The sequence below is a fragment of the Akebia trifoliata genome, chromosome 13, assembly GCF_017979445.1.
Source record: "Akebia trifoliata isolate Shusen 1 chromosome 13, ASM1797944v1, whole genome shotgun sequence".
Lineage (NCBI taxonomy): Eukaryota > Viridiplantae > Streptophyta > Magnoliopsida > Ranunculales > Lardizabalaceae > Akebia > Akebia trifoliata.
Genome location: NC_141387.1, coordinates 26,804,128 through 26,868,622, shown reverse-complemented (window position 1 = coordinate 26,868,622; position 64,495 = coordinate 26,804,128). Strand labels below are relative to the sequence as shown.

General features: G+C 34.0%; 3 protein-coding genes across 4 annotated transcripts; 2 read left to right on the top strand and 1 right to left on the bottom strand.

Annotated features, from left to right (window-relative positions):
- Positions 1 to 27,608: 27,608 nt before the first annotated feature.
- Positions 27,609 to 34,063, top strand: LOC147388152 (protein argonaute 2-like). The gene is made up of 3 exons (XM_086420802.1): positions 27,609 to 28,235; positions 30,986 to 32,162; positions 32,282 to 34,063. Exons 1-3 carry the CDS (start codon positions 27,656 to 27,658, stop codon positions 33,753 to 33,755), a joined length of 3,231 nt encoding a protein of 1,076 aa, XP_086276928.1. The 5' UTR covers positions 27,609 to 27,655; the 3' UTR covers positions 33,756 to 34,063.
- A 5,318-nt stretch (positions 34,064 to 39,381) lies between these two features.
- LOC147388151 (2-oxoglutarate (2OG) and Fe(II)-dependent oxygenase superfamily protein) lies at positions 39,382 to 42,027 on the top strand. The gene is made up of 3 exons (XM_086421114.1): positions 39,382 to 39,881; positions 40,957 to 41,302; positions 41,491 to 42,027. The coding sequence occupies exons 1-3, from the start codon at positions 39,382 to 39,384 to the stop codon at positions 41,740 to 41,742; spliced, it is 1,098 nt and encodes a 365-aa protein (XP_086277240.1). The 3' UTR covers positions 41,743 to 42,027.
- Positions 42,028 to 42,224: 197 nt separating this feature from the next.
- Positions 42,225 to 47,298, bottom strand: LOC147388150 (putative E3 ubiquitin-protein ligase LIN-1). Of its 2 annotated transcripts, none has more exons than XM_086421112.1 (6): positions 46,078 to 47,298; positions 44,723 to 45,811; positions 43,801 to 43,951; positions 43,457 to 43,708; positions 42,755 to 43,064; positions 42,225 to 42,583 (listed from the first exon to the last, which is right to left on the bottom strand). In XM_086421112.1, exons 1-6 carry the CDS (start codon positions 47,139 to 47,141, stop codon positions 42,435 to 42,437), a joined length of 3,015 nt encoding a protein of 1,004 aa, XP_086277238.1. In that variant the 5' UTR covers positions 47,142 to 47,298; the 3' UTR covers positions 42,225 to 42,434. The 2 variants fall into 2 exon arrangements, with proteins under 2 accessions (XP_086277238.1, XP_086277239.1); XM_086421113.1 differs by having other exon boundaries at positions 43,801 to 43,948; positions 46,078 to 47,296.
- Positions 47,299 to 64,495: the final 17,197 nt, after the last annotated feature.

The window sequence follows — 64,495 nt, the reverse complement described above, 5'->3', positions numbered from 1 at the left end:
TAATTGTTCGCTGCGGAGCTGGTATCAACACGGAGTTGGTAAAATATTTTACAAAAGAATTACATCAGCGCAGACTGGCATCGACACGGAGTCGGCATCAAACGGAGTTGGCATCAGCACGGAGCTGGTATCGACACGGAATCGGAAGAACATTTTGAAAGCAGAATTATCTCAGCACGGAGCTGGCATCGACACGGAGTCGGCATCAACACGGAGTTGGCATCGGTACGGAGTCGGGAAACTATCTTGAAAAAGTAATTTCATCAGCACGGAGCTGGCATCGACACGGAATCGAAAAAAATATTTTGAAAAGGTAATTTCATCAGCACGGAGCTGGCATCGACACGGCGTCGGAAAAATATTTTTTTTTAAAAAGTAATTTCTGAGGTAAATCGAGTTGGAATAACTCATATTTGGTAGCCTCCAATTCAGTTCTATGAAATCATCGTCGGCCAGGCGGATCTCCAAGGAAGAGGCGGCGCACAATGACACTCTTAAATCACCTTGTTCCCTGAATAGACGTGGTCTATCCCCCTCGTATCAACAGGGTAATCTTTCTAGGCACCGACTTTGATCGGACTGCAATTAGTGCTTTCTGAAATCCTTTGTTTTTTTTTTTTTTTTTTTTTTTTTTTTTGAATTCCCTTGGATTTGATTGATTGGTTGTTATCTTTGCTAGATCGTGAACTTGGTTCGAAATTGGGTCTAGATCCGGGTCTTAGGCCTAGTCAAAACGGATCCAGGTTGTAGTCCTAATTGAAAAGGATTTGGATCTGGGTCTTGGGCCCAGTTGGTATGGATATGGATCTGGGTAAGACCATGTTTGAAATTGGGTTGTACACCCAGTTTGAAAACGGATCTAGGTCGCAAACCCCGTTTGATGGATCTGGGTCGCAACCAGTTGAAAATGGATCTGGGTCGTGGACCCAGTTGAACGGATCTGGGTTGTGAACCCAGTTTGAATGGATCTGGGTCGTGGACCCAGTTTGGAAATGGATCTGGGCCGTGCACCTAGTTGGGCGGATCTGGGTTGTGAACCCAGTTTGAATGGATCTGGGTCGTGGACCCAGTTTGAAATGGATCTGGGTCATGGACCCAGTTTGAAATGGATCTGGGTCATGGACCCAGTTGGGTTGGATCTGGGTCGTGGACCCAGTTGAACGGATCTGGGTTGTGAACCCAGTTTGAATGGATCTGGGTCGTGGACCCAGTTGAACGGATCTGGGTTGTGAACCCAGTTTGAATGGATCTGGGTTGTGAACCCAGTTTGAAATGGATCTGGGTCGTGGACCCAGTTGGGTTGGATCTGGTTTAGATGGGTACAAGTGGGGACCCGACTCACAAAATTGTTTCGAGTTGGCAAACCCGCAAACTCCTCCGTTCTTTTTTTTATTTTTATTTTTTTATTTTTTATTTTTTATATTTCTATATTTCTTTTGTTCATCTATTTTTTTTTTGCTTTTGAAAACATTGATTGCCAAAATCCATTTTACTCGATTTGTCCCGAAACTTAGGATTTTCTTAAGGGTGTCATCACCGTTTGATCGATAGTGAGTGGGCCCCTTCAAAATGGGCTGTCGAGTTCATTCGGTAGCGTTGAGTTCACTCTGGTCCGTGTCAATGGCGCGGATGTAATTTACTTTTTGTTATCCGTGTCTTGGGTACGGATGAGACATTTTCTGTTTCAACCGTGTTCCCAACACGGATGACACACATTTTAGTGTATCCGTGTCATGGGCACGGACCAGAATGAAATCCAGCTTCTAGAATTTCACAGAACTGTTTCTTTTGGCCCCTGTTTTTCCATGTCGCCCTGTTTTAAGTCCCTTGCTCACTGTTTTTCTTTTCTTTTTTGAACATGATGCAACAAGCATTCTCTCCCCTTTACCTAGGGGAGGTGAGAAAGAGACAAAGATAAATCCTACGGTCTACGTGTGCCTCTTTGGGCTTACAACTTGGGCTTCGAGGCCCGAATACATCAAACACGTACAACTTTGCCTTGGGGGTCGATGTAACATTACAATTTTGTGTCCTAGCTCATCTAGCCGGGCAAATGCATGAGTTTAATAGGTGGCTTCACGGCTACCCGATCTTCAAACCTCGATGCATACCGAAATACACACGTCGTTGGTTGGTGATCGGGTTTGATGTGTTCGTTCCCGACACTTGAAATAACGATCTCAAGCCGTAGAACTACTAAGCATCGGGGCTATGTACATGGGGGGTAGGGTGGCTTGGAAGTGAGGCTATGCTCGCAAGTGCACATGTGCATTCTTTTTTCATTTCTTTTCATCGACCCCCTTACAAATATGTAACAAAAAGAATGAAAGGAAATAAATATTACAATCTTGATCAAGCAAAGAAAACGACTAACACATAAGCAACCAACAAATAACGTTAGTGAAAAATAAAAATAGAAATCTGTTTATATATTTTTTTTAACAACCGAGTTGTCACGAGGGGTGAACCAAAGTCCCCAGTGGAGTCGCCAGCTGTAGCTACGTGGTTTTCGTCGTTATGACGGCCACAACTACTAAATATTGGAGTCGCCACCATTCAAATTGAAAAGGGGTGTGAATGGTCACCCGGTGTGTACCTATCGAAAAATTGCCATTTTTTTGGCGTTAGTGACTCGCAACGGATAGGGTTGATCAAACCTAGAGGTTCGGGCAAGCGGCTCGGTTGGAGAAAAGGGAAGGTGTTAGGCACCCCTTTCTCCCCGCCACGTGGCGGTAACCTCAAATAACTCGGTCATTTTGATTTTTAAAAGAAAGTGAAAAGTGTGCCACATGGGTACATTTGTTCCCTAAGTAGGGATTTAATTTTGGCTTGATCATAGGATCATCTCATCGATGGAGATGATCCTTGTAGATCCAAGCCTTGGGGTCCATTCATGCTCAACTCATTTAAAATAAAATGAAAAGAGGGGGATGATAGAAGAGGGAAGAGGAGAGGGTAGAGAGAGGAAAAAGGGGGGGGGGGATGTTGATTGCTCCCACCTTGTACTCTTGGACTTTTTCTTCTTCTTTTTCTTCTTCTTCTTCTTCTTTGAATTCTCTTTAGTCCTTGGTGAGTTGAGAGTGAAGTTATTTTTTCTTAGAGTGTGTTATGAGAGAGTAGTGAGGAGGAGTAGATAGAGTAGATTTTTTTCTTATGGAGACTTGGTGTAACCCTTTTTGGGATGAGAGGAGAGGTATTTATAGGTGTTTGGAGGGGGTTTGGGGGTATAATGGGGTTAAAATGTGAGAGAAGGGGTAATGACATAGGATTGAGGAGTGAAAGGTGTGAAATTTGAGGTGAAATAGAGGGTAAATATGTAATGAGTGAGAATGGGTGAGGTGTAGATCCAAATGGGTTGGATCCTACCCAAATCCATTTGGGTAGAGTATTTGGTGGGTTGACATGAGTGATGGTTGGTGGTGGAGTGGGGGTGGTTTAGAGAATGAGTGTTAGGTTGGTTGATGAGGTGAGGTGTGTAGATTTAGGAGAATGGGTTGTGTAAGAGGTTGTTAAGTTGGTTTTTGGGAGGAGAAAGGAGATGATGCCATGTGGCAATCATGATGAGGGGGTGAGGTGATGAGATTGGTTGATTGGTTGATGGGGGTTGTTTGATTAGAGAGAGAGAAATGGGTTAGTTGATTGATGATGAAGGAAGTATGGGTTGAGTTGATTTTATTGGAGTGTTTTAAGGAAGATGATGGGTAGAGGTATGGGTGATGATGTGGGTGGTTGATGATGTTAGATAATGGTGATGGGTTAGGGTATGGGTGAAGGTGTGGTTGGTTGTTGATGTTAGAGGATGGGGATAGGTTAGGTTAGGGTAGGGTATGGGTTGAGGTGATTTTGGAGAGAGGTGAGATGGGTTAGATGAGTTGTTTAGAGCATGGTGATGGGAGTGGGTGATTGGATGAGGAGGTGAAGGATGGTGATGACAAGTGTCATCTTTTGATGTTGAGGGGTTGATTGGTTGATGTGGGTAATGGTTGATGGGTATGGGTCGGATAGTGAATTGGGTATGGATAGTGGTTTATGGGCTTTTAATGTGTTGGGCTTGGGTTTAGAAGGGTTGTGGGTTGTTTTGGATTGGATATCGGATTTGGAGATGGAACGGTGAAGGTTGGATGAAGGGGTAGGCATCCCAAGTCTCACATTTTATTATTTTGAATTTTTTTGTTTGAAATCATTGATTTAATCAAAAATACCACGTGTTGGCGAATCGGGCTTTTGGGCCCGTTGGGAAATTTATCGATTTTTGTATGTAAGCGCGGGGCGATGATGTTGAACAGCTGTAGGATGGGCCACGTCCCTTTTTTCCGGGTCCTCGAGACCACGGGGTGGTCTTAGGGGTGTTGATTTAACCGTGGTTTCCACTTTTGATGTTTTGGGCCTTAGTGGCCCGTTGGCCCCCTTTTGTTGGGAAATCGGTATTTCGCATGGAGCGGGGTAGATGGGAGTGTGCCGAACCCTTTTGATGAGCCTACTAACCCATTGAGATGTGTTAGGGCTTGGGTTTCGCGACAATATCATTTTTCGATGATTCGGGCCATTGAGGCCCGTGGGTCGAATTTATTTAAACATTATTGTTTTTTTGGGCCCTTTTAAGTGAGGGCCCGTTCAAATTGAGGTGTTTACACAACTGTGGTCAGTCGACCTAAAATAAATAACGGAACGGAAACGTAAACAGCGCCTCGTGCTAACAGAAAGTAAATAAACATGCAACTAGTAACATTATCCCTGGATATCCGTTCACCAAACTACACACAACACAACAATGTAAAATACAGACATCACCCCTCGGGTGTGATTATGACATTTTAACCGTTTCATACCCTTTTTTTCTTTTTCTAAATTTACAATTTTCAATCTCTCAATTAAAATATCAATTTTTTTTATTCATCAACTCAATTGAATATTAAATCATATGTTTCAACTATAGAATTTATTGTCAATAATATTATAAAAGAACAAAATTTATTTCAAAACGAGGTCCGAATAATGCACAAGACCCAACTGATGGAAATAACCCGTTGAAATATCTTACCCACGTATAATTATTATAAAATATAATTAAAATATCAAAATGCAATTTCTTGCGTGAATTTGAAATAACCAATTAAATTCTTTATTTTTAGAAACTTACCAAAATTTTTAATAAAGTCATAAATGCAATTTTCACAATCTATGATTATTAATAGAAATTGATAGTTCTTTACAATCTCTAGGCGACGAAATTGAAGTACGTGCGTGGAAATCGAGACGATCGACACGGAAATCGAGGTGACTCATACTTCGAGATGACTGATTTTCAAAATCAGTCCGGTGGTTTCGAAGATCTCAATGTCGTCGTCTTTTCCTCCCTTCTGCGACGAATGACGGTTTGACCCTAAAACGGATGAAATCCGATGTCGAAGTTACGAAGCCCCCGTATATATATATATTATATATATATATATATATATATATTATATATATATATACGACTATTTTTTTTTACGATACGGGATGAAAAAGATGAAAAAACGGAAGGAATTTGAGTGAATTTTGTAAAGAACGAGGCTACAGACATTTCTCCATAACAAAGGTTACATTTTTGACCTGAGGTGACTCCTAAAATTGACGTCATTTTCATTTTTTTATGATAATTCGACTTCCTGATCTCCAAAAGACAAATAAATAATTCATATTCAATAAATTTTCGTTACGAACCCAATGGTGTAATTGAATCTTAATAATTCTTACTTTAGCAAAAAGTCATTATTTTAGCTTGGTCCGACTCGATAATCGAGGATTTTATAATTTTTTATTTGATTTTGTATTTGAGCGTGCTTAAGGCTAAAGTATATTTTTCGATCATTTTAAATCCAATGGTATGGTTGGATTCATTAAAAATGATCAGAAACATCCTAAAGTTTTATCCCTAAGTCCCACTTTCAAGGTTTTCTCAAAATTCCACTATTTATTTTTCTCGAGATACGAATTAAAAACTTGGGATTTTATAGTATGATTACTAGATCATGTCAGGTGAGGTTATTAGTAGTACTTGTTTGTGGACCTACTGGATAACCATTGTTACTTACCCCTTCCTTCCATCTTTTTTTAGTTATAGAGCGAACAACTAATGAAGTGAGTGTAGAGCTGTCAATTGCGAAGCATCTGATTGGTCAAATCGACCACCAGAGTTTGCTACCTGGTGAGCAATGGGATTACTTCCATTAGGATTCTTTTCACCCAAGAGGTGTCTATAGTTTTTGGATTGAGTAATAAATCTATGTTAGAAAGAGGATAAATTTTTGTAATCTCGTATATTATCACCTTTTGCGCAACTCTAATCTAACTCTATGTTGTTCGCAATTTATCATCTTTCGCATCTTGTATACTTTTGGCACATTTATATATAGGATTTAATGGATATTGACTTATTAAGTTTTTGAGTTTCGTGGAATGCTAACATAAATAGAGGGAACCATGTCCAAATTTTGAGATATCACCTAGTACCTTGAGATTTGACCTTGGGATTTGACCTTGGGATTTGTGTTAGCGTTTGGCGGGGCACCACACGACCTAGCTTATTTTGGGTTCCAAAAGATAGTTTGAAGATATATGCCCCTCGGTGGAACATAATTCGACTTTTTGATCTATATTGGGTTGAAATCTCGCGCGCTTGCACATTTTGAGATTCTTCTCGGGATTGACTAAAGAATTTTTGGGTGTTTACATATAATTTTCTTTTAAAATATTTTTTGGGCCCACTAACTTAAACCTTCAAATAAAGTTCAACCTAAATTATGTCTTTTAGTTGTTCTAAACCTAATGATGATACCTAATTGACTCAAAAGCTCTCCTATCGCAATCAAGGTTGTTAAAAGCATTAAACGGGGCTTAGGCAGTATAAACATGAGATTTTCAATTCCGAAGATCTCTCCTACTTGGGTTTGGAGTCGTCATCATTCTTTTTTGAAAAAATGGTATGAATGGTTATTTGAAAAATAATTTTCGAAAAATCATTTTTTAGTGACTCTCGTACGGATAAAGTCCATTGGTTCACCTTAGATCTAAGTAAGGGTGTCCATATTAGGGAGTAGACAAGGTGTTAAGCACCCTACTCCCTTCATCATTGGTGGTAACCTTGGATTCGGTCAATTTTTCTAAAATAAAATAAAATTTGAAAAATTGATTTGCACCTTCGAGTGCGAAGGACTTCGATTTTGACTTAAACCATTGAGGGATTCCTTATTAAGGAAGATACCCCATCATGGTCCATGCCTTCGAACAAATTTTAAAAAAATTGTGGACTTTTAGTCAAAGACCCATTTTCATAGGGAAAGGGCCCAAGGCTTTAGTTTCAAAAAATTTGAGGTATGTGCATTAGTGTAGGGATTTTAAAAGTGTTTTATTTTGAAATACTCCTCGACCTCTACCCTTTCAACTAGGCTGAAACCCTATATATTGGAAGTAGAAGAGGTTTTCTTGAAACCAAAGAAAAAAAAAGGAGTAAAAAAAGAATGGAGAAATAAAAGAGGGGTGTTTAGGGGGAGAAAGAGAAAAGATTTTTCTTTCCTTTCTTATCCAAACACTACATTGTTCTTGACTTGACCTTCTTTTCCATTAAAGGGATGATTCTTCTTTGACTTCTCTTGGTGTACTTGTGTAGTATATATTAGAGTTGAGTTGGTAAGTTAAGGGAATTGAGAGTGAGTAGAGAGTTGAAAATGACTTTTTTTTAATCAAGTATTAGGAATCCATCTGTTAAGAAAGGGGGAAGAGATTTATAAAATTTTGGAAGGTTGCTTTTAGGGGTAAAATGGGATGCAAAGGTGAAAGAAGGTGGAATGATGTAAGGTTTGTGAGAGGGGTGTATGTAAATTGAGGATGGTAGAGGGCATTTGTGGAAAGGGTATAAGTAGGTCATTTGTAATTCAAATGAGTTGGATCTTTCAATCTATTCAGGTTGAGTATTAGGTGAGTTCAGTAGAGTTGGTTTTGGTTAAGAGAATGGGGTGTGTAAGAAAGTGGTTGTTAACTTTTTTAGGAGGGTAGATGATGTGATAACATGTGTCCAAAAAGTATTGAGATGGTGTGTTAGATGAATTGAAGGGGTGTGGGAATGGCTTGTGAGGATGATTTTAAAGAGAATGGTAAGGATAGGTTAGAAGAAGATGTAAGTTCAGATGTGGGTAGCTATTTTTTTTTTTTAAATGTGAGGAGGATAAGTAGTTGAATGAGAAAAATGGGTTGAGGTGGTGACATTTGTCTCATCTTGGTGATTTTAGGTGATTGGTTGTGATCTTTAGGTTCGATTAAAACTTGGCCTTGGGTAGTAGGTTGAATAGGTATAATGTTAGGTTTTAAGTCCAATGGGCTTAGGTGGTGGGTTGAGTAAGCATAATGATGGATTGAGTTCAATTGGCTTAGGGTTGGGTTGAGTTGAGAAGTAATGATGGTGTAGAAGAAAGGTGAGGTAGGTATTTGGTCCATGAGCCATGTAAAGGAGGGCCTTGGCCATTTATTTGATAAGTAGATGATTTTTTTTTTAAAGTTTGGGCCTTGGGGCTCATTTCAATTTTTGTGACCTTTTTGGGAATTTTGCATGGAAGGGCCGTCTAAATTTGGGTGTTTACAACTGCCTCTCTTTATAAGAATGTCGTGTAAAAAACTGCAAAGAATAGACAAAATCCTTATTTGTACGGGCCCAAAAAATTTGTTGAAAACACGATTTTTAAAATATCGAATGAATTGATGATTTTTAAAAAGTAGCTACCCAAGCATGAGGTCTAATTGGGTTGGCCTTGCAATTCCTTAATTCCGTGGCACGGAGCTCGTTTGAGATATCAAATTTGATGAAAGTTTGATGATATTAAAAATTCTAATGCTTTTGATTGTGTTTCGACAAATTAACATTGAATGTAACTCAAAAAGAATTTTTTTTGAAATTCTTGATTTTTTTAAATGAGATACATTCAAATAATAAAAAAAATTTGGAAGAACTAAGGGATTTGTGATGATCCTTTAATAGGTATATACGAAAGAGTCTTTCAAACTTACTGTAACACCCTATGATTGCAATGGTAGAAAAAATAAAAGAAAACATAATCCTCCTAAACTTTGGGCTGGTTTCTCAAGCTAGGAATCTGATAGGGATTGAACTAATTATGAAAATTAGAGATGAGATTTGCAATCTAAGTGTTTCGACGAGAATGATTTGACGTTTTTTGCTTTAAACGACAAACCTATGAAATCTAAAGGAGATCAAAATTCTTTTTCTTTGATTTATTTATTTATTTATTTTTAAAAATTGAAAATATCGTGTAATTTATACTCATGCGACAATGAGCAACATGTAGTTTAGGCTCTTACTAAGGAGCAACATGTAGTTTAGGCTCGTACTAGGGAACATCATATAGTTTAGGCTCTTGTTAAAGAGTAAAATGTAGTTTAGGCTCTTGCTAAAGAGTAACAAATAGTTTTAGGCTCTTATTAAAGAGCAACAAGCAGTTCTTACCAAAGAGCAACAAGTAGTTTTAAGCTCTTACTGAGAAGTGACGAGCAGTTTTAGACTCTTACTAAGGAGCGTAATGCAATTTAGGCTTTTGCAAAAGAGCAACATGTAGTTTATGCTCTTATTGAGGAGCAAGATGTAAATTATGTTTTTACTAAGGAGCAACAAGCAGTTCTTACAAACAGTTTAGACTTTTACCGAGGAGCACAATGCTAATAAAGTATTTATGAAAAATAGTTCTGATAATTATTAACCTCGGGTAATTCGATACCTTATTTTTAAGGAATACATTGAACTTTTCGTTATAGACCCAAAATATTAATTTGTGTGATGCATGCAAAAAGTTTTTTATTTTTTTATATTTTAAAAATAATCTTTTTAATATGAGAAAAATGATTAAATCAAGAATCTGGCATTGTTAAATACTAAAAAGGGTGTGTCTGTCAAATAGAGAGTAATTTTTCTCAATTATCTTTAAGGTTCTTTAGAGTTATCATCACTATCGGATATCGAAAAAAAAGATAGAAAATGATTGGATGGTATTTGATGATGAGATAAAGGATTGTATAATGATTGATAATCAATATTAAACTTCAGAATCTGTCTGAGATATTGATATATCGATTATTATTCAGACTTCAAACATTTTTGAGGTAGAAAACAATTGGTAGATATAAATGAAATTTCTTCTATTTTTTTGGCATTCATGCCCTTGGTGCCAATTACGATTTTTACCAAGTCTGGCTCCATAATTTTTGCGCATTAATACCATTTCAGGTTTTCATCGTGCCTGTGGTATTTGATCTTGTCATGATTTGACTCTTTTACTCACATCGCTTTTGTAGGTTTTCACTGTGCCCTTTCAAATCATGATATACTTCTTGTAAACTTCCAGAGATAGTTGTTCATTCATCACCAACGAACATTTGTAGTAGAAGTATTCTTTTCAAATCATTTTTTGATCAAAGAGGACTTAATTTTAGGATGTAACATGGATATGGTTGAGGTTTGTGAAGAAATGATATATGCTCAAATATGAAATTTAATATAATGGATAGGTTATACCGGGGATTTGTCTTTTATTTCCTTTTTATGATAATGAAATTGCAACTCATTTTGCGTGAATTAGAAAGAACTCGTTTACGTACGTTTGAAAGCATCAAGTGGGATGTAATGGGGTCTGACAAGGTTCAACCTTATTGAATTCCTTGATTTCGTAGCACAAGGCTCGTTTGAAATCTTGGATTTGATGAAATTGGATGATTGATGGAAAATGACTACTCAAGCATGAGGTTTGACAGGATTTACCTTATTAATTTTTCGATTTCATGTCGTGGAGCTTGTTTGAAATTTTGGAATTGATGGATTTTGGGATGATTGATGCTTTTAACCATACTTCATTGAGTTTGATCCGAATCATTTTGAACAAGATTTTTTTTTCATAGTTTTGAAATGATATTTTTTTTCATTGTTCAAAATTTTCTCGGTGTGGGGTGGCATGCCCCAGTTCTAGTTAATTGAAAGATAATGAAGGTTTGAGTGGGTTGACTAGCGGTGGATATGTTAGGAGGAAGGCCTCTTATCATTTCAAGATTTGATTTTTCAAGAAATTTTTTTGATGTCACTTAATGTTTGTCAACTCAAGAAATAAAACTTTTGTGGATTTGAATATTTGACAATGGTTGATCATTGTAATTGGACTAGAATCTTCTTCTTTGATAAGAGCCGAACTATTTTGCTAGATTTTCGTTGATCTGCTTTTTTTTCGACATTCTTTTAACACTTTTCTTCATTTGTTGATCATTTTCGATATGCTTCCCAAGGATCCTTTAGATTGTTTATTTAGGCTTATTCTTGAATCAATACATATACTTTTCATTTTCATTTTCGATAAGTCTTGAGAGAAAATTCTCCAAGGAATAACAAATCAGTACATCATTGACATGAACTTCTTTCCAAATTGCGAGTTCCATTTGAGAATTGAATATTAAAGTAGAAGTGATTGGTTGAATCAAACTTAATTTTTTTTAAATGAAGGTTTTTAATGGATGAATGAGATTTTTGATTGTCTTGGGAGTTGAGAAATATGGGGAGTGCCTTAGTTTAGACAAAAAAATTTATTGTTTTGTCGTTCACAGTTCATACTCATGTGAAAATAATCAAAAGGTATTAGAAAATATGGGATTATAATCGTCAAGTTTTTTGAGTCATCTTCGGTCCTCTAGTCAAATTGAGTCTGAGTTTTCAAAATTTTACAAGACACCCATGTTCTTTGTAGTCATGAAGCTTATAATTGAAATATATTTTGAAATATTTTGATTTTTTGTTTTGTTTTTGAATATATATATATATATATATATATATATATATAATTTTTTAAGGTAGGTAATAATAATTTTTTTGTTTTTTTAATGAACCTTCTAAATTAATATCCTTCCTGAGGATGAAGGTCTGATAAATATTCCTAGGAAAGGTTTGCATATTTTTTATTTTTGTTTTAAAGATGGACATTCTAAATTAATACACTTCCTAAGGATGAAGGTCCGATAAATATTCTTAAGAAGAAAATGCATTTTTTTGAATTTTTTATTTATTTTTGTGTGTTTTTTTTTAAAAGATTGACACTCTAAATTAATACCCTTCTTGAGAATGAATGTCCGATAAATTTTTCCTAAGAAGGGACTGCAACCCTTTTTTAAATTTTTTTTGGTTCCCTTCTGACTTTATCTTAGTAGAACATCATGCTTATGTTTCAAAGTTTGTAAAATCAAAGGCCAAACCAATTTGAATCTCGTCCTCGACCCGGTCTGCCACACTTAAACTAAAGTTGAGAAATTGGCAGTTGTGTGGCCCATCGTGGCCCATAAGGTAGGTATAGAATGAGTGCCTTAGTGTTAAGATAAATGTGATGTTCATCTCTTGCTTGGTCATGGACGACTTTACTTGGGAAGCCAACTATCTCCACCTCTGAGCATATTCCTTTATTGTTTCTCTAGGCTTGTGTGTCATCCTTGCCATATCACTTCTGTCCAATCCGACATCTGTGTTGAACCTGTAGTTATGCCAGAACATCTCAATTAGATCTTGCCAAATCTTGATGAGCGAGTAGTCCAATCTTTATGGCCATTTGAGAGCCGGTTATGTCAGACTTCTCTGAAATAACTATACCAGCAACCTATCGTCTTCGCCAAATTGACATATAAACCCATAATACAATTTTAAGTGTGACATAGGGCACCCAACACCATTATACTTCTCAAATTCCAGGCATTTGACCTTAGCTGGTAGCAGTGCATTGGGATGGAAATAAAGATCCTTGTACCTAGTCCTTCCTAGGGTGTTTGTGCCCTTGATTCTTCTCATCTTCTCTTGAAGAGATTCGATCTATTGGGCCATTTTTTCGCTGATAGTGATTTTACTTCGACAGCCTTGAAGTCACATTCGTCATCTGGGATGATCACCAAAGGCGATTAGTAAAACTTGATGATTTTTCTTATAAAACTTCTTTTAATCTTAAAAAGATGATATTTATTATTTGGGTCATATTTTCCAAGCGTAGTATGGTTTATAAAGTTTGGTTATATGAAAAATCTCATCCGAACTTTGAAATCACATCTAGTAATAAATAAAATTTTAAAATATTTATCCATTATTGAGAATCGCTGCAATCGAGTTGACAAGTTGATTAATAAGGCAACAGCAAAAATGGGGTGTCTACACCTATGAGTAAAGGACCAAGTGTTATTGGGTCAAGTGAGATTAATTTTAAAAGTTTGGAAAAGTTCAATTAAGTAAATGATAGTTTAAAAGAAAAAAAAAACATAGAATTTGTAAAGGTTCATCAACATAGAGTTAGCATCAGCACGAAGTTAGATAAATGTATTATTTAGATTCGTAAAAGAGAAGACTTTGTAAGAATTTCATCAGCAAGGAGTTGGGGAAATTCGTAAAAGAAAGTCCATCAATATGAAGCTGTGAAGTTTTAAAAAAAGAGATGGTTTTTGTAAAAGGGTCATCCGTACAAAGCTGGCATCAACGTAAAGTTGGAAAAGTTTTAAAATGGTGATTTTGTAAAATGATGATCATTAGTATGAAATTGGAAGATAGACATTTTCCTAAGAAAAGTTCTTCAGCATAGAGGTAGAAAAGTTAAAAAAGAGATAATTTTATAAAATAAGTTCATCAGCATAGAGCATGCATTAGCATGGAGCTAGAGGGAAGTTTGTGCATTCGGACTTTGGTGTCCCTTAAAAAGAGTTTGTGGTTTTTGAAAAGATAGGAATCAGATTGAGACTCATTTTTAGTAAGTGGATATGGGCTCAATTAGGGTTAATTGAGGATAATAGACCCAACTAGGTTTGAATCAATTGTTTATAGTGGACTCACTTGGGGTCGATCGTTAATAATTGACCCAATTTGGGTCGATCATAGATATTAGACTTGATTAAGGTGGATCGAGAGATGGTTGACCTCATTGAGGTCCACAGTAGGTAGTGGACCTGATCGAGGTCAATAAAGGATAATAGACCCAATTTGATTGGAAATGGTGGAGTCAATTAGGGTTGATATGGATGAAAAGTAGTGGTTGATAACTTTTATTTGGATTTATAAAGGTTGATTGAATTGAATGATATCGGACCTAATTGGGGTCGCTTGATGAAAAGTGGATCTAATTAGGGTCAAGGAAAGATGGTAGACCCTATCGGGTCTATCATGGATAATGAACCCGATTAGAATCGATGAAGAGTAAACCTGATTAAGGTTGAGAAAATATGGTGGACTCAATCAAGGTCGATCATAGATAATGAACCCGATTAGGGTGAATGAAGAGTAGACCCGATTAGGATCGAGGAAAGATAGTGGACCCGATCGGGGTCGATCATAAACAATGAACTTGATTATGCTCGATGAATAGTGGACTCGATTAAGGTTGAAGAAAAATGGTGGACCTGATTGGGGTCAATCATGGATATGAACCAAATTTAGATCAATGAAAAGTAAACCTAAAAAAGGTCAAGAAAAGATGGTGGTCCGATCGAGATCGATCATGGGGAATGAACCTGGTTAGGCTTGATGAAGAGTGGACCCGATTAGGATTGTGGAAAGATGAAAAATCTGATTGGGGTCGATCATGGAAGTGGGCCGATCTAGGCCATTGATGGAAGGTTAGATTGCATGGATTAGTGAAAACAAGTGGTCCCTATGAGTGATGGGAATTTGGTGAGGACCCGATGAGGTCTTAGGGAAAGAGTGGATGGTAATGATAATGGATTCCATTGGAATCAAATGGTTGATGGTACACCACGGTGGATCGAAATAGAAATTGGATGCTCTTTGGTATACCAACAAAAGGTGAAATCTACTTTGATTGATAAAAAATGGGTGGACTCGATTTAGGTCATACATTAGGAGAGATGCTATCCTATTTTTAATTGAGGGTGGTGATCTGGTTAAATTGAATAAATGGTCTTTAAGGTTAAGAAAATAGCTCATTTAAATGTTATTAGCCCTTAAAATTGAAAGTAAAAATAAAAAACCGAGAGCATAAGATCAAAATTGAAAAAGGGAAGGAGACAAAAAAATTGTTTTTTTTATTCGTTTTTAAAGTAAGGACCAGAGTAATCTATACGGGTCCCTATTGTAAATACGAACTAGTAGGCTCGACAATCTGGAAAAAAATAATAATTTAGGCTTATAGTTTCAAGTTTTGAGGTACATTGCCTTTAGTTTTTTGCTTGTGCCAAAGATAGTGGCACGTTTTTTTTTTTATTTTTTATGTGAGATATAAAGTAAATAAAAAGAGAAAGTTGTTCCCCTTTTACCTAAGGGAAATGACCAAATTAAAATCCTAAATCTATACAAGTTCACCTTCAAGGTCTCCCTTGTGGGCTTTACAAATTAACCTTCATGGACTTGAGAAATTACAACGGTTGAGCATGGGATTGATACCACTTTAAAAAAATATCGTGTCCTAACCCTTTAATCATGTTTTGATGCATGCGATTTATAGGTGGCTTCCACGGTTATCCATTCTTCAAACCTCGATGTACAACGAAGTGTCAATGTCTTAAGTTGCTGAATGGAGTGGATGTTTTCCTCCCCGCCACCCAAAATGAACTATCTTAGGGGGCTTGAGAGTACCGGCATCTAAGGTTAAAATTTTACATGGGAGGGGGGATGGCAGTGCAATGGGCTATGGAGCATAGGTACATGTGCATTTTTTAAGAGGGGTATCAACCCTTACATAATTGTTGACCCCAAAAGTAATAAAATAAATAAATATTACAAGCATTCTCTACAAATAAAATAAAAAAGGGAGACATAAAACAAATAAACACTTTAATACAGAAAGAACAAATGTTTTTTTTTTTTTGTTGAAAAATGGCGAAGTTGAATATGGTTGGGCCTATTAACTTTTCAAATGGAGTCACCAGTTGTAGCTATGCGATTTTCGAGTTTAAAATATTGACACTAGGTGAATTGAAGTCGTCATTATTCATTTTTGGACAATGAGTGTGAATGGCCACCCCAAAAGTATTTATCTACCTAAGATCTAGATAATAGGCCCATTTAGAAAATAAGGGGTCCATTTAGAAAGTAAGGAAGGTGTTAGGCACCCTACTTTCTCCACCTTATGTGGTAACCTTGAGAACATGGTCATTTAAAAAAAAAAGAAATAAAAGAAGCTGGAAATACTTGACTTTGTATCCTCGGGTATGAAGGACTTCAATTTTGGCCTAGATCTGTAATGACATGAAAAATCAACTCGTATCTTGAGAAAATTTGAAGTCATGACCTTCTAAATTTTGAGTTAATACTATGGTTTAGAAGTATGGATCTGACATCACCAATAGATTCAAGAGGGTCAAAAAATATTTTTTAGCCTGTAAGCAAGCTTTAATCAATGATTGAACAAAAAAGTTACCAAATCCTCGAATTGCATGTCAAGTTTATACTCAAAAGGAAAATGATTGTTGAAAATAGAATTTGAAAAATCTAATCATATCATTAGGTTCGTATTAAAAATAACTTAAAATGGACTGTAAGTTCGTAAAAATGGGAGCCTGAGACATACACTCTTTAAAAAAAAAACAAATTTGAAAATGACCTTTATGTTCTGATGTTACTATAAATACTAAAGTTAGAGAAAATTTATAGAATTTTAATCTCTTCTTTGGATTAAAGTCCTAATCCTAGCCTCCCTAGAGTTAGAAGTTTCGATTCGAAGACCATAGAGTGGGATTCAAGGCTCAACGAAAAAAAGAAAAGTTTAAACTCATCAAAGGCTTCACATTGATCCAAGGAAAAAAACGTGTTTTGGTTGAAGAGAAACTTTCGAGATGGACAAAAGCAATCATTTGCAGAAAACGTAATCAAAGTAAGATCCATTCTCTTCTACTTTCTAGTTACTAAAATCTTTGTAGCAAATAGTTTTACAACTAAGAATTCAATTAAAACTCCAATCTAGGAATGTTTTGAAAAAAAAAAAAATCAAGCATGACTAGTTTATTAAATTCATAGATCTTATTTTAATAGATAAAAACAAAGTTGTTTCCATAGAACTTATAATTATATTATGTTTGAAAGGCTTTACAAAAGTTTTAAATGAATTTGAGGTAAAATTAGAAGAGTTTTGGAAAAAAATAATATCGAGGTTGGATCATCTTTGTCGGTAGCACCGACCTTGCCATCGCCAAAAAAATCTCTTTGTTAGTGGCACCAACAGCCAGCGACATATACCGACAAAAATGGCTCTTGCCATCGACAAGTTAATTACTTGAAATCTTTCACATTTCACCATTATGAACATAACTTTTGACTCGATGAATAAAATGGGATAAGGTTAGTGGGGTTGAAATTCTAATTTAAAGGTAAAGATACTTTTATTTTACGAAAGAGAGATAATTCATACGTTTTTTGAGTGAAAACGTATTAGTTTTTCTCTATAAAAAGACCTTAACTCCCTAGTTTTAGGGGCTCTTTCTTCGATCCTTCTCTTGTCTCTTCTCCTAACATTTTTCTCTTTCGTTTTCATCTTTTAGATTTAGCTTTTATTTTCATTTTTCCTGTAATTTTGGAAGACAAGAAATATGTTGTTAAAGAATTTCAAAGAGTTCATCAATAATAAAGATAAGTATCTTTTTTATTTTTGCTATTGTGTCTCTGTGACCGTGGTTGTATAATATCCCATTCTAGAAAGATTGATAAAGTCATACTAGTTAGGTTTAATTTTAGTATTTTTATTTTTGCATGTATTTTTCATAAAATTCTCTTCAACATCTTTGGACCCTAAGTATTCTTCAATTATATCTTCTTATCCGTCATGTTCGGTGTGATGCGTTACTATTGGAAAAAATATTTATTGTATTTGATGCTCGTCGTAATAGAGAATCATTGGGAAATAAAATATTGTAAGGGAAGGAAATTTTGACTAAAAAATTATATATATTTTACAAGGGTTTTTAATGAAAAATATTCTGAATCAAGATCTTTAGTCAGATTCTTGATTTGAGTTATCTGCCAAGAACTTGAATATTATGATTATATTTAATTAGGTTATTTTGGTGGATTCATTCTCACTAGATTTTCTTAAATTGTAAGTCTTTCTTAGTTTTAATTATTTCCGATAAAATTTAATTTTCTCCAAAGTCACACTCTTTTTTTCCTTTGATTTTTTAAAATTTGGAATATTAGTCTCCTAATCCTCAGTGGAACGGCCCTATTTACAAATCTAAAGTAGATTATTTAATTTTGTAATTGTTCTTATTCATTTCAGAGACATTTTTGCATGACAAACATTCACCATTGTTCCTCAAATTGAAAGCTTTTTAGATTAACTCCAATGATTTTTTGGTAGGTTTTGGTAGAGAGAATGGATCTCTCTCTCTCTCTTTCGATGGTATAAACTGTTGGAAGGGAGGAATTTACAATTTGAAATATTATTTTTCCAGGATTTATTAGAGAAATTATAAGTGAGGGCCATTATATCTAAAAACACGAGTTACTACAGCAAATAACCCCATTTTGAGTATTGAAAAAAATTGCCCTTTTTTGCCATTGCCATAAACCTATGGATTTTTTATGCTAAAAGTCCTCTCTTTTAAGTTTAAAATTGATTTGCGGAGTCTAGACCAACTAAGGACTTAGAGATCCTTATTGATCCACGGAGATTCTAACGACACCACAACTTTTACTTACAATACACCAATCTTTTTTTTCTATCAAATCAATTTGAATTTTTTTTTAGATTTAATGTTTTTTTTTTTTTCAAATTTGCATTAGTCGGTTTTAGTAATTAATGTATTTTGTTAAATTTTCTATTCTTTGTTAAAAAAATTATATATTTTTAAATTTGTTTCTTATATTTTTTAAAAAAATTTAAGGTTTGTTAAAGAATAGATTGGTTAAAGTTTAATTGAAAGATTCCATCATTAATTAAGGTTGGTAAAAATCGATTAAAAATGTTTGTTCATTGATTAAAATTTATTTGGTTAATTATGATTTTTTTCTTGGCTAATTATTGGGTTAAACGTTAATGTTTAATTTTAATTTTTGGTTAAGGATTTACTTTACTTTTTTTTTAAGTTTGTGTTGGTCCTAAGCATAGGATGGTCTCCAATTGATTGCATTTTAGATTTCAAGGGTATTTTAGTTATTTTATCTAGATTTATTTGGATTTTGACGAAAGGATTAATTTGGTAATTTTTTAGCGTTGTGAATTCTCTAAAGTCATCAGAATGTGGTAACGATCCTAATTGTGCATACTTTATTTGTTGAGTTTGCTGAAAAAGGAAAATGTACCACGAGGGACTTCGAGAATTTGAAAAAGAGACTGGATAGAAATTATATAAACTCTCGATTTTCAATTGCTTATGCTCATCATTAAGAATTCACAACAACCAGGATGACGAGTTGTTAAATCAAGTGAGTGTAAAATGGGATGTCTACAACAGGAGAAGAGAAAAAAAAAATGAAGGTGAGAAATTGATATAATAGTAGAGAAGATAAACTTTGGCGATTAAAATATTTTAGTGGATTGAACATCAATAAATTTTGTCCCTCTTTTCATGTTTTTTTGTTATCATCTCCATTGAGAATATTTTACGATTAATTTAATTTTTTGAATCAAAGAATTTAGGGACAATGATGATAAATGATTGTTTTATGAAATATGTACCAAAAAAGTCCCCTAGTAAGGAGTATGGACTCCTAAGGATCCACTTTATGACATATTAGTATAAAAATTTTGAATTATTTTTTTATATTAAAATACCTAAACTGCAATAACAACAACAATTTAAACTTCGTACTTGTATGAAAGATGACCCCTCTACATTTTGATGAATATTTGAGATATCCCTATGTCATAAAATTGGTGAGATACCCCTTGAGCTTAGTGTTCTTTTATAGACTAAAGAAATGTGATCTAAATAACCAAAAAGAACATTATATTTTCTTCCCAAAATCTTAGTGACAAAGTCGGGACGGTTTAGGGATAATTCGGCAAGGGAAAGCTTCGAAAAGAGTCAATCAAGTCGAGAAACATAGGATAAATCAAAAAGTAAAAAATAATTATTTTAAATATAAAGAAATGTATTTTATATACTCAATGAAAGAATAATACTTCAAATTTTTTAAAAACAAAAATAATTTGTGATTTTTTCAATAAGTCGTCCATTAAATCACAATTAATTGTGATTTTTTCAAAAAATTCATGATTTTTTGAATAAATTGTGCTTAAATCGACAACTATTAAAATTACTATTTAATCTCGATTTAAAAAAAAAAAAATCGTAGATTTATGTCACTCTGCCCAAAACTAGTCTTCTTACTCTCACAATGATGTTGATGATGATTCGACTAATTCTTAGTTGTTAGTAGATTGATGTAAGATGTAAAATATTTCGAACCCTACAATTATATATATATATATATATATACGGTTCAGCAGCCCTAAAGTTTGCCAAGTTTGGTGCCAAACATTTTTCAAAATATGGGTTAGAAGCTTTGGGATGAGCTGATTTTTTGTGAGGATGATCTCTATGATGAGGAGATCATCCTCACCAAAAATCAGCCTATTCCAAAACTTCTAACCCCATCAAAAGTGATTTACAAAAATTGGATGGTCCACGATTCTTCAACTTGTAAACTAGGGTTAGAAGTTTCAAAATGAGCTGATTTTTTGAGAGAATGATCTCTTCACCGTAAAGATCATCCTCACAAAAAATCAGCCTATTACAAAACTTCTAACCCCATCAAAAATGATTTACAAAAAATGTTTGACACCAAACTTGGCAAACTTTAGGGCTGTCGAACCACTCCATATATATATATAGGGAAATGTTCAACACCCTAAGCTTTACCCTACACTTTAACAAACGTGTTTTGTCCTACATGGGTTAGAAGTTTTGGAATATGCTGATTTTTGGTGAGGATGATCTCTATGATTAGAAGATCATTCTCACCAAAAATCAGTCCATTCTGAAATTTTTAACCCCATGTTTACAAGTTGAAAAATCATGGACTGTCCATTTTTTGTAAATCATTTTTTATGGGGTTAGAAGTTTTGGAATGGGCTGATTTTTGGTGAGGATGATCTGCTCACCATAAAGATCATCATCACCAAAAATCAGCCTATTCCAAAACTTCTAACCCATGTAGGAAAAAACACGTTTGTTAAAGTGTAGGGTAAAGCTTAGGGTGGGGAACAGGATATATATATATATAGAACAACGTTCTTACGACCCCTATTACGACTCATATTGCGACACACCATTTTGTCTTATATGGGCAAAAATGTTTGGAATGAGCTGATTTTTTGTGAGGATGATCTCTGTCATGAGAGGATCATCCTAGCAAAAAATCATCCAATTCCAAAACTTCTTACCCCATCAAAATTGATTTACAAAAATTGGACGGTCTATAATTTTTCAACAAAAATTGGACGGTCTAGAAGTTTCATAATGAGCTGATTTTTGGCAAGGATGATCTCCTCACCATAGAGATCATCATCACAAGAAATCAGCCCATTCCAAACATTTTTGCCCATATAAGACAAAATGGTGTGTCGCAATATGAGTCGTAATAGGGGTCGTAAGAACCCGACCTATATATATATATATATGGGGGGCGTTCACTGGCAAACTTTTTGGCAAAACATTTTTCAAAACATGAGTTAGAGGTTTTGGAATGGGCTGATTTTTGGTGAGGATGATCTCTACGGTGAGGAGATCATCATCACCAAAAATCAGCCCATTCCAAAACTTCTAACCCTATCAAAAACAGTTTACAAAAAATGGACGGTCCACGATTTTTCAGCTTGTAAACATGGGTTAGAAATTTTGGAATGGGCTGATTTTTGGTGAAGATTATCTCCTCACCGTAGAGATCATCATCACCAAAAATCAGCCCATTCCAAAACTTCTAACTCATGTTTTGAAAAATGTTTTGCCAAAAAGTTTGCCATTGAATGCTACCCTATATATATATTAATGGGAGCGATTCGGCAGCCCTAAAGTTTGGTGGCAAATTTTTTTTATAGATCACTTTTGATAGGGTTATAAATTTTGGAATATGCTGATTTTTTGTGATGATGATCTCTACGGTGAATAGATCATCCTCACAAAAAATCAGCTCATTTTGAAACTTCTAAACCTAATTTACAAGTTGAAGAATTGTGGACTGTCCAATTTTTGTAAATCACTTTTGATGGGGTTAGAAGTTTTGGAATAGGCTGATTTTTGGTGATGATGATCTCCTCACCATAGAGATCATCCTCACCAAAAATCAGCCTATTCCAAAACTTCTAACCAATGTAGGACAAAACACGTTTGTTAAAGTGTAGGGTAAAGTTTAGGGTGGGGAACGAGACCCATATATATATATAGGGAAATGTTCAGCACCCTAAGTTTTACCACACACTTTAACAAACGTTTTTTGTCCTACATGGGTTAGAAGTTTTGGAATGAGCTGATTTTTGGTGAGGATGATCTCAATGATTAGAAGATCATCCTCCCCAAAAATCAGCCCATTCCGAAATGTTTAGCCCCATGTTTACACGTTGAAAAATCGTGGACCGTCCATTTTTTGTAAATCAATTTTGATGAGGTTAGAAGTTTTGGAATGAGCTGATTTTTGGTGAGGATGATCTCCTCACCATAGAGATCATCCTCACCAAAAATCAGCTCATTCCGAAACTTCTAACCCATGTAAGACAAAACGCGTTTGTTAAAGTGTGTGGTAAAACTAAGGGTGGCGAACGGGACCCATATATATATATATAGCTTTACCACACACTTTAACAAACGTGTTTTGTCCTACATTGGTTAGAAGTTTTGGAATAGGCTGATTTTTGGTGAGGATGATCTTTATGATGAAGAGATCATCCTCACCAAAAATCAGCTCATTCCAAAACTTCTAACCCCATCAAAAATGGTTTACAAAAAATGGACGGTCCACGATTTTTCAACGTGTAAACATGGGGCTAAACATTTCGGAATGGGCTGATTTTTGGTGAAGATTATCTCCTCACCGTAGAGATCATCATCACCAAAAATCAGCCCATTCCAAAACTTCTAACTCATGTTTTGAAAAATGTTTTGCCAAAAAGTTTGCCATTGAATGCTACCCTATATATATATTAATGGGAGCGATTCGGCAGCCCTAAAGTTTGGTGGCAAATTTTTTTTATAGATCACTTTTGATAGGGTTATAAATTTTGGAATATGCTGATTTTTTGTGATGATGATCTCTACGGTGAATAGATCATCCTCACAAAAAATCAGCTCATTTTGAAACTTCTAAACCTAATTTACAAGTTGAAGAATTGTGGACTGTCCAATTTTTGTAAATCACTTTTGATGGGGTTAGAAGTTTTGGAATAGGCTGATTTTTGGTGATGATGATCTCCTCACCATAGAGATCATCCTCACCAAAAATCAGCCTATTCCAAAACTTCTAACCAATGTAGGACAAAACACGTTTGTTAAAGTGTAGGGTAAAGTTTAGGGTGGGGAACGAGACCCATATATATATATAGGGAATGTTCAGCACCCTAAGTTTTACCACACACTTTAACAAACGTTTTTTGTCCTACATGGGTTAGAAGTTTTGGAATGAGCTGATTTTTGGTGAGGATGATCTCAATGATTAGAAGATCATCCTCCCCAAAAATCAGCCCATTCCGAAATGTTTAGCCCCATGTTTACACGTTGAAAAATCGTGGACCGTCCATTTTTTGTAAATCAATTTTGATGAGGTTAGAAGTTTTGGAATGAGCTGATTTTTGGTGAGGATGATCTCCTCACCATAGAGATCATCCTCACCAAAAATCAGCTCATTCCGAAACTTCTAACCCATGTAAGACAAAACGCGTTTGTTAAAGTGTGTGGTAAAACTAAGGGTGGCGAACGGGACCCATATATATATATAGCTTTACCACACACTTTAACAAACGTGTTTTGTCCTACATTGGTTAGAAGTTTTGGAATAGGCTGATTTTTGGTGAGGATGATCTTTATGATGAAGAGATCATCCTCACCAAAAATCAGCTCATTCCAAAACTTCTAACCCCATCAAAAATGGTTTACAAAAAATGGACGGTCCACGATTTTTCAACGTGTAAACATGGGGCTAAACATTTCGGAATGGGCTGATTTTTGGGGAGGATGATCTTCTAATCATAGATATCATCCTCACCAAAAATCAGCCCATTCCAAAACTTCTAACCCATGTAGGACAAAAAACGTTTGTTAAAGTGTGTGGTAAAACGTAAGGTGCTGAACATTTCCCATATATATATATATATATATATATATATATATATATATATATATATATATATATATATATATATATGTGGGAGCGGTTCGGCAGCCCTAAAGTTTGTCAAGTTTAGTGCCAAACATTTATTGTAAATCACTTTTGATGGGGTTATAAGTTTTGGAATAGGCTGATTTTTTGTGAGGATGATCTCTACGGTGAAGAGATCATCCTCACAAAAAATCAGCTCATTTTGAAACTTCTAAACCTAGTTTACAAGTTGAAGAATCGTGGATCGTCCAATTTTTGTAAATCACTTTTGATGGGGTTAGAAGTTTTGGAATAGGCTGATTTTTGGTGAGGATGATCTCTTCATCATAGAGATCATCCTCACAAAAGATCAGCTCATTCCAAAGATTCTAACCCATATTTTGAAAATTGTTTGGCACCAAACTTGGCAAACTTTAGGGCTGCTGAACCGTCCCCTATATATATATATATATATATATAATATATATATATATTATATATATATATATATAGGATTAGAATCCGGATATACATAAAGCTACAACGTGTTTTGTCTTATATGGGGAAAAATGTTTGGATTGTGCTGATTTTTTGTGAGAATGATCTCTATGGTGAGGAGATCATCCTTGCCAAAAATCAGCCCATTATGAAACTTCTAGCCCCATGTTTACAAGTTGAAAAATTTTAGTCAATCCAATTTTTGTAAATCACTTTTGCTGGGGTTAGTAGTTTTGGAATGGAATGATTTTTTGCAAGGATGATCCCCTCACCACAGAGATCATCCTCACAAAAAATCAGCCTATTCCAAACCTTTTTAACCATATAAGACAAAAACATTGTAGCTTTATGAGTAGCTTTATGTGTCTAAGGAACCCGACCCATATATATATATATATATTTAAAAACATTAAAAAATAATTTTAAATATTTAAAACATAGTCTTAAAACACGCCACAAATCTCCATTGGATTGAATCAACCTGGCAACTTGCATATTGACTCAAATAAAATTATAGTAGTTATATGAATATTTAAAAGATAACTTTAAATATTTAAAATATGTAAAATATATTTATTGTTCTACAATAAAAGAAATTGTTTATAAAACAAATAACTCGATGAAGTTTCTTAACTAACTCGCTGCATTTTCAAGTTGACTCAAAATGTTGGTTACACCGATGTTGGGGCCATGTCATTGCAAAATCCAATCGAGTTGAGCAATGTATGGAACTTGGTTGGTCGAGTCGACTCAATTAAATTTTGTGTTGACTTGAACCCAAACTCAATGAAACTATTTGTCTAGTCAACTCGAATGGGCATTGAGTAAGACCAAAAACTTGATTTAGTTATTTGGTTATATATAATATTTTTTGTGGAGAACAAGAAATATATTTTTATTTATTTTAAATATTAAAAAGTAATTTTCAATTTCCATAAGACTAATATAATTTTATTTTAGACCATGCATTGTCTTCACTCAAAATCAATTAGATGATGTTCATCATCATCAATATTGCATCATAAAAAGGTAAGATGAATAGATTTTAGAAGAAAAATTAAAGGGTTTTTTATTATTATTTTATATTATGATTTAGATCATTTTTCATTAATCTATAATAAAAGACCAAGGTTGAGGGATTTGTCGTCGATTTTGAAATATATGGGAGTCTCAAACATTTACTAAAATGTGAAATACCAAATCAATGCACGGTTTCCTAACCTTTAAAGATGTTGGTGAAAGGATATTTTAGGCATTACATGAAATAATGCTTTAAGGTGTCCTTAAGAGTCCGTAATATTCGAGAAAGGGATGGTGCGTGATGTCTGGGAATTAGTATTGTTGAATATAGTTGATGTATGGGTCAGGCAAAGCCTGATGGACCATGCACAATCCGCTGATTTTTTTGTGAAGATGATCTTTATGATGAGGAGATCACCTTGACAAAAAATCATCCCATTCCAATAATTTCTAATCCATACATTGAAAAAATGTTGGCATAATATTTAGCTCTCTTTAGAGCCTCCAAAAACCACCTTATATATGTATATATATTTGAGAGATTATTTTTTAGTAGGGGAACAATTTGGTCTGGCTCAAATCGAGAACCGAACCAAATTGAGAGCTTTGGATTAGTTTGGTTCGGTTTATAATGAACTTTGATTCGATTCAAAGTTAACAAAGCAGAGAACCAATCAAGTTGGTTCAGTTCTTGGTTCATGCCTTGTATAGAACCGAACCAAATCCTTATATTAATAAAATTATAAATAAATATTATTAATCAATTTAATAAACTATACTTATTTTTTATGGATAAATTGATTTTTTATTTTTTATGAATAGATTAATGAAAATTTTTTTGAATGGATGGATGGATGGATTAATGTCTTTCTCTAATTGATGGAAAAATTAGTGACTTTTTTCTTAATAGATACATTAATGAATTTTTTATTTTTATTTTATATTATTGATGAATAGATTAATGACTCATTATATTAAATTTTATGTTCATATTTATTTATTTATATTAAAAATATGTTGAATCAATTAGGTTTTTAAGATATTGACAACCCATAGAATTGAATAGAACCAAATCGACCTTAGCTCATTTTGTATTTGATTTGGCCTCAAACCAAACCAACTTGTACCCTTACTTTTTTGTTACATATTTCTAACAAACAAATCTTTTGAGTCATTTTCCCAAGAATTTGACCATTCCTAGTAGTACTAATAAATAATTTAAAAATCATTTAATACAAAATTTAAATCTAAGATTTTAATAGACCACTAAGTACATTTTCTTGTAAGACTGCCACATCAAACCATGCAAGATAATCTAATCAAGATGATCACCAACATTCTTTTTTAATAATAATATAAAGTTGAAAAGTGAGTCGTAGTAGAGGAGGACCAGTGAGGAGTGGTGGGACCTTCAAAACAACTATTTAATTTTTAGACAATAAGATGGAAATGACATAGAAGTTTTAGTCAAGACCCATCTTTTTCTCCGTCTCTTCTTTTCCATATTCTCCACACTATCTACCTAAACAGACACAAACGCGTCGATTTTGACTAAGCATTTTTTTTTTTTATAAAAAAAAAAAAGAAAAAGAAAAAGAAAGGAAACCTCCTCGTCACATTCGGAAAACTTATACCACAATTAGTAGAAAGCTTTGTTATTAAGTCAAGTGTCTAAGGTCATTTTCGTTATTTTACAACAAAAGTTACTTCTTTTTTCTTTTTTTCTTTTTTAAATTTTCTTTCTTCCTAAGTATTCTTTCAAAGTTATGTTCTCTACTTAAACTCTTTGTTTGTTCTAAATTTCCAACTACACACACACACACGATCACACATTTGTGAGAAAAACCTGCAATGGAGGGATTTGGGAGAGGAAGATCAAACTATGGAGGAGGTGGGAACGGTGGTGGGAGAGGGAGAGGAAGATCGACTAACAGAGGAGTTGGGAGCGGAGGCGGGAACGGAGGTGGAAGGGGTGGCGGGAGCGGGAGCGGGAGAGCTTCGAATCAACAAAATAGGAATCAAGATCAATTTTCAGGACAATGGAGCGGGAGCGGGAGAGATGTAGATCGATCTTATTCAAATCAAGATCAATCTTCTGGTCATTGGAGCGGGAGAGGAAGAGGAAGAGGTGGAGATCAAACCTATTCGAATCAAGGTCAATGGAGCGGCAGCGGGAGAGGAAGAGGTGGAGATCAAACCTATTCGAATCAAGATCAATATTCTGGAAACCGGAGCGGGAGCGGGACCGGGACCGGGAGAGGTGGAGATCCACCAAATGTGAATCAGGGCCAATTTTCCGGATACGGGAAGACAGGTAGGGGAAATGAAGGAGGAAGTTCTAGTGACGGAGGTTCGAGCCGAGGTCGTGGTCGAGGAGGGCCGATTATGAAATTTGTTCCGATTGGGACGCAGAGTTCGGATCCAATTGTTGGTAAGTATTGAAGTTTTTATGTTTTTATTTATTTTTATTTTTATGAAATTTAGTTTTATGGCTGTTGATGAATGTGTTAAAGCATGAAATTTATTTTCTTCTTAAGTTTGATTTATTGTTTATGGGAAGATATCTTATTTGATATATTGGTTATGTGTTTCTTGTGGGGATTTAATTAATCAGGATTTTCTTTCTTATTATTGATGCATGATCATGATAATATAAGCAAGATATTTATATTCAATCTCAATAAAATCAAGAAAAATAGAACCTAACAATTCTTTCTATACCTAGAATAACTGAAACTATATCAACCTTTAAATCAAATTATATTACTACAATTTACAAAGATCCACCATATGATTTAAAGTTAGTTTAAAAATAAAGAATTATCCAAAAAAAAATTAAATTTCGACTTGAAACAATACTTAGTATAGAAGATGTAGGTCCTACAAGAATATGATATAATTGTGTTATTTAAACCAATTTCTTTTAATGTAGTCCAATTACACAAATTAAATAGACCTTTTCAATCAAAGTTGATTGAGTTCTCATGGGTTGGCACATTTCGGCTGTATGCCTATCTTGAATGAATTCTCCAAGAATGTTTTTCCCTGAGTTCACCCCCACATTCATATAGGTAAATCCATCAAGTGTTACATCACCTTAAAAGAGGGCTATGAATTTATTAAGAACTTTTGTTTACCTTCTCATTGTTAAAGTAAGTACATTACTACATCATAAAAAGGGCCATGGGTATTTGGCTCATACTATTTTAAGAAAATAGTTTACTGATTTATTTTTACCCATTAAACCTACTTTATAGGATCACCATTCAAATAGGTAGAATCTCCATCACAAGCTATTTATTTCTTTTAGGTAAAAAGTCCCATTTCCTTTGATGTGCTCTACATTAACTCTTTAGGTAGTGGATTGGTCGAAGTATAAATCAAGTTCTTATCTGTTTTCACAAAATTAAGGCTATTGTCTCATCCATCAAAATTTTTCTAACAACTTTACTTCTTAGACGTATATGTCTCTACTCTGCCTATTATTAGAGTGATTCTTAGCCTGAGATATAATAGCTTGATTGCTGCTATGAATAGAGATTGGTGGTATAGGATTTTCCCAATATGGAATGCCCATCAGCTAATTTTTCAGCCATTCAACTTCTGATCATGGACTGCATAGTAGATTGAGCCATGCAAGTCTTCTTGGATTACTTTTAAGTGATTACTCCCCACCTAGAGTGAATATATAACCACCAATGGTCTTATAGATTTAATGGATAAAAATTAAGTCATTGAGTTATTTTCTTAAAGTACTAGGAATTAAATATCATATCCTTTATATGATGTATTAAAGTTTAAGTGCTTTAAGTGCTTACTTTGATAATGAGAAGATGACCGGAAACTCTTAATAAATCCATAATCCTCTCTTAGGGTGGTGTGTTTAGTCATAGTACACACTTGATGGATTTACCAATATGAATGTGTGGGTGAGGTCATTCCTTATGAATGTTGATAGAACAAAAAAAAAAAAAACACTTTGGAGCATTCATCCAAGATAGGCATACAACCGAAATGTGCTAAAATATAAAGTAATCCCATTTTATATTATTATTTATTGCTATGAATTAAAACTTGAAATTCTATTGTATGGATTTGAAATTTATAAATATGCAATGGCTGTACAAATTTTGAGTTTTTAATATTATATTATTTATTTAAAAATATCATGCATGTGAGGCTTACAATTTACGCCTAGAGACTTACACCTCGAGGCATTGACCAGCTGAGCGCCTTGCCTCACGCCTTAGCGTCTAAAAACACTCTGGATAATTCTTTTTTTTTTTTTTTAAATTAAAATCATGTGAGCGGTTATTATAATTTGTAGTTACTTTGTTTGATTCAAATGTTCCCATTTTCAATTATTATTGTATTCTATTTCTCTTGTTTTTTCTTAGAATTTTTCAGTTATTACTTATTACTGAAAGAGAGATTTGTTGGATTCGTTTTCGAATCAACCAAATGCCCAACAATCATATCTCTTGATAACTAATAGGTAGTTAGTCTCTTCGGAGACATCTGATAAAATTGGAACTAATAGGTAGTCAGAGTCATTTGTTAGGCTTGATGTCTAATGGTCATGTTAGTTGGAATGTGGCCTCCGTTAACATCTATAAAGATAGATGCCATATTCCGTTCAATTACACACATTCCATATTTGTTCTTCACTTCTCTTATGAAAATCAGCAAAAAAAAATTGTTTTTTTCAATTCAATTCAAAAATTTGTTGTCCACCCATCAAATTTGAGTGCATGATTGGTTGGATACTAGTCTGATTGTTGAATCTTGAGAGTCGACCACATCCATTGCTACATTCTTTGGACAAGGTAAACAGATTTTTTCCCCCTTTTTTGGCTAATTAAACCAGGTAAATAGAACAACTGATTTACTGTGTTTTGCCTAGGTATTATTTTGCATTAGGGGTTGTTCTTCATGACCATTTGAGGGTCAAAATTATCCTCTCCACTCTAATGTTAATATTAGGCGAATCTTTTTAGAGATGGCAAGAAAGCCCCTAATATTTCTGATAATTGACAGATATATATTTCTGATAGTTGATGCTTACAAGATTCATTATGTATTATCATGAGTCACTTCATGAATGTTAGACTTCTTATTAATAGATTTGGCTTTTACTGACAGAGGGAAATTACAAACATTACTCTTTTTTTTGTGTGGCAGATCCTCTAACCTCAAAGATGCAATCAATTGGGATTTCTGAACCACTGCCTGAAACTAGTGGAATTATGCCAATGAAAAGGCCAGACCATGGGGGACAATCCGCGATCCGATTAGTCCAACTTCTTGTGAACCATTTCCCTGTCAAGTTCAACCCAAAACGAACCATACTTCACTATGACATTGACATTAAGCCTGAGGTACAACCAAGACATGGTGGAACTGTTGAGATATCTAAGTCCGATATGACCATGATCAAGAACAAATTTTTCTCTGATGACCCAACACGGTTTCCTTTGTCCAAGATTGCCCATGATAAGGAGAAAAACATTTTTAGTGCAGTACAACTGCCTACTGGAACATTCAGGGTTACGGGTACAAATTCTCGCACATACTTATTTACGGTCAAACTAGTAAATGAGCTAGATCTTTACAAGTTGGGGGCCTACTTAAATGGTAGCCTCCCATCGATCCCCCGTGATATCTTACAAGGGATGGATTTGGTCATGAAAGAGAACCCATCAAGACATCAGATTTCAATTGGTCGAAGTTTTTACTCCAGGAAATTCAATAATGATGATGATCTCGGCTATGGAATCTTCGCTTCGAGAGGGTTTCAACATAGCTTGAAGCTTACATCTCAAGGTTTAGTCCAATGTGTGGACTACTCGGTTCTACCATTTCTAAAGAGTGTCCCAGTACTGCAATTCCTCTTCGAGCATTTGGGAATAAAGTTTAATGAGGGAAAATGTTTGGAGAATTGGGAAAAGGAGAGCATTGAGATGGCCTTGAGAGGATTGAGAGTGACGGTGACTCACAGAAAAACCAAGCAAAAATACACCATTGTGGGACTCACAGAAGCCACCTCAAATAATCTAACGTTCATGGCGGAAGATCCAGATGGTAAGACTCCACCAAGGGAAGAGAGACTTGTGGATTATTTTAGGGACAAGTATGAGGAGATAAGATACAAACATCTTCCTTGTTTGGATTTCAGTAGGAACAATAAGATGAACTACGTACCCATGGAGTTTTGTGTGTTGATTGAGGGGCAGAGGTACCCAAAGGAGAACTTAGACAAGGAATCAGCTAAGTATTTGAAGGAAATCAGTTTGGCTAAGCCATGGGTAAGAATGGACTTGATATGCAACATTGTTCGATCGAGGGATGGGCCTCGCGGGTATGTAAAACTCAAACTTTCAGTGTTTATATCTAATACACAAGAGTCTACAAGTGCATTTTTTTTTAACAAAATATTTGTTTATCTAATTGGGTTTTTTATTGATCCATTTTTAACAGAGGAGAAATAGCCGAAAATTTTGATATCACGGTCAGCACTGAGATGACACAAGTGACTGGTCGTGTCATCAGACCACCCGATTTGAAACTTGGTGATGTCAACGGCAAGGCAAGCAAGTACATGCCTGATAAGGACGATCGCCAATGGAACCTCGTAGACAGATCCGTGTTGGAAGGGAAGCAAATCGAACGGTGGGCAGTCCTTGATTTAACTTCATCAAGCCGTTTCAAACTAGGCCCTAAGAGATTCATTGATCTGCTCAGGGCACGGTGTGTTAAACTCAATATCCACATGAAACCTCCTCTTTTCTGTGAGTCGTCTCGTATGGATATTCTCTCAAACACCAATAGACTCCATGATCTCCTAAAAAAAATTAACCAAAGTGCCGAACGGATTGCCGGGGGTCGCCTACAGATTCTCATATGTGTGATGACGAATAGGGATAACGGTTATAACAACCTCAAGCGGATAAGTGAGACCGAGATTGGAATGTTGACTCAATGCTGTCTTGTCTCCCATGCCAATGCATGCAAGGACCAATATCTTGCCAACCTTGGTCTCAAGATCAATGCAAAGCTAGGTGGCAGCAATGTGGAGCTCTTCGACCGGCTCCCCCGCCTCGGGGGTGATGGCCATGTTATGTTTATCGGGGCTGATGTCAATCATCCGGGCCCACGGAACACATTGAGCCCATCAATTGCAGCCGTTGTAGCCACTATGAACTGGCCCGCTGCAAATCGGTATGCTGGAAGAATCCGCCCGCAGGAGAATCGTAAAGAAAGTATTCAAAATTTTGGGGAAATCTGCATGGAGCTTATCAAGACATACGCACGGGTCAACAAAGTGAAGCCAGAGAAGATTGTGGTGTTCCGTGATGGGGTTAGTGAGAGTCAGTTTGATATGGCTCTTAATGTCGAGTTAATGGACCTTAAAAAGGCAATTGAGTCAGATGGATATTCCCCAACCATCACATTCGTGGTAGCAAGGAAAAGACACCAGACCCGTCTATTTCCCAAAGACAGGAACCAAGGGGCCTACACTGGGAACGTTTTCCCGGGAACGGTTGTTGATACGACAATCGTAGACCTAAATGATTTCAATTTCTATCTTTGTAGCCACTATGGGGGCATCGGGACGAGCAAGCCAACTCACTACACTGTTCTCTATGACGAGCATGGATTTACCTCTGATGAAATGCAAAGGCTCATATACAATATGTGCTACACGTTTGCTCGATGTACCAAACCAGTCTCATTGGTTCCACCGGTGTACTACGCAGACCTCCTTGCATATAGGGGACGGCTCTACCATGATTCATTGATGGGTTCACATTCCCCAGCTTCGATGGTATCTTCATTTTCTACGTTATCTCCAGCATCATCGTCATCATCATCATCATCATTGTCATTGTATGATCATAATAGGTTTTTCAAGGCGCATGTTGATCTTGAAAACGTTATGTTCTTCTGCTGAAGATCCTTTAATCATGTCCAATCTCCTTGTCTCTGCACACCAATGGAAGCTTATCTTGTTCTGACTAGGATAGGTTGAGGAATTTGTGCGTGAATCTAACAGTTTCTTGCTACCTTAGTAGTTCTGGTTTCATAATGGGTTTTACAGACTAAATAGTTTGGTGTGTATTGTCACAACAGGTCAGGTCCGTGTTGACCCCGAAGTCCTGTGAAAGGTTATTTGATTTGATTTTGAGTATGGTTTGTTAAGTAGTTTACATATGAAACAAACAAATAATGAATTATATATATGCTTTTCCTTGTTTCAAATCCATGATTGCTGCAACCATGTTTTTTAATTTCTTTAGATTATTTCATAATTTATTTATTTTTAATTAGTTTAGCTGGGTCTTTGCTATCTTCTACTTCTTAAAATTATATTTCCTTTTAATAAAATTCTAAAAAAAAAAGAGTGATGATCTATGGTTCTATGACTCCTATGTGTATTATAGACAGGTGATGACTAATAAGAACAATGTAACCCTCACCTACATGTTTGGTTTAGGAGTCACCTCTTGATCAGTTTTTCTTGCAAGGAGCATTCTACTTCCAGACCCATTTAAGCTCATAATACTGTGGTGTGTTATAAGAGACCAATGCCAACATTTTCTTCAATGGATATCTGTTATGATCTTAAAGAGAAGAGTAGCAATCCAGAATGGTGTCCTGTTCCTATAGCAACACACGTTGTCTGCATGGGACATTTCTGTTGGAGATTAAACACATTGGACTACGTATCATATAGAAAATGGCTTGCGTAAGAGGCTGATGTGTTTCAAATTCCTATCAAAATGTGTCATGTACACTGTTCCTATTATGCTGGAATGGGATATATCTTATCTGATTCAAAAGAGATGGGCATAACTTTTGAACGTTCTTTTAAGAAAAATACCTGAAATACACTTTTAACAATTTTATAAAGTGGTTTGATCGAAAAATATACTGACTCAAATAAAAAACTTCACCAATTTATTTGGTTATTAATATTTTTATAAAAAGTAAAAAAATAAATATTTTTATTTATTAAAAGTTATTTATAAATTCAATATAATTTTATTTGACTCATTTAAGTCGACATGCTAACTTTTGATTGAATCAACTAGATGAACATTCAAATCGAGTTTTAAAATTATGTTTTACTTATTAAAAATTATTTATATATTTTAATAAATTTAAAATACATAAATCAAATCAATTTGATGGTGATGATGACCATACTCATCTCCATCACCATATGTGTTGTGGTCATCATCATCATCTAAGTGAGTTAAAGATTATTACTTTTGGAAAGGGAAAACAAGAATTTTTTTTTTATATTTTCATTTATATCTTTTTTTATTGATTAGTAAGAGATGACCATAATCAAGGGAATTGTAATTAATTTTAAAACATTGGAGTGTCTAAAATATTCTCAAATAAACACATTTCCTTGAACCTCAAAAATTGTTGAAAAGGTAGTTACGATATTTTTCACTTCAAAAATCCTTTTTAAATTAATGTTTGACAAAAAGAGTATTAAAGAGTCCATATTTTTTCGAAATGACTTTTTGATACATGTTTTCAAAAAATAGGTCTTCGTGGTCATTGTCCCTAGTTGAGAACATGCTTAGATTGCATGTCTTATTTCCAATTATAAACATAAGTATACTCAAACCCAGTGTTGTAAATGAGTACATGTATTGGACCGATATTTAAAGGAGGTTTTAATTTTAGAAATTGAAAATACATGGGACTTTTAAAAAACATCCAATATATATATATATATATATATATATATAATATATATATATATAATATATATATATATATATATGGGTCGGGATCCACATACACATAAATCTACTACAACATGTTTTTTCTTATATGGACAAAAATCAACTCATTCTGAAATTTATAACCCCATGTTTATAAGTTGAAGAATTCTGGACCATTTATTTTTTGTAAACCACTTTTGATGGAATTAGAAGTTTCAGAATGGACTAATTAAGGGTCAGTTCCATTGACAAGAAATATGATTTAAGAAATAGCATATGATCCAACCAAGTAAGAAGAACATCAAACGGTTAAAATTTATCTGTATCCCAATCGTATATATACTTATCTCCAGTGTATTTCTCAATCATTATTTTTTTTTGTATACACATTAAAAATCCCAAGTAAGCTTGGCTTGGCTTACTTGGGGGGGTGGTACCCATGGATTTGGATGAAATATTAGGGGTGCAACTTGGTTCGGATTGATTTGGTTTAGAGCGAAATCAGTTTGGTCTAGATCCGAACCAACCCAATTTGACCTTAGTTCGGTTTGGTTCCATGGGTTGCTAAAAAACTTCATCAATTAATTAAAGAAAAAAATAAATTTTTCTTAATAAATTTTAAAATGAATTTTTGAATGCAAACATTCAAAAATAGATTTTTGGACCTGTTTTAACACTAAATTCAGATTTTTTTTAAGGACTATTTTAATGATGCAAAAAAACAATCTGATTTTTGGGTGCTTCTTTGTTGGTAACCAATCAGGTTTTTCTTTTATACTGTTTGTTATATCAAAAAAGGGGATTTTATGTTACAATAAAACAAATATATGGGATTAGTGTTGGTGCTAAAAAAAGTGGAGTTTGGATTGATGATATATATCTATAAAAACAGATTTTTAGGGATGTTAAAATGGTGCAAAACTCAGATTTTTTAGTGTGGAAAAGGTTGGTTTTATGTGGACCAGTTTGTGGATTCAAATACTAATTTTGTGAGACTGTTCTAAGGGGGCCAATAACTGACTTCGTGAGATTGTTTTGGTCACATAAAAATCAAATTGGAAGGATTATTTTGGTGCCTAAAACTTAAGATTTGGGACTGTTTTTTGTGGTGCAACAATACTATTTTTTAAGGTTAGAAACTAATTTTGTGGGGATTAGTTTAATACCACAAAACATAACTTCTTGGGACTGTTTTTTCCAATTAATTATATATGAGAGAGAGAGAGAGAGAGAGAGAGAGGAAGGAAGGAAGGATGACCTCAGCCACCGGAGTTGAGAAGCAGCCCGTAACCGCACCTCAACTGCAAGAGACGAGAGAGAGAGTACAGGAGGGAAAGATCAAACAAGGAAAGAGAGTAAGACACCATATTCTTTAGGGTTTTGAAAAAAAAAAAACTTATATTTTATTTTAAAATAATATGTTGGTTCGGTTCTCGGTTTAATTCGATTATTTACCAAGCCTGAGCCGAGATCTAAATCGATTCCACCAGTTTTTCATTTTTTAAATCCAAAATCGAATCATTACTTAATTTAACCCGAATCAAACCAACCCAAAATTCTCGAACCAAACCAACCCAAATTCACAGTTTAATTTGATTCTCAATTTAAACCTGATTAACTTGCACCCTTTTGAAATATGGTGCTTTAAGAGATAAGTTGCCTTGTCCCTCCTAATGGGACCTACCGTCCGGACACTTCCTTGTCATAAAAAAATTAATGTGTGAAATTGAGTGTATGCTAAGACCATACCATATTTAGAAATTAAAATCCATTTTCATTCTTAAAAAAAAATTAAAAATTATTTTATAATTTTACCCTTTCATATGTATTCTTTGCATATATCATAAGAGTAAAAAATTCATTTCCTTTTTCTTCTTCTTCTTCTTCCTCTCTCTCTCTCTCTTTACATATTCATCTCCTTTTGAATTTTATGAGAAGTTGAATTGATGGAGATTAGATTTTTTTTTTCAAATTATCTTACTTATTTGATTTATTGATTGATTTATTATTATTATTAATTTTTTGTATTTAATCACTAAGTAAGATGGAAAAATCATTGTTAAACCTTTCAAAACGACGATTTAGATAGAAGAACTCAAAGATTTTTGACATATTTTATTTTGTTGGTTTAGACCAAACTTGTTTTAGTTAATTCGGTTGGTACCTACTGAATATTGTCAAACAGATTCAATAGGTGCATAAATCAAATTCGACAAGTACCGACCGAACAAAACTTTCTTAAGTAAGTCTTTGTGAGTTATGCTAGATGCAAATAGAAAATTCTACATATAATTTTCTTTGAAAAATATAAATTGCTTTGATTCGATTGAATGGAGAGGTATTAAGAATAAAATAAGTACGATCAAAGCTTATTACCCTTGTTGAAACCTTTCTAGATGCAAAGAAGAAGAAGTAGTAGTACTAGTGTTCGATAGCCACTTGGGTGGGTGTAATGAGAACTAGTTAAAATTTTATGAATTAGATGTGTGCATTGAGAATTATAGTTTTTTAGGTGGATATATCGAGTAAGTGGGTACAGTGAGAAATTTAGGTATGTGCAAATAGAACGACCTATAATTAAAAGAAATAAGAAATTGATATGCTTGAATCCATATCACTATCTCCTTATGGGTAAGGGTGTCAAAGGATAGTCGAAAATTCGGATATTATCTAAAAATTTCGAACATCGGATTCGAATTCGGATAGTTCTATATATTCAAATCATATATTATTGGATACGGATTCGGATATTAACATTTCGAATACGATAATATTTGATTCGAAATAATATATAATATATACTATATACTATATAATATATAATATATATTATTTTATTTGATTTATTCATTATATAAATAGTGTAATATATAATATGTTTTTTTTTTTTTAATGTACAAATTATTTGAGTTCTAATTGAATATTATCCAATATCTGATAGGATAATCGGATTCAAATTCAGATAGAGTTTTAGAACATCTGTCGGATTCAAATTCAAATTCGGATATCAAATAAAATTTTCAAATGCGAATTCAGATATTACCATATCCAAACCGATAAGCATCCGTTGACAGCCCTACTTATGGGGCCATGGTATCCATTTTAGAGTTCATTGATCATCAGTCACATAGCATCCTTATGAACCCCATTTAATCTGTTAAATTTCACCAATTTTATCTATTTATTTATTATTGCATGATAAATACAATTCTCATTGGATCAAATCCTAATTTCCTCCACTACTCATTCTCATGAGGATCAGTTGAGTGAGACTGACTATCACTATCTCAACAAACCTCTTCCATCATCATCACTTAATCTTAAATTTCACCAAATATCATCATATATATATTTTTAATATATTCCAGTGTTGGTTGAAACAACCAAAGACGTTTTCCTTGCCATAGTTCGTTTACTATTTAATAGGAATGATTCGATGAGAACACGAAATAATTATTTATTGGAACCAATCGAGTCTCTTGAATGTGAACCAATTGAGAACCAAAAATCATCGAAAGTCAAAACCAAGAATCATAACCATTTAATGAGAAATTCTTTGATGGATCCGATTCTAGTTACATTGATTTGAGAATCAGATCCTTGATCTGCTTCCTATAGGTCCAAGCCTAACATGGACTAACTTTACACTTGTTAAGTAACAACGAGAAGTACAGGATCGTTATTAGGCATTTTGCTTGCTTACCCATATTTTATACAACAAAAAATTCTTCCCTACACTTTAAGAAAAAAAAACAAAAGGACAGTGGACATAGTGTATAAATTAAGGCCAACCCACCATTACATTACTACTATCAAACAAACATATTGTCCACTATGGCTCTGAATTTGGACGACTGTGATGCATTGTTGGATTTCATCATCAAAAGGGGCAATGGTGTAAAAGGCATGGTTGACTCTGGCCTATCAAAGGTTCCTGATAGATACATCCAACCTCCACAAGAACGAATTAACAAGTTACACGTGGAGAAACATGTACTTCCACCAATAGATCTATCAAAACTTGATGGACCTGAACATGATCAAGTGGTAGAGATGCTTGTAAAGGCATCTGAAACTGTTGGATTCTTCCAAGTTGTGAACCATGGTGTGAGGATAGAATTGTTGGAGGAGCTCAAGAAGTCAGCGTACCAGTTCTTTGACCAACATGCAGAGAGGAAGGCAGTTTATCTTAAAGGAGTTAGCCAAAGTCATGTTGTAAATTATGGGACAAGCTTTGTGCCAGAGAAGGAGAAGGCTTTAGAGTGGAAGGACTATGTTAGTATGATCTACACCAATGATGATGATGCCCTTAGATACTGGCCTGAGCAGTGCAAGTAAGTTTTGGACCACACACACACACACACACACACATAACTGGCCCATCAACTTTTAATTTTTTTTATTTTTTTTATTTTTTAAGGCAAAATTATGAATAAAATAGGGTTTTCTTATTTCTAATGCGCGCCCCACACACACACACATAGCTGACCCATCAACTTTTAACTCTTTTTTTTTATTTATTTTTTAAGGCAAAATTATGAATAAAATAGGGTTTTCTTATTTCTAATGCGCCCCCCCCCCCCCATAAAGAAAAGTTTTCAAGAATTAAAAATATCTTGTCTCAATTCTCTAACCTTACCTGAATTTTTCAATGGTCATTAAGAAATGTTCTGACGATTTTTGACAACGAATGATGAACGAAGAATGACATACTCATATTTTCTAAAATTTAGATGTAATTTTTTTATTTGATGTCTATTTCGCTATTATTACATATTCATTTTAGATATTTCATTAGTGAAAATAGTGAATTTGTTGCTTTTGCTAAGCTATGAATTCGTTGCATGTTTATTTTGCAAAACCAATGAATTTAATACTATTGAAAGTGTTGAATTCCTCACTAGATAGATCTTAATGAATTACCCAAAATGCATAAATAAAAATAGATAAGTGAAGTTCAAGTAAAAAAATTAGTTAACTACATATGATTTTGAAATATTTGCATGTCCCCATAAATTTTACTGTTTGGGTAAAATCTTTTGTAGTGCATTTACCTTTATACCCCTTTGATTTTAAAATATCAGTTATGTAACTTTTAAAAAAAGTATACTTTATTTGGGTACATGACTACTTCAAAATTGTATTTCATTATGTAATATGACCTAAAACACCCTAATTTAAAATTGGAAAAATCTAATCCAATTTTAATCAAGCCATTTTACCTGTTATTTCATATGCATTTTGAGTATTTCGTGAAGATTTGTCAAATGAAAAACTTCTCACTTTGAATAGTAGTGAATTCCCTGCTTTTTTTCCAAATAAAGTAGTAAATTTGTTACTTTTAGAATACCCATTTCAACCTATAATTTGTAACTATATGTTCATCACCAAAGCACCTAAATTGTACAGGGAAGCGGCACTTGAGTACTTAAAGACATCAACCAAGATGGTTAGATCGATAATAGAAGTGTTAATGGGGAAACTCGGAGTGACACTTGATGACTCGATGGTTGATGCTTACATGGGAGCAAAGATGGTCAACATGAACTTCTATCCGACTTGTCCAAATCCAGAATTAACAGTTGGTGTCGGCCGACATTCTGACATGGGCACGATAACTGTATTGCTACAAGATGGCATCGGTGGTCTATATGTGAAAGTAGAAGAAAACAGCAATGTTGGACACAAGGGAGAGTGGATAGAAATCCCTCCTATCCCCGACGCTCTTGTTATCAACATAGGTGACACCTTACAGGTCAGTACTATGTCAGGTTATAAATTTAATTTTATTCCAATTTTATGTCAAGTCATAGTAACAATCTAACAATTTCATAGATATACACTTTGAGGGATTGATGAAAAAATCAATACTGATATAAGTGTTTGTTATTGTTGAATATAAATCATCAACTCTCATTAGCTTTTGTGTGATGGTTGAATCAGATACTAAGCAATGGAAGATACAGGAGTGCAGAACATCGGGTTCGGACAAGTAGCACACAATCAAGGGTGTCCGTACCGTTATTTGTGATCCCAAGTCCGACAACCAAGATAGGACCGCTGCCACAAGTGGTTGAGAGGGATGGAGGAACACATTACAAAGAGTTCTTGTTTGTAGATTACATGAAAAATTTCTTTGGGAAGGCTCATGAAGGCAAGAAGTCTCTTGACTTCGCAAAGATCATTGCTTCTTGATGCCCAAGTCTTATTACAATGGAAGGTTTCATCATTACAATGGAAGGTTTCATCATTGTGTGTTTGAGTTTCAGCTTCTTGTCATGTAATAGCTCTTTGTGTTGAATAAAAAGAGCTATAATAATAAAAGTTTGGTGTCAGACATGAATCCAAACTGTTTGCTTATAAGCTTTAATTACATTTGTATACCAGCAATGCAACTCAGACCTGGTATTGGCCGTAAGATGCCCTATAATTGTTTCCCATAAATCTAAAGGAGCCTTTTTTCCCTAAATGGGAAGGTAGTGTGCCAAATCTAATCTCCCATGATATGTCAATTAGTACACTTGGCTTTTATTATGGGTTTGCCATAGATGGTTTGGGGCATTATGTTTCGCTGCTTTTGATTGTCACTAAATAATACTGACCTCAATTTTGGTAAATGCCACCATTTTCATAATCAGGTAATCCATAGTTTTTTTTTTTCTAATCAAGTCCCCTCAAGACAAAGATGTTTAGTTTGCTGAGAAAAATATTTTACAAAATAGTCTTAACCTACCCAAACATTTCTTAAACAAATGATGAGATATATGTATCTATACACCAGTTCTCTTAGATTACAAATACACATCTCAATATTCTAAAAAAGATGAGTAGGGAACATCCCCCTGTGCTTGACATGTCAACTCCAAAGTATCATTTTACAATACTTGTTAACTTGGTATAACGTCTAGCTCATACCCATGGTTCAAATCATTCATAGCTATTGAAAGAAGCTCTGTTGCTGTCCATGTCACTAGGGAGAGGTTGCGAAGATAGCCTACAGAATCTTTATCCAACACCAGCAATGTAGAAGGGCATTCTGTAAATTTAACAGAAAAACTGTCATTAAAAGTACCGAAGTTTGGGAAACCGTAACTCCATTAATTTTTTGTTTCATTTTAGACAAACCCATCGTGATTATGTATCTTAAATAGTAGATTTCTATGCAAAATTTTCTTCCCATTAAGGTAAAGTTTTGAAGACTACGTACCTGAATTCTTAATGACATTCAACAATGAAAGTGTAGCGAGCACTCTCTCCTCGAGTTGTCGATCATAGCTTAAGGTTTCTAGCAATCGTGGCACCAGGATCAAGCATGCCATGGATCGGAGACTTGCGTCGTGGATGGACTGGAGTGATGTGCTCAACCATGCAACCGTGACCAGGCTTGCCCGTGCCAAGTACGGGATGCCATTTGCTATGGATTCCGAAAGGGCAGTTAATAATCTCTTGTTTCCGCTCTTGAGCAAGACCGTTGTTGCTTTCCTAATCCAATCTTCTATTGTTTCTTCCTCTTCATTCTGATAATCATAGTAATGAAAAAACCATTTTGTAACAATGAGGAATTCAATGTAACAATCCCATGTCAAAAGTTCAAAAATAAAATCTCTTGGAAACATTCCTTCCCCCCTAATTTTTTTTAATAATCTATATTAAACTACAAAAGTAATAAAAGCAAAATTAAATAAAATGAAATGCACAGATTCGTCCTGATTCCCCTCCCTCTCAAGTCACTGGAACCCTAATTTTCGCATTTATATATATATATATATATATATATATATATATATATATATACAGAGAGAGAGAGAGAGAGAGAATGCTAACGTACAAGACCTCATGGGGATGTTAGCATCCTCCACAACCTTTAGTTGTTCAAAAATATCTTTAATTTTTTTTTCTTTAAGCATACCAATGATGTGACCGCATCAACAACTATTTCTTTGCCATGGAACGAATCCCCTGGGCTTTCATCGAACCCTGCTTGCTTCAACAGCCATGATTCTATTGATGCCTCTCCGACATAAGAGAAACGGCCTCCCAAGAGTAAAAGAGCTCTCCCTAAGTGTTCCTGGACCTTCTCATTGCATGTTTTGCAATCCAAAGCCTCTATAATAGCATCCATTACTTCTTCTCTATACATACTGTACTGCAAAGGATCACCCTACAAAATAATTGCTAGTTCATGTGGGTATTGTTCAAGAATAAAAAATATGTGAAAATCGAAAACCATAAGGACCAATTTGGAATGAATACCAGAAGATCAAGTTGTAATAGAATTGTTGCAATTAATGGTCGTTGTTCGAGTGGTGCACGGTGGAGGTGGACTAACAAAATGTGCATTGTGTTCAAGCATCCTCCATCATTCATTAGTCCATTTAAAAACTTGGTGATTTGGGTCCTTCTGCTAAGATTAGAACAACCCATTATTAGATTGTGAGGAACAGAGAATTACATTAAAAAAATATGAATGTTTCGAAAATTATAGAACATGGTGTAAACGAAATAATTCTTACAATTATACCCAGTTTTGTAAATAACTACTTTGTAGGGAAATGAGTAAAGTAGCAAATTCGCTGCTTTTTTGTTTAAAAGCAGCGAATTAACTGTTTTTTTAAAAGACGACGAAATCTAATCTTGATAATCAGGACGTAACTTTTGATCTAGTCGCCCATTTGGCTATTAGTATTCTTTTAGGGTAGTTCTTGAAGATCTATTCAATTGGAACTAACAAGCGGAACAACCTTTATTATTATTTTTTACATTTCATGGTTATTTTAGTAGTTTTGGGACAATTTCTTAATTGTCAAATTTAGTTTCAAGTCCACAAACTACTAAAATAACCCCGAATTTCAAAATTTGAGAATGGTTGAACCAATTTTCATTCCAATTGGATAAATTTTGGTGAGCTACCCCAAAAGAATATATAATAACAGCCAAATGGGCCCCTGAATCAAAGGTTACTCCTTGACCATAATCAGGATTCGATTTCGTTGTTTTTAAACAAAACAAAACAAAACAACAAAAAAAAAATCTAATTCGCCGATTTACCCATTTTGTAATTATTTTCCTCATACTCATTTCCATAATTTTTTACAAACTTGGTAGCTTTTTTCGTAAAACACCCATGAAATATAGGCTCAGAAATACCCAAAGAAGCTTTGAAGGAAAAACATACCTGTTAAGACAGAGCAGCTCTGTTAGTAAAGAAAGTGCACACCAACTAGACTTTGTTTGGTTTCCAATGAGTTCAAGAATTGAAGCCTTTCTAATATTGTTGGCTAAATAGTGTCTACAGCAACCATCAGCTCGAACACAAGACAATATAAACAATGCAGCATTCCCCCTCTCATTTTCGTCACCCATTTCGAATCTTCGAACCAACAAACTTAAACCCCCAAGCGAAATAATCTTTCTTGCATTCTCGACACTTCTGTCCACATCAAAACCCGTAAGAATCTGGTCTAATAAATAAAATGCTGCAACGTGAGGACTGCATCGAATGCTAAACAACGTCTGCATCTGATCTCCAAACTCTAATACCCGAAGTACTAATGGAATCCATTCCATCGATAACATCTGTTTTGCTTTCGGCTTTAATAGATAAATCAACACTGATGTTTTTAGAAAAAGACTACTACTCCTTAGATGGGTTAAGAAGATTTCGAGTTGTGGATCAGAGTTTAATACTATTTGTCTATTTAAATCATTCCGTCCTACTAATTCTGCCAAAATTGAGATTGCCAATTCTAGAACTTCTTCGTCTTTAGAAGCAAATAAGACCTCAAGCATACCCTCAATTATAGGTGATTTTGATAATGAGGTTTCAATGATGGGATCCCCATGAGAGTCCAACCATGTCTTGGCAATGACACGAATTGAAATCTCACAATCGTTAAGGCAATCTGAGGTGCAAATAGTGGTAATCGCGGTGATGAAATTACTTGAAAGAGGATTGTTGTTGAGTTCATTCTTGGCTAAATGACTCCTTTGGATAAAGCCATTTGTAGGTTCACTTTGGCAAAAGAGGGAGCGTAAATAGTCTGATTTATTGGTTTCAGGCCACAATTCAACTTTCGGGTTCTTGTAATTTTGGCTTGACAACCTTCGATGAACAGAACTGTTCAGATTGAAGTTATCTTCATCTTTACTTCTCTTTTCCTCTTCATCCAAACCCCTTGTATCAGTTGAAACCTCATCCCTAGTACGTTCAAGCTCCAGTGATTGTGACTGATGCTCGTTCGTGGAGCCAAAAACAATTCGGTACCTTTATAGACAACAAATATGATCATAGATTAATAAGAGGAAAAAAAAACAGACAATTGTAACAAAACGATAGCAACCGCAACAATAATCGAAGAAAAGAAATAAAATAGTGATCAAAGATGGAAGCACATGACATGAAGATTTATGTGATTCCCGCCAAGATTTGAGGTTCCACAACTCATAACACATGTTACATTTTATTAGAACATAATAATGGAAGTTTTCAAGCAATTATTTAATAAAAAATGTCAAAATAATTTCACTTACAGGTTTTTATTGATTGAAGAACCTGTGGCAAAAGACCCTGATGACCTCCTTTCATGAAATTCGTTACTCGGAATCGATGGTAAAGATACAGAAGGGATGGGTGGGGCTTTAACACCACCAATCTTAAGCCATTCTTTATAATAAAGAGCAAATTGTTTCGTACCCAAGTCCATTCGATCATTGTAAATCTTACTTATAGTCTTCATCCTTCTCTCTTTCTCACTAGATCTAGAATTTGAGAGGAAGTCAACTTCCTTGATGTACCATACTTTGAGATGTAAAAGATGGGGAAGAAAGAAACGCTCCCAAAGGTCTGGAAGTAAATGGGTTCGTGCGAGAAACGGCGAATCGCAAAACACTTGAAGAAGATGCCTCGCCGATATCCTATCGTTCTTCTCAAGCTTATACACAATCGAGAGGTAAAGCTGTGCACAAGAAGAGAGATTCGAATTGGGTATTCCACATGTAGAACAATTCTTCAAATTTGGAGAATTTAACGAGGCAACAATGCTCAATAGTCGTATCGAATTCTTCAAAGATTTCATCTTCGATTCGTTTCTCTTTAACCGATTCTCTACCGTTCTCTCGATGCTCTCCATACCCAATTCCATTTTTTCAATTATTTCATTATTAGAGTAATCTTCTCTTGTCCCCAAACAAGAATTCGATTTCTCTTTAATTGTTTCTCGAAAACTCTCATCCTTTATAAACCGTCCAATGTACCCACTAAGTATCGAGATAACAGCTCGAACAGCAACTTCATCGATAGCTGGTTCATCTCTCCATGGCTTCTCTGATTCAAATGACTTAGAATTCGATCTATCCGATTTAGATCCTCTCCTTTTCGAAGAAGACGAAACAGACCCATTTCCTAAAAAGCTCTTTTCGGGCTTTTGTTTGGAGAAATTGAAGTTTTTTCGATCATGGCAGATGTAAATGGGCAGTGTTATTGAGTCATCGGACGCAATTCGGTAATCTTTTTTCGACTTAATAGATCTTTGATTGTTAGAAGGTGTACGACGTTCAAATCCTTCTTGAGACAACAATTCATGTAAAGAAGCCATTTTTGTGTGGAGTGAAGGTTGTTTTGGAAGGATGAGGTGAAGTTGATGAGCTCCACAGACATTCTCTTTGAAAGAAAAGTTAATAATAATAATAAACTTCCAAAAGAAGAACAGAAAGAGACGAAGAAAGACAGAGAAGAAGGGAGTGGAGTGGGTGCTTGAGTGGATTATCCGAGGCAGTTTTAACCGTTTCTACTTTTCTCTCTTTAAAAAAAAAATAAAATAAATAAAAAATATTATTGCCACGTGTTTGACTGATAACATTCTAATCACAGACCTTCCAAAAATGGTCCAACACTGGGTTGAGTCTATATATCATATGACTCACTTGGGTTTGAATCATCTCAATTTCATTCACGAATGAGACGAGATGTTAAGATAGAGATTTAATATAATATAGGGGCATATTCGACGCCCTACTATTTAGCCTATGTGTTTTGTCCTACATGGGGTTAGAAGTTTCGAAATGAGCTGATTTTTGGTGAGAATGATCTTCTCATCATAGAGATCATCTCACAAAAAATCAGCTCATTCTAATCTATGTAAGACAAAACACATAAACATAGGATAGATAATAAGGTGCCGAACATTTTATATGTATACATTTTTAAAATAGATGGTTCAATTGGATTTTGTAATAAAAGTCAAGAGTTGTTATAATTGACTTCCTTCGACACTGCCCTCAACACTATGCTAAGGTGGCGGTGTGTAAAGAATCATAGATTTTTTTCTTGAGATACAATATAAAACTCTATTGTTGTCTGCAAACTACTACATCAGTGCAGTGTCCAAGGAAGTCGATGCCACATTTACCAATCGATTAATTAATGAATCTCTAACTTTGATTAATGTTATTATCAGGGTCGGAGCAAGGATTTTCTTGTAGTGAGAGCAAACTATGGTTAGCTGTATAGTTGAAGAACTTGAAGATGAATGATTTTAGGGAGAGATTTAAAGATTTTTTTATTAGAAGTTGAAGAAAAAGATATTTAGGTCATTTCAATTAGTATATGAGAAGGCTCCGTCAAGAGACAATGCAACGGGGAATTAGAGGGAGGTGAGGGTGTAGGAGCAAATGGGGAAAGAGTTGAGGGAGTGAGGAAAAATAGGGCATATAATTAATTGAAAATATAGGGGGGGTGTCTCAAAGTTTTATGGGCCACTTGCCCCCCACCAACTCCTTACTAACTCTGCCCCAGGCTATTATATATGACAGTAAATGACTGTGATTCAAGGAAAAGGTATACTTAGGCATATAAAATTTTAATGTGAGTTAGGTTTCATTAGCCTGTGAAAAATGACTCAATAAAAAAAAAGAATTAAAAAAAATCACAATCCTGATAATGTAAACATGAAATGCATGCTTTGGTAGGGACTTTTCCTCAACCAATTTGATACAGTTTTGATCAATCATTAATTTAATTTAATTTTTAAAGTTGAGTGTACATTTTTCTCCACTCTCGAGTATGTCATATCTCAGTTAAGCCCCATGATCCTCTTATATTCACGATTCTTGGAATAGTTAATTGTTTTACATGATATTAGAGTACTAGGTTCATATAAGACCACGAGTTCTATTCTTTCTATACTTGTGGGGGAGGAGGAGTGTTGAGTAATATTTTTTCTCTCACTCACAAATGCGTCATATTCCAGTTAATTAAGTGCCGTGACTCACTTATATTCATATATGGGTCTTATTGGACACATGTTAAGGTGCAAAAAATACAATTTGGAAATTGGAATCTTGAGGTATTTTGGTATAAAATAAATTTTTAAGGGCATTTTCGTTACAAAATTCAATTTTCAAAGTTTATTTATTGCACTTTGGGGCAGCCGTTAACAAAATCCTTCATATATTCATAGTTTTTTCTCTTTCTCCAACATATCAATTTTTTGGAATAGTTGGTTGGTTAACATTAATTGTGATTTTTCACATTTGAAAAGAGCTTTAAATCCTATTCACTATCGTTTCGTGAACAGGATTTAAAATTAGGGAGCGGATCCTCTGTGGTACTACTTTTCTATAGTTGCACGTAGTGATTTCTCTACAGTCTTGATTGATCACTTTTGAAAATCAATGACACCCAAATCTTCTTATTTTGTGAGAATAGATCAGATTTGAAAAAATAAATCCAAAAAAGTCTTTGCAAAACCATAGTCAAAGGTTTTGAAAATCAACGGCTATGAACTCTTAAATTTATATGGCATGGGTTTAGCGTTGTGTTGATATGCACCAAATCTTAACCGCCTAAAAATGCTACACAGAACTTCAAGAAATAAATACTACAAAGGATCGACTCCCTTTAAAACCATGGTTGTGGTCAGCCTTGTTACAAGAGATGTAACAAAAATCGCACTAAACAATGATTTATGTCCATATAGCATTTGAGCCTCTTAATTGCTTGATTTTTTTATCCGTTGGACTTGGAACTCTTTTTAGATTTTAAATCCAATGGGCATGGATCAGGCTGATTGGTTGATGCTTTGTTTGGTCACTCAGTGCCTTTCTACCTGCATTTTGGTTTAAAAACTCTCGCGAGGCCAAGTTGACTCAAATGAGTTATTTTGTTCTCAAAAGGCACTGTTCGATGATTTGGAAATATTGGACTAGTCAACTGAAATTTATAATATAATATGATTGATTTTAATAATTCAGTTGATTTTATTGATAAAAATAATATTTTGAGTTTGACATCCACCGAACCACCTTATAACAATAATTTTTTATATAATTATTTCAATAAAAATATATATTGTGTGGTCGAAATCCGATGTACGACTGCGATTGACCTAATTGTATTAATTCAAAGTCGTTCCTATCACTTCCCTCCTTGCGGTTGCGTGGTACCTGTCAAACCCACTTCGACGTTCAAGTTAGAGAAGAAGAGGAATAGTCAATCAGTCTCTTTAGCGTGCTAGACTCTAATCTCCCCAGTCGGATCCCTTCTAACAATGCTTACTATGCTATTTATCACCCTAACTCCTTTTTTAGGGTTTTCCTCTCTATAAGTTATAATCATGGAATCCCTATTAATTCTGCAGGATTGTTTACCTAATCAGGATCCTCTGGTTCGACTATGCTTATCTGCTAAGATCCACTCCAAGATTGGTGTGCACGCAATAGTTTTACGGTTATTGTTTTACCTGGCCTATCCTGCTTGGTAGGCCTAGTCAGGCTTATTGGCGTGTTGCCCTGCTAGGCAGGTTAAGGAGGTCTTGGCTTTGACCTGCCCTACTGGCAAGGCTGTGTCTCGTAAACTGTTCCGCGCCTGGTACCATTTAGTCAACTAGGACATGTGTATGGCTTAGATTAATGCGTAATTATTTTCCTCTACATATATGAAATAAATAATTTCAAATCGAAATTTGGTTTGACACGTCTAAAATGGAATGATTCGAATGATAAAACTTAAAATCAATGGCGGATGATACAAGACCAAGTACCGAGTTTAAAGTACTATAAATCAATGTTTTCTCGATTGGAGTTGAATGCCCAAGGAGCCGAGTCAATTAAAATTGGGCAAGCTAACATTACATATTAGTTTGTAAAATAAATTTAAAATAACTAATATGTTCCTTTTGAAAAAGTACATTTATATGACAAAATATAATTGTGAACCCCCCAATCTCTTTATACCTACAAAACTGTAGTTGCTATAATTTTGTGGAGTCTAGAGATTGAGACAAATGAATGGGTTCACACAACCTCACTTTATTATCTTTCATCTTCTTCCCCTTTTTATTTTATTGTCTTTCGTCTCATATCTCTTTCCCATAGTTTTCAATAATACCTCTAACTTTATTACATTTTCTTTCCCTTCAATAATACCATCTAATTTTAATATTTTTCCTCTTTTGTGGCTCGGACAAACTCTAATATATCTATATAATAAAATACAATAGTGGATTCCACTTTCTTTATACCTACAAAATTGTAATTCAAGATTGAACTATAATTTTGTGGCTATAAAGATTGAAACAAATGAGTGTGATCCACATAATTTCATTTTATTGTCTTTCCTCTTCTTCCATCTCAATCTTATTATCTTTCCTTCACTCTCTTTTGTTCATTCTTTTTTAATAACCCTTCTAACTTTACTATCTTTCCTCTTTTACCCTAGTTAACCCCAAAGAGGATGCCGTAAGTTGACACGGGTAAATTGTAATTTATATAATAAAACACAATGGTTGTCCCTCTGTTTTATATCAATCTATATATTCCCATAAAAAAAGTATCTCACCAGAATAATTTTATCATTATTATCATTTTCTTTTTCTTTTCAAAAATATCCTAATTTTATTGTCTTTTCGCTTATCTTATTTTCCAATATAATTCGATAAGTAAATCTGCTCTTTCAATATGTGTGTGTGTAGGTGTATATATGTGTTTTATGACAACAAAGAAATGAGCAAATCAACACCTTGAATTGATAAGTCTACTTCGCTCTTATTGAATTGTTTGACAAGTTGTATCCCATCCTCCAAAAGAGATTGGAGTATCTATTCTTCACTAAAATGGATGCGAGCATAAATTAAAATGAGATGGGTAGACTCCAAACATATAGTTAGGTGTTGGTTGTCTCTGTGCAATCAATTCAATTCCTTTGACCTAAGTTACCTTTAAGAAATCTTTTTTTTCCTTCCATCCTAGCACCTATAGGCTGTCAATAGATGCTTATCAATTCGGATATTGCCTTTTGACCTAAGTTACCTTTAAAAAATCTCTCTTTCCTTCCATTCTAGCACCTAAGGCTGTCAACGGATGCTTATCAATTTGGATACAATAATATCTGAAGCCGAAATTTTTATCTGATATTCGAATTTAAATTTAAATTCGACAGATGTTCTAAAATTATATCCGAATACGAATCCGATTATTTTATCGGATATCGGATAATATCCGATGAGAATTCGAATAAGTTGTATATAAAAAATCATAATTTTTTCTTATCCAACTAATTTTTCATTGTTTAAAAAAAACTTATTATATATTATATTATTTATATAATAAATAAATAAATAAATAAAATAATATATATTATATATTTTTTCGAATCAGATATTATCGGATTCGAAATGTTAATATTCGATTCCGTATTCGAATATACAAAATTATCTGCATTCGAATTCAATATTCAAAATTTTCGAAATAATATCTGATTTTTCGAATTCGAATTGGATTCGAATTTTCGACTATCCATTGACACCCCTAGTAGCACCTCAGAATTTCATTAAATGAAGTCCACTTTATCAGTGCTTCACGTTACATGCGAAGCTAAGTTTTAAAGTTAAGATTTGTTTATATGTCGAAGTTGATTTATGATAAATCACACAAGAATTCTGGAAATAGTTAAATTAAAACAAGTCAAGTCGAAATTAAGTGCAAAATATCAGTGCATCTGCCCACACCAACTTGTAGCAATTAGTTACATTTGTTTTGTTTTGTCATGTAGAAGTCAATAACCTCCTTTTCTAATTTAACAGCCACAAGTCACCTGATTGGGTTAAATTAATTTGGTTCATAGATATATTGACAGGACGAGAGCTGGAGGACCACGCACACTTTTAAAACTGGCCGAGTCGACTCAAAATTTAATCAAGTTGACTTGATTCAATTTGAAACTGAGGTGACTCAAACCCAAAAATCATTTTGAAGGAACCAATTTGCCAAATAATCCCTGCCAAATGGATGATATTAGGTTTACTCCTGCAAAATGCAAGATTAGATTTACTCCCTTCATCAGAAGTTGACTTTTTTTTTCATTTCCCTTCAAATTTTGATTTAGTGATTTAATTTTTTAAAGAATATTTTGAAGGAAAAAATTCAGAATTAAATCATCACAGAAATAAACGTTAACTTTCGTTCAAGGGAGATAAACCTTATCTTGCATTTTAAAAGTGATAAATCTAATATCACTAATTTCACAAGGGTTGTTATTAAATTACCTTAATTTTATTGTGGAGAACAAAAGTTGTTTATTATTAATTATTTAAAATCTATTTTTAAAGTTAATTATTTTAGAGAAATTTACTAATTCGTAAGGGAGAGATCTTGAAATTATATCTATGGTACACATATAAATATATTTACACAATCATATTTTATTATTATTATAATTATTATTTATTATTTAAAATGATAAGATAATTGGAGAATAATAGATATTTCATCAAATTAATATCATCCCCATTTATGATTTTTAATAATAATATTTTACCTATTCAAAAAAATTAAATTATTTATCAAAAACATTTTATTTTGACTAACTTTGTAAATAGTTTTTAGTAAAAAGATGATCTCATCATATGTATCTAGAAGTAAAATATCTATGGTTCCATCCACATCTCTTTGTCAGTTCAATGTCGAATGCAGAGCTTCAGTAGTCACTTTATGATTTTGCATTCTTAATCAATCATCTTTATTTTTAATAAAGAGAGATTTATCGAACAGGCCTATTTATTATACTTTTATTAGACAAACTCTCTTACTTTGTCAAGTTTATTATGGAATGGACCTTTACTTTATGAATCAGGCTAGCATGACAAGTTTAGTAAGATTTTAAATCTTATTAAGATTTCATGAAAAATATTATATTAATATCTATATATATATATATATATAGTCCCATTCAGCAACAAACATTTTGGCAAAACATTTTTCAAAACATGGGTTAGAGGTTTTAGAATGGGCTGATTTTTGGTGAGGATGATCTCTATGGTGAGGAGATCATCGTCACAAAAAATCAGCCCATTCTAAAACTTCTAGCCTCAGTTTACAAGTTGAAAAATCGTGGACCATCCCTTTTTTGTAAACCATTTTTGATGGGGTTAGAAGTTTTGGAATGGACTGATTTTTGGTGATGATGATCTCCTCACCGTAGAGATCAGCCTCACCAAAAATCAGCCCATTCCAAAACCTCTAACCCATGTTTTGAAAAATGTTTTACCAAAAAATGGACGGTCCACGATTTTTCAACTTATAAATTGGGGTTAGAAGTTTTGGAATGGGCTGATTTTTGGTGAGGATGATCTCCTCACCGTAGAGATCATCCTCACCAAAAATCAACCCATTCCAAAACCTCTAACCCATGTTTTGAAAAATGTTTTGCCAAAATATTTGTCAAAATGTTTGTTGTTGAAAGGGACCCATATATATATATATATATATGGGAGCGGTTCGGCAGCCCTAAAGTTTGCCAAGTTTGGTGTCAAATATTTTTTGTAAATCACTTTTGATGCGGTTAGAAGTTTTGGAATAGGCTGATTTTTTGTGAGGATGATCTCTACGATGAAGACGTCATCTTCACAAAAAATCAGTTCATTTTGAAACTTCTAACCCTAGTTTACAAGTTGAAGAATCGTGAATCGTCCAATTTTTATAAATAACTTTTGATGGGGTTAGAAGTTTTGGAATAAGCTGATTTTTGGGGAGGATGATCTCCTCATCATAGAGATCATCCTCACAAAAAATCAGCTCATTCCAAAGCTTCTAACCCATATTTTGAAAAATGTTTGGCACCAAACTTGACAAACTTTAGGGCTGTTGAGCCGTCCCGTATATATATATAGGGAAATGTTCAGCACCCTAAGTTTTACCACACACTTTAACAAACGTTTTTTGTCCTACATGGGTTAGAAGTTTTGGAATGGGCTGATTTTTGGTGAGGATGATCTCTATGATTAGAAGATCATCCTCCCCAAAAATCAGCCCATTCCAAAATGTTTAACCCCATGTTTACACGTTGAAAAATCGTGGACCGTCTATTTTTTGTAAACAATTTTTGATGGGGTTAGAAGTTTTGGAATGAGCTGATTTTTGGTGAGGATGATCTCCTCACCATAGAGATTATCCTCACCAAAAATCAGCCAATTCCAAAACTTCTAACCCATGTAAGACAAAACACGTTTGTTAAAGTGTGTGGTAAAGCTTAGGGTGTTGAACGGGACCCATATATATATCTTGATCTTTATTCAAAGTATTGAAAATTAATGGTTATGGAAGTCTCAAATTTACATTTAAAATTTAACAATGAAAATTAATTATTATTATTATTATTTTTGAATTATTTTCTTCAAAATTTTAAGAATTTTTTCTTTTATAATATTGCGGCATCAGAATTTTTTTTTTTTTTTTTTAATGTCAAAATTGATGTCGTTAAGACCCATTCCAAAGTACATGAGTTTTAATTAAAGCTTCAATTTGAATTTTACGGCGTGGAACGTCTTACTTCAAGAGTTGTTAGCTAACAAACTTGATAAAATAAGATTCCTTTGGAGACATGAATAATCGAGTCGAGTTTTAAAATTATTGAGTCAACATCAATGAGAAAGTGGGCCCAATAAAATTTCCATATATTAGGTGTGACCACCACGTGGGGAGTGGGGCACATCTACGTGATATCACCCTATAGTTCCTATGATGGCTTGGTTTCAAAGATTCGTACAAACAAACGAAGGAGAAAGGACAGAGGAGCGGTCGCATTACATGGATAAGACCTAGATTGTGGGTATCACCTCCTCTCGTTTCCCGATGCCCTCGCTCGTCTTCTTCTCTCACAGCTGGCTTTGAAATCCATTTTGTTATGTGTTGGAAATTATATCACCCAACACCAATGGTAACAGGTAGGGTCCGGCTATTCGCATCCTCATTTGTAGGGCTGTTAACGTATGCTCATCGATTTGGATACAATAATATTTCAATTCGAATTCAAATTCGAATTCGAATCTGACGGATATTTTAAAATTCTCTTTAAATTCAAATCCGATTATTCTATTGGATATTGGATATTGGATAATATCCGATCCGAATTCAAATAATTTGTATTTAAGAAAAAAACATAATTTTTCTTTATCTAATTGATTTTTTATTATTAAAAAAAATTATTATATATTATACTATTTATATAATAAATAAATCAAATAAAATAATATATATTATATATTATTTCAAAGCGGATATTATCGGATTCGAAGTACTAATATCCGAATGTATATTCGATAAGGATTCGAATATATAAAACTATCTGAATTTGAATCCGATATCCGAAATTTTTGGATAATATTCGATTTTTCGAATTCGAATCGTATTCGAATTTTCGACTATCTAGTGACACCCCTACTCATTTGTGCTCATTGCACCCACCTAAACACATATTTTTGAGTAGGGACGCATAGAAGAAAGTGGGTGCAATGAATATAAAGATAGGTACAAATAAGACGACTCTAACTGGTAGGGATGTACATTTGGATCCACCCCGAACTAAATTGAAACAAACTTTTGGGTTTGAATTTAGGTTTAGCTAAAATCAAAATCGAACTCCCATTTTTGTAAAAAAATTTATTAAATTTAGAACTAAATTCGAAATTTTGGGTTTTGTTCAGATTCAATTAGGTTGGAATGGAAATTAAAATGGTTTTTTTTTAATCTTATAAAATAAAAAGAACAGACTTTTGAAGTATATAAGGTTCAAAGTTTAAAATAAATATTTAAAAATGTTCATGCTTATAATATTTTTTTTTAAATGAAATTTAAAATTATATTTGAAATCTTTAATCGTGTAACTTAAATTATTTTAATAAATATGAAAATTAAAAAAAAAAGTTTTAATGAAATTTAATAAAATAAATAGCATAAAATTGAGACATATACTATAAATTAAGAATTTATAAAATCAAAATTCTCATTTTTATTGATTTAAATAATAAAATTGCATTGCATAAACATGCAATTGATAGACACCAACATAAATTAAGAATTAATAATCACATTTCTCATTTTTATTTATGTAAATTGTAAAATTAAATTGAGTAGACTTACAATTAAGAAAATGGGGAGGTATTGCATCACAATTAGGGATGCTCCCCTTTCTTGATATCCACCAATCTTTCAAACAAATTATTGCATTCACCGTCTTTAAAATCAGACGACTTCTATATATTAAGAGAATTCTTCCACTTATGCTAAACTCTGATTAAGAAACCATTGTAAATTCAAAAATCGTAAGTAGATCACGTATCATCACAAATAACTTGTGATATTATACGCTATACCCCTTGCATCAATCTAATACATTATAAATATTTTGATCCCAAACTTTCAATGAATCAAAATTCAAATAATGTTCTAATTCGGATAATGAATTACTTTGGGTAAGAGGTCTAATAAATCTTGATAATAATCGACGAAACGTGAATTTAACACTGGAAGAAGAAGAAGATGCTGCATTACTGTTATCTGCACCTAAGTTACATTCATAAATATCAAAAAATTTAAATATATATTTTTTAATTTTATCTAAATAAAATTTATATTCATCACGATGAGTTAATGTTAAAATAATTTATATAGCCCTTGTTTTATTATATTCATTCATTTGAATAACATTATAATTATCAGGAATATCATTCAAAAGTTGTTTAATTAAACCTAAATGCAATAAAATTCAGAAATTGTAACATATTTAACACTAAAAAAGTTGATTGTAGCTTCAACACGAATTTGAAAAATATTATTAATTAGAGTTTGATATTGTATTACTTGTTTTAGCATAGAATAAGTTGCATTCCAATGACGTGGTGCATCTGATGGTAATCTTATCGATTTCAAATTATATAATCTATCAAATTCATCAAACATTTGCAAGAATTTTTTTTTTCTCATAGAAATATACTCAAAGAATTCACATAAGTATGACGTGCGGCAGAGAGAAATAAAGAGAAAGTCACCCATTGCCCTATTTTCTATTTTGCCTTGCCCATGTTCATCGTTCCCCTCCCCTCTTTCCTTTCCAACACAGAACTAAAGACAAAAGGAAAAAAAAAAAAAAACAAATGAGGGTTTAACTATGCTCCACAATTATCAATCCTCATTGAAATATATATGAAAAATTCTTCATTTTGGATATCTTATGCAGTGTATGTATTTCACATAAATATGTTAAGATTTAGTACCTTGGAAGTGATGTGATGTAATTCTAACATAGATTTTCTTGGCAATATGAGATTTGTAGGATTTTAAAATTTGGGAATATGAAGTACTGATCAAATTAAGATATGGTTTAGTTGAATTTATAAGGTTTATATTGATAAATCATACCTAAAATAAGAGAGCTGCTATTGGCACCCCAACTTTTACTTATTACACCCCAATAAAAATGAAGAAAATAAATGAATAAATGATTGAAAATAAATAAGAGTTGGGGTGCCAATAGAATTTATCTCATTTATTTAATTTTTAAATTTTCATTATTTTTATTTAAGATTTTATGTGAGACTCAATCATACTTGGAAACAACTACTAAAATTGTTTCAAGGAGTGTTATAATGTTAATATAATAATTTGAGACAAATCTTTGTAATGTTTGTACGGTGTGTATTAATCTTTCATTGGGGTGCGATAAATAATTCAAGAAATTGGGGTGTAAAATGTAAAAGTTAGAGTGCCAATAGTAGCTCTCTAAAATAATGTGTTTAAGTTAAAATTCTGGGAAAAAGGCTTTGGATTAGTATAAATGGGTTTTAAAATTTAATTAGTTAAAAGAAATTCAAATGGGCTTCTAATGGAGGAAATTAAATCACTGATTAAAGAATTGTATGAACTGGAAGATTAGATAAATTACTATATGCCTGTATGAAGTGTATTGCTTTTACTTCTTGTCTCCGATACATCTTTTTTGGCTATTATAAGTTGCTCTGCCTCTACCATCACATTACCATAGATATCTTTCAATTGTTGCTTCTTTTCTAATTGGGATTTATGGAACTTGTTACGAAATGGATGTCCTAGAGGGAGAGAGGTGTTCTTTTCTAGGACCAACAAAAAAACTTCACCAACTTATTATGAAATGGATGCAGAAGCAGATCCAACAACCATTGCGAAAATACATCATTCATTTTATATTCAAAAATACATCTACTACTTTTTTTTTTTCAAATGGAAATCGACTAACTACAAAAATCATCCAATTGAGGCAAAAATCATTGTGAATGTTAATTTTCTACGCCTCACAAGTAGTTCCATTAGATCATAATGTTCCAATTGCATATTTAACCAAGATATCTGATATTCAATGTAGTATCTGTTTTGTTACATAAAAACTTGTCTACAAATGAATGTAGTAGCAATTCTATTGATCTCATTAAAAAAAAAGTAGAAAAGATAGAAAACCCATTAACATGGTTTCGAGCAAAAGTCTGTGAGAATTTTTTTTTTTATATCTACAATTTCCAAAAGTAAAATTCTTTTCAACTAGATTGTCTTTCCAAAACAAATCATCACGTGAATAAAATTACAACTCTCTCACCACTTTTCTCTCTAAAATAGTGTGATTTTGGGAAGTTGAGCAGAAGATGCTTAGTATATAAGTTCATGTAAACACATAAAAGAAATTAGTTCTCTTAAATTTTCAGCCTCAAAAAGTAAATCAAGGGTAATTGATGTTGTCGTTGTCATCTTATCATAAATTATATATTTTATACTCTCTTTAACTTGTGGGACAAGTAAGGAATCAAATCCAAGAGGGTGTTACTGAGTTAACAAGAATGAAGTTAATCTTAATTACAATTTAAAACCTGTTTTTGTATTTATGTGAAATAAAATGGAGATATGATGTTGCTAGAAAATAAAGCAATATAAGATAAAATTATAATAGGAAAACAAAATAGATAAAATCATTAGTGATTAGAATAACCTAGGATTAACAAATAAAATTATATTTGAGTTTATCCTTCTTTGCACTCAACCTCAAGGGTTTGGTGTGAGCTTCTTGGATTGGAAGATATGACATGAAGCTTTTTGAAAAAACATTATAGTTAGGACTCTTATGCTCACTAATGTGTGAAGTCCCTACCACCAAATATCTAGTTTATGCATGTTCTATCTTGATCTTAAAACATTTAAGTTAAGCATATGAGGTGTAAAGATTCATTTAAAGCTTTGATCTATTAGAGTTATATAAAACTTTGAAGTAAATCTTATAAGCATTATAAAGAACATGAAAGGATAAAGAAATAACACAGAATTAAAGTTTGCTTATAGGCTTCCTTCTTTTACTAATGAAAGGAGTCTAGCCTATGGTCATATCAAGGATAAAATAAGAAGTAAAATAAACAACACTTGTATTCATGATAATTGGAGACACCCCAATTTGCACGAACCTGTTAGGAAATTTCAAATTTTCTCAAATTAATTTTAATTAAGAACTTAAACTTTTCAATGGGTCTGCATTGCCACTTGACACATCCTCATGCATACAAGCATCATGTCATATAGTTTTGCATGCTCAACCTTATCCCCAATCTAATCTAATTTCATACCATTTTCATAATCCAATCTGAATCCATATACATTCTCCATTAATCGACCCATCACCCACACCCACACCCTAACCCAAGTCCATAAACAAAGTCCATATCCTAATCAAGCTAAGTCACCTTAAAACCTTAATTCAAAGTCTATAATACCATTATTTATAAGCCACATCCATCCCCTAAGCCCAATACGAAGCCCATTCTCTCACACCCCCTCAAAGGATGACACATGTTGATATCTCATAAACCCCTAATACCCAATGTTTCAATCTAATTGGATAGTCAACTCTGTAAAAATCTAAGAATACCCTTCATAAAAAGTATGGTCAAACTAAAAAGGTGTTTTGGTATTTGGTACTAATCTATAAAGTTGAAAGAACTTCCAATCATATCTTCAAAATGCGAGAATCTTCAAGTGCATACATAAAACTCTCTCATTAGCCCATTTCAAAAATATACATCCACCTTTGCTTTATGAGTTATTTACAAATGAACTAAGGTCTACTTTTCACTAACCACTTTACCTTTACACATGTCACACCACTACTCACCCTCCCAACAGTACTTTTGTTTTCCTATTAGTCAATTTAAAAAAATATACATTCATCTTTACTTTATAAGTTATTTACAAATGAACCAAGGTCTACTTTTCACCTACCACATCACTTTTACACATGTCACTCCCCTATTCACCCTCCCAAAAGTGAATTTTGTTTCATCTCTATTTACCAAAAAATAAAAAATCAAAAAATATTTTTAGGTTTCTTCACAAATTTCACATTTACCCTCATACAAATGAAAAATTCAAAAAGAAATAACATAAACGTCATGTCCATTCTCTTTATTTTTAAGATTGGACCACTTTATTCCCAATTTTTTTTCAAAAACTCTATAAATACCTTTATTTTCTATGAACAATTCATGTTCTCAAGCCCCTATTTCTCTACTTTAAACTCTACCCAAATTTCCACTCACTTCAACCTCCTCTCAACTCAAGCTGCTAATCCAAGAACTTTTACCCACACCCTCAAACTTCAATCAACAAACTCCATCCTCTGCAACCTTCAATCCAAGCACTCAACTCTCAAGACCACTTCAAGACTTAAGCCCCCTTCAAGAAAATGTCAAGGGACAAGGTAGGTGTAGCTTAGGTTTATTTTTTAAGTTGCATATTCTTCTTCTAATCCTCTCTTTCATTTTTATTTTTAGAGATACCTAAGATGTAATGCACACCCTCTCCCATCTTCGGTAAGTTGGACTAAGGTTCGATCGAAAGGGTGGGGGTTGAAGCCTTGTTTACCCTTGTTATCTCATGCATCATATTGTACACAATGCACACACTCACACATGCATGACAATGATAAAGACGAAATGTGTCACCCTCTTGTTGTGGTGAAATACTAAATTTCTAGCCATACATGCATGCATGCATCAAGGTTGTGACCTTAAGGGAACTCCTTCATGGAGTCTCGCCAAAAGCTTAAAAGCAACATCCATATCCATAAAAATAATGTGGTTATACATATCATCATTTTTCATAGGATGTTTCTAATATCACATTGAAATCAAAACCCTTTTCTAAGGAAACATTTCACTCAATGCACACACTACCCGGGGAAGAGAACATCCACCTCAATCATCAGCCTAAGAAGTGTACATTTCAATGTGCATGGAGGTTTGAAGATTAAGTAACTTTAAACCACCTATAGTCGCATGCATCAATATGATTAGAGGCATATAACACAAATGTTCCAAGATGTATCAATCTTAGGTATCTTGTAATTTTCTATTTTTTTTAGTTCTTGAAGGTCAAATTGTAATATCCAAAGATGCAAAGTTGTATAAATTTAGGTTTTCTTTCCTTTTTATTTTTGTACATGTTCCCCTTGGTAAATGGGAAAATCCTTTTTTTTTTTATGTTTTGCATTAAAATATTTTTTTTTTGGGTCGAAAATATACGTTCTAGTCCGTATTTAAAGCACGAGCGGTACAAAAACACTTTGGTCTGTGCATTAAAATCAGACCCTAAAAAAATATTCATTTCGTCCCTTACATTGGTCTTGACAACTTTTTCTCTTGGACTTTATTTTTCTTTTGAGTTTTAATGCTTAAATATTAGTAAAAAAATCAATTTTATCGTTAAGCTTAGGGCCCGCCACTCGTCACCTTTTATTTGATCAAAATGGAGCTCTCCTACTCTCTACTAATCAAAATTGATCCCAATCCAACGTGGCACATTACTAACCTTTGCCACAATCAAACCCATTATCATCTATGACCCATACCTACTTCCAAATAGGTTTACGACCCATATCCACTTTCAAATGGGTCCATGACCCAAATCCACTTTCAAATGGGTCAACGACCCATATTCGTTTCAAATGGGTCCACGACCCATATCCACTTTCAAATAGGTCTACGACCCATATCCACTTTCAAATAGGTCCACGACCCATATCCACTTTCAAATGGTCAACGACCTATACCTACTTTCAAATGGGTCTACGACCCATATTCACTTCAAATGGGTTCACGACCCATATCCACTCTAAACCGGGTCCACGACCTGTGTCCATTTCAAACTAGACCCGTACCAATCCGAATTGGATCCACAATCATATCCATTTCAATTTGGGTCTACGAACCATATTCAATCCAAACTAGGTCCACAACCCATATCCATTTCGAACTGGGTCTACGACCCGTATCCAATCTAAATCGGGTCAATGATTTAATCCGACCTAAACCAGGTCCATGATCCCTATTCAACCCAAATCGGGTTCACGATCCACATTTCACCCAAATTGGGCCCATCCTCCAATTTCAACTTGAACCATGATCCATATATGATCCATCAAGTCAACAGTCGACTGATCAATCTAAATAAATCCAATCATTTTCCAACAAATTAGATTTGAAAATTAAAAAAAAAAAAAAAATTAGATACCAATTACAATTCTTGATCAAAGTCGGTGCCTAAGAACGATATTTTCCTGTTAATACGAGGGGAATAAACTACGTTTATTCAAGAAAATGATGTGACTTAAGAGTACCCTTGCTAAGGTATTGTTCGCCACCTCTTCCTTAGTGATCTGACTGATCAATCCTGATTTCAGATAATTGAATTGGGGGCTAACAAAAATATTTTTCCAACTCAATCTTTTTGTAGTAATCTATTTTTGCAAATTGTTCTTCCAACTCCATGTTGATACCCAGTTTTATGCTGACAAATCTCCGGTTATGTACCAACAAATCTACAGCTCCATGCTGACAAACCTCCAACTCTAAGCTGACAAACCTTCAGCTTCGTGCTTACAAACCTCTGACTTTGTGCCGATAATCCTCCAGCTCCGTACTGACAAACTTCCAACTTCGTGCTGACAAAGCTCCAGCTCCATGCTGACAAACTTCAGACTCCATGCCGATAAACCTCCAACTCCATGCTGATAAACTTCTAGCTCCATGTTGACAAACCTCTAGCTCTGTGTCGATAACCTTCTAGCTCTCTGCTGACCAACCTCCGACTCCGTGTCAATAAACTTTCAGCTCCATGCTGATAAACCTCCAGTTCCTTGCCCAGAAACCTCTAGCTCATTGTTGACAAATCTCTAGCTCCGCGTCGATAAACCTCCAACTCTGTGTTGACAAACCTTCGATTCCGTGCAAATAAACCTCCAGTTTCGTACTGACAAATCTCCAACTTCGTGTTGACAAACCTCCGGTTCCGTGTCGATAAATCTTCGGTTCCGTGCCAAGAAACCTCTAGTTCTTTACTAACAAATCTCTGGCTCTGCGCCAATAAACCTCCAGTACCGTGTCGATGAACCTTCAGCTCCGTGCTGACAAATCTTTAGCTTTGCACCGATAAACCTCCAACTCCGTGCTGACAAACCCCAGCTCCATGATGATCAATATCTAATTTCGTACCGATAAACCTCCGGTTCTATGCCGATAAACCTCCAGCTCTGTGCTGACAAACCTCCATCTTCGTGCCGATAACCCTCTAGCTCTGTGCTGATAAACCTTCAGTTCCGTGCTGACAAACC

Bases quoted from the DNA above. Each gene is read 5' to 3' on its own strand.
- LOC147388152 (XM_086420802.1), top strand. From the start codon at position 27,656: ATGGAGGGATTTGGGAGAGGAAGATCAAACTATGGAGGAGGTGGGAAC. The intron at 28,236-30,985 runs GTAAGTATTGAA...TTTGTGTGGCAG, and splicing joins GAGTTCGGATCCAATTGTTG to ATCCTCTAACCTCAAAGATG. The intron at 32,163-32,281 runs GTATGTAAAACT...CATTTTTAACAG, and splicing joins TCGAGGGATGGGCCTCGCGG to AGGAGAAATAGCCGAAAATT.
- LOC147388151 (XM_086421114.1), top strand. From the start codon at position 39,382: ATGGCTCTGAATTTGGACGACTGTGATGCATTGTTGGATTTCATCATC. The intron at 39,882-40,956 runs GTAAGTTTTGGA...TAAATTGTACAG, and splicing joins TACTGGCCTGAGCAGTGCAA to GGAAGCGGCACTTGAGTACT. The intron at 41,303-41,490 runs GTCAGTACTATG...TGGTTGAATCAG, and splicing joins ACATAGGTGACACCTTACAG to ATACTAAGCAATGGAAGATA.
- LOC147388150 (XM_086421112.1), bottom strand. From the start codon at position 47,141: ATGGCTTCTTTACATGAATTGTTGTCTCAAGAAGGATTTGAACGTCGT. The intron at 43,952-44,722 runs GTATGTTTTTCC...TTCTAATCTTAG, and splicing joins GAGCTGCTCTGTCTTAACAG to CAGAAGGACCCAAATCACCA. The intron at 42,584-42,754 runs GTACGTAGTCTT...TTAAATTTACAG, and splicing joins GAATGTCATTAAGAATTCAG to AATGCCCTTCTACATTGCTG.